Source organism: Ctenopharyngodon idella, chromosome 7, assembly GCF_019924925.1.
Source record: "Ctenopharyngodon idella isolate HZGC_01 chromosome 7, HZGC01, whole genome shotgun sequence".
Classification (NCBI taxonomy): Eukaryota; Metazoa; Chordata; class Actinopteri; order Cypriniformes; family Xenocyprididae; genus Ctenopharyngodon; species Ctenopharyngodon idella.
The window spans coordinates 32,421,341-32,482,062 of record NC_067226.1 but is presented as its reverse complement, the minus strand read 5'-3'; the positions used below and the strand labels follow the sequence as shown (position 1 = coordinate 32,482,062).

The 60,722-nt window shown below is 38.3% G+C and overlaps 4 protein-coding genes across 6 annotated transcripts; 2 read left to right on the top strand and 2 right to left on the bottom strand.

Annotated features, from left to right (window-relative positions):
* Window positions 1–1,998: 1,998 nt before the first annotated feature.
* ubap1lb (ubiquitin associated protein 1-like b) lies at window positions 1,999–25,572 on the top strand. Its single transcript, XM_051898871.1, is given in 7 exon segments — window positions 1,999–2,114; window positions 2,502–2,643; window positions 10,864–11,436; window positions 16,380–16,508; window positions 16,510–16,578; window positions 21,507–21,608; window positions 23,604–25,572. Coding segments are annotated over 6 exon segments (1,140 nt in total). The 5' UTR covers window positions 1,999–2,114; window positions 2,502–2,511; the 3' UTR covers window positions 23,739–25,572.
* Window positions 25,573–25,880: 308 nt separating this feature from the next.
* kbtbd13a (kelch repeat and BTB domain containing 13a) lies at window positions 25,881–29,470 on the bottom strand. The gene has a single exon (XM_051898870.1). It carries the CDS (start codon window positions 29,463–29,465, stop codon window positions 27,939–27,941), a length of 1,527 nt encoding a protein of 508 aa, XP_051754830.1. The 5' UTR covers window positions 29,466–29,470; the 3' UTR covers window positions 25,881–27,938.
* A 2,419-nt stretch (window positions 29,471–31,889) lies between these two features.
* rasl12 (RAS-like, family 12) lies at window positions 31,890–41,585 on the top strand. 2 transcript variants are annotated; one of them, XM_051899492.1, is made up of 6 exons: window positions 31,899–32,368; window positions 32,478–32,590; window positions 32,951–33,007; window positions 33,739–33,812; window positions 33,986–34,176; window positions 40,195–41,585. In XM_051899492.1, the coding sequence occupies exons 2-6, from the start codon at window positions 32,479–32,481 to the stop codon at window positions 40,526–40,528; spliced, it is 768 nt and encodes a 255-aa protein (XP_051755452.1). In that variant the 5' UTR covers window positions 31,899–32,368; window position 32,478; the 3' UTR covers window positions 40,529–41,585. The 2 variants fall into 2 exon arrangements, with proteins under 2 accessions (XP_051755453.1, XP_051755452.1); XM_051899493.1 differs by lacking the exon at window positions 32,951–33,007 and having other exon boundaries at window positions 31,890–32,368.
* A 155-nt stretch (window positions 41,586–41,740) lies between these two features.
* si:cabz01068815.1 (solute carrier family 51 subunit beta) lies at window positions 41,741–54,628 on the bottom strand. Of its 2 annotated transcripts, none has more exons than XM_051899488.1 (6): window positions 54,485–54,628; window positions 53,574–53,632; window positions 45,322–45,687; window positions 44,932–45,045; window positions 44,695–44,785; window positions 41,741–42,967 (listed from the first exon to the last, which is right to left on the bottom strand). In XM_051899488.1, exons 2-6 carry the CDS (start codon window positions 53,611–53,613, stop codon window positions 42,601–42,603), a joined length of 978 nt encoding a protein of 325 aa, XP_051755448.1. In that variant the 5' UTR covers window positions 53,614–53,632; window positions 54,485–54,628; the 3' UTR covers window positions 41,741–42,600. The 2 variants fall into 2 exon arrangements, with proteins under 2 accessions (XP_051755448.1, XP_051755449.1); XM_051899489.1 differs by having other exon boundaries at window positions 53,574–53,635; window positions 54,485–54,503.
* Between the last annotated feature and the right edge of the window lie 6,094 nt (window positions 54,629–60,722).

Sequence of the window (60,722 nt, the reverse complement as noted above, 5' to 3'; positions counted from 1 at the left end):
GCAGCTTCACAGTGATAACAGGAAAATGATTCAATGACACAAACAATTCATTTTCTAAAAGAAAAGTGTCATTTTTCAGCTAAAGTCAGTTCTGTCGTAGAGATCATCAATTATTAAATCAGTTCATTTCATCTATACAGCAGCTCTGCAGAAAACAGTGATTTCGTCGTCCAGCTCGTTTTCAGTTCTCGTCCAATAGTATCAGAGCAGTCAAATCAATAATATTGTTGAATATTAAGTGTCCCCCAACTAAGCGAGCCAGAGGTGACCTACACATACTTAATATGTACTCAAGTGTTTATTTCAGTACGTTCTTGACTGTATTAGCATAGCACATAGTACTAGACCAGATCTTTGATCTTTAATGTACAAAACACCTCATATTACTCGCTCACGCCCAGTATCTTCTTTCTGTGGTTTAGGCAGAATACCACAACTTATTGAACTTTTCATTCTTCTTTCCTACACAAGAAGGAAAACAACTTAAGAGCTTATCAAGCATCTGGCTGTTAAGACTTGGCTCAGTTTGAAAACCTAAAACCATCTGGTGCAGAAGGTGCGGAGCAGCATATTAGGATCAGATCTGAGCAGCTGTCATAGTGAAGAGCTTCACCAGGACATATCCGACTGCTATAGGAAACAAGGACTTTTTTAATAACATTGAGCCAGGTTTTATGAAGATAACCACTCTCAGACAAACCACAACTAGTCTAATAGAAAAATGCACTGTTCCCTCTAAGGTTTCTGACAGGTAAACATATGATGGAGCATGTGTCGTGGCACATGGCGGTGACGTCGAGACGGTCAGGTGGTCAAGTCTTAGTACTCTTTAATCCCTAATCCTCTAGTCTCCTTACTATTGAGTAACAGGTAAACAAATATAGAGAAGTTTCAGTCAAACATAAGCAGGAATGGGGGAAAAACATGCAACTGTTTTTGTCATGCATTGTTACGCTACCGAAAGTTTGCAATAATTACGATTTATTTGATCAAAATTACAGTAATATTGTAAAATAATATTACAATTTTAAATAAGGGTTTTCTATTTGAATGTATTGTGAAGTGTAATTTATTCCTGTGGTCAAAGCTGAATTTTCAGCATCATTACTCCAGTCTTCAGTGTCACATGATCCTTCAGAAATCAGTTATTATTGGTCCTCAACTATTAATAATTATTAATAGTAACTAATTATTATTATCAATGTTGAATTTTTTTTAATATATTTGTGGAAACCGTGTAACATTTCTTTCAGGATTCTTGATGAATAGATGAAATAGAAATACTTTGTGACATTATAAATCCCTTTACTGTCACTTTTGCTCAATTTAATGCATCCTTGCTGCATAAAAGTATTAATTTAAAAAAAATATATATATCATACCCCAAACTAGGGCTGGGTAATATGGGCAAAAATATTATCACAGTATTTTTTTTTTCCATATTGATATTTATCACAATGTTCATTTACCATTAATGGGGAAGGAAATGTTTTCCACACACTTGTTAGACCTTGAGAATGAATGTAAACATGTAAACTTGTTTGTTCACAATTAAACTCCACAGAGAAGATACTTTTTAATTTAGGGCCCCATGAAATCCATTTTATTTTTCCGTAAATTCTGTGTTTTCCTTTTTGTTTTTGGGGGGATTCTGTGTTATATGATTTAATACAAATTTATATAAACTTTAACAATTTAATCAAGCTTTTAAAATGTAATGAAAATGAAAATATAACAACAAAACATTGCATTTGTATTTTTTGTCAATTAAGATGCTGCAACCTATAAATTTAAAACATGGTTGAAAAAATATCTTGGTTGTATGTTATTCCTTAGAAATATTAATTATTATTATTACTTTGCGAAGTATACCATTTAGTATACAGCAGTGATATATTTCTGTCATAATTTCTTAAAGTTTAACTGGACTTTTATTTTGACGGTTTGTCATGAAGATGTTTCAGTTTCAGTGTGTATTTGACAGTAGTTTTTCTCAAATGAAACGGTGAAAAGCTTGTGAAGTGACTCTCAGAGCAGCTCTGGAGATCAAGATGTTTTATATCCTCATATATTGAGACGACAGACGCAGAAAACACCGTGAGCGTCACGTGTGTGTGAGTATCAGACGAAACCTGCATGTGAAGCAGCACAACTGTTTTTAACATTGATAATAAATCATCATATTAGAATGATTTCTGAAGGATCATGTGACACTGAAGACTGGAGTAATGATGCTGAAAATTCAGCTTTAATCACAGGAATAAATTACATTTTTAAATAAATTAACATAGGCCTAGAAAACATTTTTTTTTTTTTTTTTTTGTAGGCTAATAATATTTCGCAATAATGCAATTTTTTATTTTTTTTTAAATTGAATTCCTGATCAAATAAATGCAGTCATGGTGAACATACGAGTCTTCTCTCAAAAACTCTCGGACAGTGTGAGATTGGTCGGTTTGGTTTCAGACGTTTCTTTATTTGCATGCCGTTTCTGTTTTCAGATAGAGGGAAATGTCCAGTCTGGATGAGGTGCCCTTCAAGATCCCTCTCGGCGTCCTTGAGGATGCAAAGGAAGAGGTGGAGCTCCTCACAGCTCCAGAAATCACTCTGCCCGACTACCTGAAGATACTGCAGGAAACTGAGGTCTGATACTTGCTGTCTCTAAACTGCATGTTTCTGACATGACCTTATCAGGTGGCTTCAAAACATACACACACTTTTAGCATCTTCAAACAATTGCAGCTATTCCTTTCCCAAACCATTTTTGGCATTATCTGGTCCCATGGGTGATTTAAAGCAAAGACGGTTCACTCCTATTAGCTATGAATGGGAGAAACTGCAACGCGCAATATGGCGGAATAAGTCCCGCCTTCTAAGTAAACGAGCCAATCGCTGATTGGTAAAGTCATTGCGTCACTGCAGCTATAAAAACCTGAGACTCGCGCTTATGACTGCACATGCGCATTGGCTCGTCTAGCCAGAAAAATAAGCCTTTTAACACTATTTGAGCATAAGAAACAAATGTAGTGGACAGTTCATGTCAGATTTTGTTGCTGATTTGAAATATGTTTAATTGTGAGTTCGTCAAGCAGTTATTGAGATTTCAGAATTCCCCCATTCAAATAGATAGGACTTGGTCTTGGATTCCCGAAATAGCTGCAAGGAGACGTTGCAAATATGGCCGCCGAGTGAACAGACTTTCCTTGAAAGGGACTTTCTTTGAACTCAGTTCTCCACTGGTGTATTGTACCTCACATTGACTATTAACATTCCACTAATGTTTGACAACCTGAAAGCATCCAAATACATTTTATTTTTCGTTTGGAAGACTATATCAACTTTGTCTCAGTTTTCTCCCTTAGGAATAAATGGAAACAAATTGCTGACATACAGTATGAGTATATATCCATAAAAAAAAATGGATAGCAGCTCAGATCATTTGCTCTTAGGAGAATTGAGTGTGAAATGTTCTGTGACAATGGACAACAAAACCAGTCATAATTCGCAGGGGTGTACCTATTTGTATCCATGAAGATACATTACAATTGACTCTTAGATATAAATCATCATTCACACTCAGACATATTACACAAAAATGTTCCTTATCAACTCAACAACAAAGTTAGTTCCTTGAAAAATAACTTGTGCATCACTTCTGTTCTGACAATTTGTTGACTATCAATTTCACAAATAAGTCTGTTAGGAGGCCTAACTGATCTCCCTAATCGTGTAGTGATGTGGCCTGTTAGTGTGCTTGTGGGCTGTTCGCAAATGACAGGGACATGCCTGTTATAACTGGAGGACTCATTTGGTTTGGATGCAGGTGAACTTTCTGTACTTTCAACACGTTCAGGAATGTGCTCAGGTTCTGGACTGTGCAGATCATTATCAGAACACTCTGAAGGAGTCATCTCATCAGGGATGTCTGAAGCTTCACCACAAGTGGCATCCTGCATAACATCACTATCATGTGCTCCATCCATCTGCAGTAACCATTCAGATGTCTTTGAAACAGGATCAGTATCGTCCATGAGAGCAGGATCAAGAGCACTGCCACGGGTAGCATCGGTGGAAGCTGATCGAACAGACTGCTCCTCATCATCATCCCAGGATAAGAAATTCACTGGAAGTAACAGGTTTCTGTGCACCACTCTTTCTTTGCCAGTCTGGACATCCTTAATCCTGTACACATTTATCTCTGGTCTCACTGATTGTACTTCATACAGAACAGAGTCCCACTTGTCCGCAACTTTCCTCATGCCTCTCTCTCCACGGTTAGCCCACTGCTAAGGGTGAACCTCTAACCTTCCGATTGTAAAGAATGGCATGGTGGTTCTGCTCTTTGAGACTGTGATTACAGGCAATTTCTGCAGCTGTGCTCAGGTCTCTTCTCAGCGCAGAGACAAACTCATGATGGCTGACCACCCCAGCACCACCACCACGTTTTGGACCGCATTGAATCCATACGCATTAACCAGTGCTGTAAGAGCCATTTTGTCTATTTTAAGCTTTGTTATATAAGTGTCTGTCCAGTAGGTGTCACTCTTGGGTAATGGATACAGTATATAGGTGGGAACCTACCTTCAGGTAACAGGTGTTGCTGGAGGGAAGGTGCACACCTTGTATAAGGCAATGTTATACCAAGCTATACAACTAAGAAATCTGTATTGAAGGATTGGAACTGTGGATTTATTGTCTGTTTTGGATTTTTGCTTACATGAAATGAAGACCTGTTACGGTAAAATAAATCTACGACTGAGCATATTAACCTTTGTGTGGACATTACAGTAAATCTCAGCCAGGACGTGCGCGTCCATTAACAAGCACCGTCTAGCATCCCTCAGCTGCCTTAAGTAGTAGACTTTGCTGCTTTAAATACACTGGAGTCCAAATACACTTCCCCGAGCCCTCTGTTGTCTATACAGGGCAGCATTGATGCCGTATGTGCGGCTAGACAGCAGCTTATAGGGTGTCTTCCGTTGGTACTGCTGTTTGACATTGAGGAGACGGAGGTGGTATGTCAGAACATCAATACACTTAGAGATCAGCTAGACCTCTTCATCCGTATTAAACCCAAATCAAATAATCCCAGCAAGTATGTGGTAGTGAAGAGTGCGGAAAGGAATGCTGGAAGTATGTATGAGGTATACAGGATCCACGTGTTAAGCGCAGGAGAAAGAGGACTCTAGAAAAGGTGAATCGTGTGACCCTGAAGATGTACGTATCACACACAGAACACTCACGTGTTATTGGGACAGGAGAAAAAAACATCAAACAAATTATGGTTGTCACATACATTTCCCTGACTCCAACAAGGACAACGAGGGTGAAAGTATCAACCAGGTGGCGATAACGGGGCAGCTGACTGGTGTAGAGGCAGCACGAGTTAAAATACGGGAGCTGTTGCCGTTTATGCTGATGTTTGAATGCAGAGGGCATGTGGACTGTGGCTCTCCTGTAGTTCAGCTTGCAATGTTTCCATCTTCGTCAAACCACCCTACCGTCTCTATGGCAAAACCGTCACCGTCCGTGGCAACCAGAAGAATGCCAGTGGCGTTAAGCGCAGTATGGCTTTGTTATTGGAGCACCTCGCTGGGTCTTTTGCTGACTCAGTGTTGGTCATCACAAAACTAGACATTGCACCGCAGCAACCCCGGTTCGAATCCGGGTCACGGCACCAATGTGACTGTGTGTGTGTTGGATGGAATAATTCAGGCTGAGATCAGGTGGATGGTCACTCAAAGTTGCTTTACTGGGCCTGGGACAAGACAAGACTGGGACAAACAGCACCAAAAGGCTGATCAGCATACAGTGCATTGATGTTGCATGAGAAGTCTTAAATGAAATAAACAGAAGCTCGGAGTTCACAAGCAGGCCAATTAACACACTCTTCATCTTATCGTCACAAATAACACATATTTGACTCTACTAACACAACTAGGAGCTGACAGACAAAATAAGTAAACTTTTGTGTAGTTTAAAGTTCAAACTTGGGCTTGAAAACGATCCAAACTTAGTTATAAAGACGGAGCAATCATTGATGCGACTTACCAGCCGGACGAGATATGCGACTCTGCTGATTACATAGCTACGCCCCGCAATATAATGTGCACAAACGCGAGTGACACAACAGCCAATGGCGAGTTTTCCCAATTTAAGCTGAATTTAACAACCATTATTTAAACTCCGTTACATATATATATATACACATATGGCGGTAAAACCGTATACCGCGCTATTGAGCCACTCAAAAATACCGCAAGGGAAATTCCTTAACCGCGACAGCCTCCTTCGCTGAGAATTTGATTGACAAGCGATCTAACCAAACATAACGCCGAATCCGCCATTTTGCCCGACAAAGTCAGGAGTTAGAAGATTAACCTCGGTGGACTTGAACTTGAAAAATGGTGTGTACTGGCGTCTTTCCGCGTTTGAAACAACATTCCTTCTCATGTTCATTCATGTTTATTTGATGCTATAAATTAAGAGATGATCGGTTCACGAGCCTCTTGAGCTGAGGCGCTAAAGCAATCTGTCACGACACATTAAAGAACCACAAAACGGTTTTTATTATTCGAATTTCTTAAAAAATTTATAATATCTAATATTTAATATCATAAGTAACCTGCTCTGTCTTGTCTGTCGACGTGTTGTCAGTGTCCTCTTTGCTCCGCTATGTATTTTTCACTCTGTGTGGGTGACAGCGCCATGGCTTGTCAGACAAAGCAACAGTAACTAAGGGGGGCAGGTCTTTGCGAAGGGTCAATTGAGATGTGATTTCAAACGGTTTAGTTTGGCATTTTGTTTCATATATGCAGTGACCATTTTAAACGCGTCTTTAGCATCTGTCCATATACACTACTGTTCAAAAGTTTGGGGTTGGTATGATTTAAAAAAAAAAATGTTTTAAATGTTTGTGCTCCCCAAAGCTGCATTTATTTGATCAGAAATACAGTAAAAACAGTAATATTGTGAAATATTTATGTATCCTTGCTGAATAAAAGTATTAATTTCTAAAAAAAAAAATAAAATAAAAAAAAATCAAATTGACCCCAAAATGTTTAAGGTAGTGTACATTTTGCAGCCTGTACGGCTTTAAAGATGTTCAGAACAGATGAAGATGAGGAACTCTGAGTTCTGTACTAATACTAAATTACTGTATGTGTTTCTGAGATCTTTAAGACCGTTCCCAACAGAGCATCTGTGACTTCCATAAACTGCATTAGTCTCAATGTAATTTGCCAGTAGCATCCAGTGATTACAGCAGCCGTCGGCTTTGATGTAATTTTCACTGAGTGCAGGCTGACACTAACAAGGTCATGGGAAAATACAAAGACACTTGGTGTAACCCTGTGTAACGTCTGTGATTACTCTCTAATTACACTGACACATGCTGTTAATTTATCCTGGAGGTGTGGACCATATCAAAATAAAATACAGTATAATTCTAACTCTTTTTACAAAAACTAAAACAATAAGGGTGAAAAAAGTTCTTGGCTGTCTGCAATCTATGTAATATAGTTGTTGTAATCGGTACTGTAGATCCGTTAGGATAAAATGCCGAAAATTCCTAAGGGTTTGTGTGTTACTGGTTAAGGTATTTGCAAAGAAAATATATTGCTGTCAAATGTTATTACAATCTAATCAGAAATAAGCTAATGTGAACCTTTTATGGCTATGTGCTGAACTTGAGTTTGTGTAAATTCTTAGTCATTTGTCCCGCGAACCGTCCAAGAATAACATTGTGTACCTGCCTTGGAGCTCTGCACGCTTTATTTTGCATTAAGGACTTGAATGGGATGCAAATTGTTGTGTAATATTTGGCTGGTGTGTATACTTCTCTATTGCACATCTGTTTTATGGTGCTGTAATATCCATAATGCTGATCATGGCAGATGTTGCTAATATTCAGAGGGATTCCCATAACAGTAACTCATAGCATACATTTAGATGATGCTATAGTAAGTTGTAGTCAAATTTTGTGGCTAGTCAGTCCAGTATTTATGCAGTTATGAGGAATTATTTATTCTTATGTTGACCCAAAACGTGTATGCATTTATTTTTTATGTTGATGTTAGTGGTCTTTGACTTTATACTGACATCTAGTGGTCTGGATGCAGAATCACGTTTTAAGGGTGTGGTGATAAATCAGGTCCCCCTCGAAATCGCTTCTCTGTTAGGACACTAGCGATCCCATTGGCTCAAATTACTTTTAATAGGTACTGTCTTTAGCGCCGTTAGAAGCACCGGTTTCTATAGAAACAGTCAGACGCGCGCCTCCAAAATGAGGCACGAGACGCGCATTTAGGTCTGCGCATGCGCATTAGCTTGATCCAGCCTAAAATATACAGTTTTTTTTGTCATGATTCGAGCGTTTGGGGAAAAAAATTATGAGACAGATGTTGTCAGATTTCATTGGTGATTTCAAATATGAAATTTAATCCAAAGCTCGGCAAACAGCTTTGGAGAATTTGATGTTTCCCCATTCAAAGAGATAGGAGTTGCACTTGCATGCCCGAGAGGCGTTTCAAAGATGGCCGCCGAGTGAAATGACTTGTCTTAAATGGACTTTGGTTATAATGACTATTAATGTCTTAGTTAGCTTATATACTAGCATAGCATATAGATACTAGCCTGATAGCTTCGTTTATAAACGCATTTGCACTTGCCCTACATGTATTCATTATTTGTTAAATTAAGTGTTAAATGTCCAAATATTTAAGTTATAAAAAGAATGTAATGATGTTAAATTATTCACTTAATAGGCTATTTTTATTAATTTATCAAGTAAAAGAAACATTCACTTTGTTTTATTATGCACTAAACTATACATATTTTAAATTAATTAATTTATTTGTATGTACTTAGTATAATCATTAACTGATTTTCAGAATTGTCTGACCAACTAGCAGTTAACCAAGGGGTAATCTTACTTTTCAGGTTCAAAATAGACCATAAAATGAATTAACAGTACAGTAATGGAGATATATTGGAAATCTTGTGCTTCCTAGACATTTTCATGTAGAGACCATATTGACGTGTTATGCTCCCTTTAGTTTACTCCTGAAATGTTCTTTAATTGGTCTTAAAAGGTCTTAAATTTACCCTACCTTAAATGTACCTGCAGAAACTCTGTTAAAATAAAGTAAAAACCTTGGAATTAGATGACTAACTTGTAAGACTACTCTAAGTCAGGTCAAGTCACCTTTATTTATATAGCATTTTTTACAATGCAAATTGTGTCAAAGCAGCTTTACAGTGATAACTGGTATATAATTTTTGGCTGCACATCAGCTCTTAAAGAAAATGGTGTCATTGTCCAGCTTAAGTAAATTCAGTATTGATTCATTCCGTTGTAAGAATCAATAGTTATTTATTCATTTAGTTAATTTATCTATATCAGCACTGGAGTAAACAGTGATGTCATCATCCAGCTCAGTTCAGTTCGCATACAAGGGTGTCGATGCAGGCAGATCAAAACACTGTTGAATATCAAATGTCAAGTGTCCCCAACTAAGCAAGCCAAAGGCGACGGCGGCAAGGAACCCAAACTCCAACAGGTGACATCAGGTGGCAAACAGGTGTTAAAATGGAGAAAAAAACCTTGGGAGAAACCAGGCTCAGTTCTCCTCTGGCAAACAGCGAACAGTGCTTTATTATGATTCAGGAAGCTTTCATAAGTCCGACTGGGATCGCAACAGTCAAAGTATTTATTCCAGTCCCATCTAGTTGAGGATCGTATTCATCACGCCGGTATGGACGGTTTGTTGAGGATCTGTGCCACTGGCTGTCGTGTCGATGAGGCCTTCACAGGGGATGATCTAGTTGACTCAATCTCTGCTGACACTTCAGGGCTGCGTTGTCCTCGTGTCTAGGCGCACGTCCTTGATCTCACCCGGATACGGCAAACCTCGGGATAAACAGAGAGACTAATATTAGCGTAGATGCCATTCTTCTTCTGATGTAACGAGTACATCTGGTGTTATAGGAAGTGTTCCCGGTTCCGGCTGACCTAATTTATGCAGCCTAACAATCCTTTAACGGATTTGAAAACATGAACTGATAATGTGTTATGTGTATGCCAGGTTAAAGGGATGCGTTTTTAGTCTAGATTTAAACTGACAGAGACTGTCTGCTTCCTGAACAATGCTAGGAAGATTGTTCTTGAGTTTAGGCGCCCAATAGGAGAAGGATCTACTGCCTGCGGTTGATTTTGATATTCTAGGTATTATCAACTGGCCTGAATTCTGAGATCGCAATAGACGTGAAGGACTATAATGCGTTAAGAGCTCGCTCAGGTACTGGGGAGCTAAACCATTTAGTGCTTTGTAAGTAATTAGCAAGATTTTAAAATCTATACAATGTTTATCGGGGAGCCAATGCAGTGTTGACAGAACCGGGCTAATATGGTCATACTTCCTAGTTCTAGTAAGAACTCTAGCTGCTGCATTTTGTACGAGCTGTAGTTTGTTTATCAGGCGAGCAGTGCAACCACTCAGTAGACTAACCCACAACCCACTAAGCAGTTCATGCAACCAGTCAATAGAGTAAGCAAAGGCCCATGCGGAGTAACTAAAAGAATGTTTTTCTTTCAAAAGTGTGTTTATGATGTCTAGAATGATACTGTCATAAACATTTCTAAAAAAAAAAAAAAAATTCTGGTCTGTAGATTCCAAAAAAAGAGGGTTGCAAGTTAAATATACATGGTGTTTTTGTTATGTGTTCCCAGTTGGCTCCATTTTGATCTAGACTTGGCATGTAAACATTGGTTTAGATGTCATCAGATGATGTTTGACATTAATGTTAGTTTGTGAAACTCAAATCTAAAGATGTCTCTTTGTTTTTGTTGTTTTGATGTTTCAGTATGTGTTCAGCCTTGAGAACTGGGTTCTCACGGGTCTCCAAGGCGGTTATCCAACCCTCAGTCCCCGCTCTTCCTGTGAGCTGACGGCGACCTGTCCTCCATACTGGATGATGTTCAGCAGTCCTCAGGAGAGCAGGTTAGCCAGCCGCTGGAGCAGTGACTTCTGGGAACCCAACCCACGTCCCCGCAGCCGCAGTTTAAACGCGGCCCACTACCACGCAATGAACGCTCGGGTCAAATTCACCATTTCTGACTCTGAAGATGAAGAATTTACAGAAGAAGATGGGGCCGCTCTTGGTGAGGGTGAAGCACAGCCCAAACGATCGGCTTTGCCAAGACAAGGACCAGGGGTGAAAGACTTGCACAGTTGTGGATCATCAAACTTCCTCAACCTGCCTTGCAGCCTCTCCGCACAGTGTCGAGGGAATGTCCGACAGTCTTCCCTCTGCAGTCTGAACTCATCCCGAAAGAACTTCCAGAGGAGTCAGAGTTCTGCTGGCTGTACTGATACATCTCCCGCCATCTCCACTAACTGCCTGCCATCTGAATGCAACAGCAGACCCGCCCCAAAGGTACAACATCTTCAACTTAAAATGGGGCCTATTATGCCCTTTTGTTTTTGGGGTCTACTAGAACAAGTTTTCATGCTTGAATGCCTTAAAACATCTTATTTTTCACATATTTGACATTGTTGCAGCACCTCTCTTCCCAGTCTGTCAGTAACACCCTTGACTGCATTGGCGGCAGTTGTTCTACGATCTGCTTAGGCTTACTATGCTTTTGAGTAACGCAGCCCTGTTTAGTTCCGGTCTGTATTAAGCCCCTCTTTCCACATGTTCTGATTGGTCGGATGGACCAGTGAGTTGTGATTGGCCAACCACTTTGAGTGTGTTTCGGAAATTTCATGCCCCTAACCCCATTAGTTCTGGGGAGTCTTTTGGACATGGCGACAACACACTACAGTATAACGCAACCCAACCTGGCCTCGTCCCCTTTATTTTGCGTATGTCTTTGGAGGGAATTATTTAAATGAGGAATATTTTGACGTGTATGTTCCTGGAAGAAAATATAAAGGATTAGTTCACTTCAGAATTCAAATTTTCTGATAATTTACTCACCCCCATGTCATTCAAGATGTTCATGTCTTTCTTTCTTCAGTTAAAAAGAAATGATGGTTTTTGAGGAAAACATTCCAGGATTTTTCTCCATATAGTGGACTTCACTGGGGTTCAACGGGTTGAAGGTCCAAATTGCAGTTTTAGTGCAGCTTCAAAGGGCTCTACATGATCCCAGACGAGGAATAAGGGTCTTGTCTAGCGAAACAATCGGTCTTTTATTAAAAAAAAATTAAAATTTATATCCCTTTTAACCACAAATGCTCGTCTTGCACTGCTCTACGATGCGCCACGCATTACGTAATCAAGATGGAAAGGTAATGCGTGATGTTGGCGGAAGTACCGGGGTAGGGTGAAAAACTCCATCTCATTTTCTCCTCCAACTTTAAAATTGTCCAACATCGTTGTTTTACATCTTTTTGTAAAGGGCGTTTGACTTAGTTTTTTCACGTTCGCTTTGTAAACACTTGCTCGGTACTTCCGCCTACGTCACGCGTGACCTTTCCAATGTGATTACATCATGCGTGGAGCTTCGCAGAGCAGTGGAAAATGAGCATTTGTGATTAAAAAGTACATCTTTTTTTTTTTTTTTTTTTAGAAAATCACCGATCGTTTCACTAGATATGACATTTGGACCTTCAACCCGTTGAACCCCAGTGAAGTCCACTATCAGCAAACAAAGCACTTCAGGTAGTTCAGAAACAGTGCTTTGTAATTTTGCAGACCTTTTTCATGCTTAAACAGCAACATTACACGCTAAAGAAAATGTAAAACGCGTGTTGGAGATTATTTTGTAAACAAAGTGGTAAATTATCTTTTTTTGTGCGAACAAAGCACTTAAGACAACAACTTAAGACTACGCTTCATAAAATTGAGGTTAAACCACTGGAGTCACAAGGATTACTTTAATGATGTCTTTAATAACTTTCTGGGGCTTGAAAGTGGTAGTTGCGTAGCTGTCAATGGAGGGTGGGATTTCATTAAAAATATCTTCATTTGTGTTCCGAAGATGATCTAAAGTCTTACGGTTTTGAAACGACATGAGGGTGAGTAAATAATAACAGAATTTTAAATTTTATGTGAACTAACACTTTAAACTGGCCTCAGATTTGGCAGTCCTCTTACAAGTCTGCACTTTGGTTATAACATGGGGTGCATCAGTGGTGCATAGTTTAATGCAAAGGGAAAGCTTGTGAGCACCCTTTTTGAAACCTAAATTTACATTTGGGACACCATGTGGTCTTGTTGACTTCACAGATGCACATTATCAAACGCCACAAGACCATAAATCAAGTATACGATTTTGGACCTTAGCCATAGTATTAAAGGCAGGAAAACACTACATGACTTTTGCCCAGATTTCTATTTCAAAATAAACTGCTTGCAGTGACTTTAAAATAAACTCAAGTGTCTGTCAGGGGGAAAGGGGCTTCTCTTAAAGTTGTGATTGTGGCTTTGTAAATTCAAGCGACAGTAGTTTGCACCCACCTATCTATCAATGATAAAAACATATGGATACATCATACTCTCAGCGTATAGATTTTACTACAAGCTGATGCACAGTAGAGTACCAAGTGCAATGAAATAAAAACAGGAACATGGTTCATCTAGATGCCAAAGGGTGTGGTTCAAATATACTGCAAATGGCAGGTCATTAGTGGTTCTGAAACAATAAACACTTTAAATAAACGACACTCCCCTTTACTGGACTTGTTTGGGTAAGTTTTGATGTACTCGAAATTACAGCTTGTACCCTTTAGGGCTATAAATACAGACCATCCAACACAGACAACTCATTTTGTTAATCTATTTGCAAAATATTTTGTATGTCTTTGAAGAAGACCTTTTCATAGTTGCCATTTCACTGAAGTTTTTAATAGTTCAGAGCACCAAATAAGAGTTGTCCTTAGAAGGCAACTGTTGACCCTACTATAAATGGCTTTGGTTTTAACTGACATGCCTCCAATAAGTCCAGAAAGGTATTTTAATTCACTTGAGCAAGAGATATCAGAGTCCTTCTGGTGATCCAGAAGCATTTAGCCAGTTCTCACCACTTTCCATATGGATTCATTGAAAATCCTGTGTTAAAGGGATAGTTCACCCAAAAATGAAAATTATCCCATGATTTATTCACCCTCAAGCCATCCTAGGTGTATATAACTTTCTTCTTTCAGACGAACACAATCTGAGATATATTAATAAATATGGCTCTTCCAAGCTTCATAATGGGAGTGAATAGTAACCGAGATTTTGAAGTTCAAAAAAGTGCATACATCCATCATAAAAGTAATCCATACGAGGGGGTTAATAAAGGCCTACTGAAGCGAAGCGATGGGTTTTTGTAAGAAAAATATCCATATTTAAAACTTTATAAACTATAATAACTAGCTTCCTTTAATGGCCGTACTCGAGTTGAGTTCCGGCGGAAGAGTGACCTCTGACCCGACGCATGACGTATTTACGAACGCGGAAGCACAGAGGAGAGAGCAAATCAAAACACCGGTCACAAATTAGAAGTCTAAAACAAGAATTTTCAAAGAGAAATGTCAGAGGAGCTTGAGTTTGTTGCCCAGCCCTATTTGTTTGAACCGTGAGAGGCGCCTACTCTCACCTAAGCTTATGCTACGCCTACATCCTATGTCATACGTCGAGTCTTCGGCCGGAACTCGACTCGCATACGGCCGTCACCGAAAGCCAGTGATTATAGTTTATAAAGTTATAAATATGGATATTTTTATAGATATAGTTTTGTTGTTATTGTGACCGCACAAAAATCCAAGTAGACTCTTCACAGATTCAAAAGATGTATTACTCTTATCTGTATGGCCAAAAATGACGGAGTATTTTAAGTACATTTACATTGTAGAGCTTCTGTGTTTACGTCCGAATGGCGGCTCAGTATTGGCCGGCTCTGGTCACGTGAGCAGCACAACGCATGCATGTGATGCTGACGCAGGAGCTGGCCAATAATGAGCCTGCATTTGGACGTAAACACTGAAGCTCTGCAACGTAAATAGCGTAGGAGAATGATGGGAGAGACGAATTTGTTGAATGAAGTCATTATTTTTGTTTTGTTTTTGGGCACAAAAAGCATTCTCGTCTCCTCGTAACATTAAGGTTGAACCACTGCTACAACCTCAAGCTTTTCTGGACCTTGAATGTGGTAATTTCGTTGCTTTCAATAGAGGATAAAAAAACCTCTCAGATTTCATCAAAATATCTTAATTTGTGTTCTGAAGATGAACGAAGGTCTTACGGTTGTGGAACAACATGAGGGTGAGTAATTAGTGAACTATCACTTTAACGATCTGTCCGTCACAGACTGTGTGACTTCGCCACTTCCTGTGGATTCTTATTTTCCTGAAATTAATAAAATTTTGGCAGACTAACGGTTATTCGACTATTAGGGGGCAGAACTAAAAACGCATCGCTTCTCTTCAGAAGGCCTTTATTAATTCCCTGGAGCCGTATGGATTACTTTTATGATGGATGGATGTACTTTTTTGGACTTCAAAATCTCGGTTACTATTCACTCCCATTATAAAGCTTGGAAGAGCCAGGATATTTTTTAATATAACTCAATTGTGTTCGTCTGAAAGAAGAGGATGGCTTGAGAGTGAGTAAATCATGGGATAATTTTCATTTTTGGGTGAACTATCCCAAAATACTGCGAGGTATTTTGTTGCTCCTCAAGAAATGACCGTCTGAGCATCTCCATTCATTCAGATATTAGACATGAATGACTTACCCAAAGTACTTATGTGGGTTTTTTTTTTTTTTTTTGCTGCACATTTCTTCAATGTCTCAGAAGATGAACTAGCTAATAATAGCGAGTGCTAAGCCTTTTCCTGGAATCTTCCCAAGCTGCAACAAATTCGTCTGGATTAGCAAGTGGAAGTGCTCGGGAAATTTCTTTCTCAGCAAAGCTACGATTCAAGGTTACGCCTTTGTTGACAGTCTAATCCAACATGTTATTAATGCCCATGACATCATCTCCTGCTAGGCTGCGCTGAATAGGGCAGGGGGCTTGTACTTGATTTTTTTATTTTACATTAACCATAACAGAATTAAATGTGTTTTCCAGAAAAGTTTCCTGGCCTTTGCTGTTGTTTTATTCCATGGTTAGATATTTCTTCCAGGCTTTATTTAATTGTTATGTCTCTGTAGCTCAGCTGGCAGAGAATGGCATTACTAACACAAAGGTCATGGGTCTGATTCCCAAGGAATACACATACTCTTAAAATGGATACCTTGAATACACTAATGTTTTCAGAATGTGTGGTTGAAACCTTGCACCAACAATAGTGTGTTTATCATTCTAGATTTTCTTAGTATTGTGTTTCCTGCCCTCATCTCTCAAGGGTACTGTGACCATGAGGCACTGTTGTTGTTTTTTCCAGGCCCAGGGTTCATCCTCCCCCTTGGCCCCATCACGGCCACTCAATTCCCACGCTGCCGTCCTGGACTCTTCTGTCGAGCTTCTCTCCGCTCTCAGCCCAGAAGAGAGGGAGCTGCTGGCGGCCGTGACCTGAGCAGGGCTACCCTCTACGCACGGCCATCATCGCCCTCCAGAAAACTGGCCAGCAAAGTCCCGAGCAGGTCAGTGGGCTTCACTGTGAAATATGAGCTGGGATTCGTTTGGGGGTCGAGATGCAATGCTGAGATTCTCTCCACCATCATTGGTGTATCACAGGGGAAGGTCAATGAAGTGCATGCTGGGTTGCCAGTACAGAACATGCACCAGTTGGACACACCTGACCACAATTATTTTTTGCACGATCACAAAAAACTTTTGCTGTTAGTAACACTTTACAATGTTTCATTGTGTTACTACTTCAGTTAACATAAACTAATAATGAACTGCACTTTATTAATCTTTGTTAATGTTAATTTCAACATTTACTAATACATTATAAAAATCTAGAGTTGTATTTGTTAACATTAGTTAATGCACTGTGAACTAACATGAACAGTGAACAGATGTATTTTCATTAACTAACATTAATAAAGATGAATAAATTCTGTAACAAATGTATTGCTCATTGTTAGTTTATGTTACTTAATACATTAATGTTAACAATAATATTTTAATATCATTGAATTTTTTTTTGTTAATTGAAATAAATCTGAAATAAAATATATAGAAATTTTGCCTTGTCAAATAAATAAAATCAGTTGAAGGACTAAAATTTCTAAAACTAAAACTGAAATAAAATCAAAGCTAAATAGAAATAAAAACACTAAAATTAATAAAAATTATAATGCATATAAAATGAAAACTGAAAATATCAGAATAAATGATATTTAATTATAATAATAAATACTATAATAGTATATAAATCTAAAAGCTAAAATAACACTGCATTAAAATTTATTAATTGGACTGATTAATGAAGAGGAAGCAATTAGCAACTTGGTTTAGTGAAAGTCCGAAGTGTGCATAGTTTGATGAAAGAGCTGAAATATAATATTTTTTCATTATTATTTTGACTGTATATGTCATTATATAAATGTGACCCTGGACCACAAAACCAGTCATAAGTCACACAGGTATATTTGTAACAATAGCCAACAATACATAGTATGGGTCAAAATGATTGATTTTTCTTTAGGATATTAAGTAAAGATCATGTTCCATGAAGATATTTCGTAAATTTCCTACTATAAATATATCAAAAATGTATTTTTGTAAGTAGATATGCATTGCTAAGGACTTCATTTGGACAACTTTAAAGGCAATTTTCTCAATATTTTGATTTTTTTGCACCAACAGATTCCAGATTTTCAAATAGTTGCATCTCTTCAAAAAATAATTGACCCTTATGACTGGTTTTGTGGTCCTGGGTCACAATTGTCATACTTCTATTCGTGTTATTTTATAGTTTTGATGGCTTTTATATTACTCAAGCATGAGACTTCCTTCAAAAACATTTTAAAAAATCGTACCGACTCCAAACTTTTGAACAGTAAAGTATATACCGTGTAATATTTGGCCCATACATGTCTTTTAAGGCCAGAACACACCAAGCCGACGGTCGGCTGTCGGGCAGTTTTTGTTCGTCGGCCAACTAAGTTTTCTCAGTGTGTTCCACACTGTTGGCTGAAGTTGATCCTCGTCTGCTTTTTTTCAGCCGATTCGACATGTTGAATCGGCGTCGGAGGTCGTCGGTCAGTCGGGCCATCTGATCATTCTGATTGGCTGGTCAGCTACTGCCACCTGCTGGTACGGAAAGGCATTTCATCTACTTGGCCGTTGGCTGTCGAGCGTCGGTTTGGTGTGTCAGGGCAACTTTGGACCCAGACACTAACGACACGAGCCAACCCCGAAGTCTGCTTTCGTCACCACTAGTTCGTTAGCGTCGGCTTGGTGTGTTCCTTCCAGGCTTTAGATGTTTATGGTGATGTTATTCAGCTTGTAGACTTTAAAAAAAAAAAAAAAATTCAGATACTAAAGCAAAGATTTTTGTGTCACTCACATCTGGAGCATTATATTAAATTCTATAATATTATATCTTTATTGAGTTCACTACTACAAGTTTCATAACAAAATATCTATGAAGGCATTTGTCCATTGAGGTCAATGAAGAAGATCACCTGCTCCATCAGATATTCTGTACTGATTTGGACAAACTTAGGTAACGTCAGAAATCATCACTCACAATCCCTGTGTGCTTCAGTTTCAGCTCTGTGTCACAGCAAAACATCTGTTTCTATCCTCTTTTATCTGATTCTGGTTAAAAATCAACAAAAATAGACACCAGATCCCCCTGAAGTTTCCACAATTTGCTGCTAGTATCTAGTTCTCAGCATTACAAAGGTTCCCTCAGGAGAACACTTGAGTCATGTAGCCATAATCATTAGTATGAAGCCAATGTCATTAACGTTGTTGGGCATTGTGGGAAAATTACGTTGAAGTTTATTCAGAAGGGGCCATGAGAAAAGACTAACAGTAAATCAGCACTTGAGGGCTGGACGGTGGCAGTGGAGATAAACACAACCTGAGGAGTTTGCTGAAGAGACATTAAAAGATGCTCAGCTCTTGATTGGGTAGATTTTCAATACTCATCCAATAATTGTATCATACAAATTCAAAACCCACTCAAACACACACTCACATACACACATGAACTGATGTAGCTGTCACAGTATGGCAAAATTGAGCCAGAAGATTCAAACAAGAGGTTGAAATCAGGTTGATTAAGCTCTGATAAAGCATCCTGTTCGTTTTTGTTACATTTTTGTTTAATTTTGATGTTATGTGTAACAAAATGTCTTTCTTTGTCTTCAGGTTTGACTAGTAAAATTAATGCAAAAACTGACACTTAAAAAAAGAAATCTAAACCTTTACAAAAAGTTGTCTTTGAGAATGTGTAAATATATATCCAAATCCACAACTTAATAAAAAATAAGTATTTATGTCTACAAATAAGTATTTGTCTAAAAAAAAACTTGAACTTAAAAGCCTTTTTATTTAGAGCTAAATAGGAATATAGTGGTTAAACCATGGCATTACAGATGTTTTTCTTTTTTTACTCCCACCAGGTGGCAGTAATCTGCCTTCAAAAATTGGATTTAGGGTGTGTTCACACCTGTCATGTTTGGTTTAATTAAAACGAACCCTGGTGCGATCGCTCTGTTAGTGTGGTTCATTTGAGCATGTGTGAATGCTGCCATCCGAACCCTGGTGTGCACCAAACAAGCGGACCGAGACTGCTGAAGAGATGGGTCTCGGTCCGCTTCCAAATGAACCCTGGTGCGGTTCGAATGATATATGAATGCAACACGGACTAAAGACATGTAAACGAACCAAAAACAGGAAGATGAGACCCTAAAAAGGACAGAATCCTCACGCATATCGGTTTTTCTCGTCATAGTCGTGAGTGATGGAGGGATTCCCGCCGCTGTTTTGACTCCTTTACACATTTTATAAGCTCTTCATGAGTTCCCAGCTGGCCAAAATACCATCATATGCAGACTACAAACACAAAACAAGCGCATTTATCTCAGCACACAGCGTTGTTTTGGATGTTCGGTAAGTTCCGTCTCAAAATAGGCAATACGTCATAAAATCCGACCAATCAGGTTGTGAACGTGTCCCTGTTTATAAGCTCTCTTATCTTCTCTCTCGCTCTCGGTATCTTTTGGTTCTGTGATAAAATTGCCAATCTGAATGCTAATCGGACCAGGACTAAATTATTATTATTTTTTTTTTTTTTGGTCCAGATTAAACAAACCGAACTACAAGTGTGAACGTGAAATACTGCTTTAACTGAAAAGTAATTACATTTTTTTTTTTTTTTTTTCAATGGGAAAAATTTGATCATAATTATAGCATGAATATTAATTATTACCATGAAATTTTCTTAAAAGATAAAAGAAAAAAATATTATTAAACAAAAATATATTAAACTGATTTTACTGAAAATAAAAATAAAGGTACATTTCAGGTGTTCGGTCACTTTTGACCGCGAACAACACAAGTGTGACCCTCAGTTGAACAATACCAGAGGGTTAATAATAATAATGGTAATAATAGAAACTTTATAAGTTATTAATATTTATTTATGGTAAATGTCAGTTTTTTCAGTTTATGATTCCATTTCAACTGAAAAATTTTTTGTATAGGATTTACTTTGAAACAATTTTCACTCAAAAATTGCTAGTAAATTTCACAAATAATTACAAGTAACACACTGAATTAAACATGAAATTTTGAAGTGGAAAGACTGAAATAGTTTTTTACTTGTAAAACACTCTAATAATCTTTTTTTTTATTTACAACTTCGAAAAATCAAGGTGGTACCTAGTATTAAGCATTGTAGTCATTAAATATTCACTTGGCTTTGTCCAAAACGTACTTTGTTCTAGATCATTAGATTGCTTGAAAGCCCTGAAACGTTGTGACGATGTATCTGTGAAGTCATTGACTGACTGGCCAGCGAGACTTGATGAATTTATATTTGGCCGTATCCTCAGTTGCCCAGTGACCCGTTCAGCACATCAGACAGCTGCTGTGAAGGATGATCAGATTTGAATCAGCAAAGCTCATCTTGTTACACAGATTAATCAGACCAGCCGGTCCTCCATCGCTCTTATCAACACGCTTCTCATGTTTCACGCCGCTCTGCTTTGAGTCCACTCTGAACCTCACATCGAATCTTATCATGACTTATGACAGCTCAGATTCAGCTAATGATCATTCATAAGTCCATATCTATGATGACGTACTGTTGCGTCAACAGATAACCAGATCAGTGTATCTAATTACTTAGTGTTATGGGATAAGCCAGTCTTCCCTAAAAGTCCATTAGAACTTGGCCTTGTTTTCATTAAGTGTCTGAGAATCTCAGACGGCTTTTCTTCAGTCTCATTCATATTGTTAAAGTGATCTATGTTACGTTGCTAGACAAAATCATCTGATCCAGAACATGAAACATTTGTCCTGATAAGCTCATATAAACACAGTCCATTCTCTTTTAGTGTTTTTGTGTTCATATACAGTAGGATTTTTGCTTTTTCTCTTGCAGATCTTGAGTTATCTGGTGGCGTGTGATCGGTTATGTGAACTCGGCTACGATGAAGCTCAGGTTGAAGAAGCTCTTGAGATGTTTCAAAACTGTGAGACCAAGGTATGTATTGAGCCAATTCAACATTTTGTTCCTCTGAAAATATGCTACCATTCAAAAGTTTGGGGTCAGAAAGATTTTTACTTTTAAATTGATCAAAAATGACAGTACAGACTTTTATAATCTTATAAAAAATTGTCTATTTTAAATAAATGGTGGTGAAATTTTTATTTATTAAAGAATCCTGGAAAAAAATGTATCACGGATTCCACAAAAATATTAAGCTGCACAACTGCTTATAATAATAATACTAATAATAATTTATATGCTTATAATTATAAATATAGCTGTAAGCAGCAATACGGGGGCAAGACCTTGAAGGGTCTGTAGCACAATACGGAGCAGGAAAAGTTTAGAAATACAATTTTGGACAAAATTGGATCAATTTTGAGGGAGTAGTGAAAAACTGAATACTGTACTGTTCAAAATGGCCGCTACTGTAATTGGCAGAGTCTTCATGTTGATGTTGATTGGAATCAGCATGAAGAGAGGAATCGGGTGAACTGAATTTCATTTTTCTAGTACAAAGGGTTCAGAAGTTAAAACCTTTTAATAAGGTGAATTTTTGAACTGATGGTGGCGCTATAGAGTTTGTCCAATCACTATTCATGACCATCTCTATAATTGTGCCAATTTTCATAATTTTCTTATGTTCCGTTGATAGGGCTGCCATAGACTCATATTGGGGAGGAATAATAATAAAGTAAACCAACAATTACAATAGGGGCTTGGCCCCTAATCATTTATATGCTTATAATTATAAATATAGCTGTAAGCAGCAATACAGGGCCAAGGCCCTGAAGGGGCTGTAGTGCAATACGGAGCAGGAAGAGCAAAACCAGTTTAAAAATACAATTTTAGACAAAATTGGACAAATTTTAAAGGAGTACCGAAAAAATGTAATACTGTACTTTTCAAAATGGCCGCTACTGTAATGGCCAGAGTCTTAATGCAAGATGTTGATTGGCATCAGCGTGAAGAGAGGAATAGGGTGAACTAAATTTAATTTTTCTAGAACAAAGGGTTCAAAAGTTATAACCTTTTAGAAAGGTGAATTTTTGAACGGGTGGTGGCGCTATAAAGTTGGTCCTAGAGACTCCAAAATTGGTTCAATCACTATTCATGACTATCTCTATAATTGTGCCAAATTTCATCATTTTCTCATGTTCCGTTGATAGGGCTGCCATAGACTCCCATTGGGGAGGAGTAATAATAAAGTAGACCAACAATTACAGTATAGGGGCTTGGCCCCTAATAATTTATATGCTTATAATTATAAATATAGCTGTAAGCAGCAATACAGGGCCAAGGCCCTGAAGGGGCTGTAGTGCAATACAGAGCAGGAAGAGCAAAACCAGTTTAAAAATACAATTTTGGACAAAATTTGACAAATTTTAAAGGAGTAGCGAAAAAATCAATACTGTACTTTTCAAAATGGCCGCTACTGTAATGGCTAGAGTTGTAATGCAAGATGTTGATTGGCATCAGCGTGAAGAGAGGAATCGGGTGAACTAAATTAAATTTTTCTAGAACAAAGGGTTCAAAAGTTATGATGACCTTTGGAAAAGTGAATTTTCGAACTGGTGGTGGCGCTATAGAGTTGGTCCTAGAGACTCCAAAATTGGTCCAATCACTATTCATGGCCATTTCTATAATTGTGCCAAATTTCATCATTTTCCCATGTTCTGTTGATAGGGCTGCCATAGACTCCCATTTCGGAAGAAGAATAAAGAGAAACCTAACAATTACAATAAGGGCTTGGCCCCTAATTATTAAACATTTATAATAATAATAATAATCAGAAATGTTTCTTGAGCAGCAAATCAGCATATTAGAATGATTTCTGAAAGATCATGTGATGCTGAAAATTCAGCTTTGATCACAGGAATAAATTTTAAATTGTAATAATATTTCACAATATTACCATTTTTGCTGGTGAAAATATCCTTCATTACAAAAATCTTGTACATTGTAACGTTAATTGTTTTTGTATTTTAGGCTGAGGAGTTCCTTCACCTTCTTGCTCAGTTTAATGAAATGGGCTTCCAGCAGAACGCCATTAAAGAGGTTCTTCTCGTGCATGAGAACCACCGAGAGCGAGCCCTGGAGGAACTCATGACCCGCGTGGCCTGATCCAGTCCATGATATGATGCAGTGAATTATAGCTGCGATCATGGTTTGTACTGTTCACACAGCTCATATAGCTGCTGCTTATTTATCATGTGCTGAGCTGTGTTTATTCGTTGCGCATCCTAGACATGTGTTGAGGCCTTGGGGAGAAGCACAGTTTGACTATCTACACCAGCGAATGACTCTAACAACACGTTTTTACATTGTTTTCCATAGCAATCAAACTTTTGTTTTAATTATATGTGCTTTATTTATAGAAATGTTAACCATGGGAAATATTCATAAAATTAATTACCTTTTTGAAATGCATTAGAATTCGTATGCATTGTTATATTTATTTATTAAAATATATATATAAAGATTAAATATTTTATTTGTTTTCCTGCATGTCATTTGACCATTAACCAACATAAAGAGAACCGTAAATATGCAAATGTGTTGTTAGATTATTAAAAGAGTAACTTAAAATCTCAGAGGCATATATATATAAATATATAGCCTATATATTAATGACGGGTCAAATGACATTCAGGGAAACAAGTAAAATATTTAATCTTTTTGTGTTTTATTTTAAAATTATTTATTTACAGTATAGTACTGCACGATTTGGTCAAACAATACATGGTGCTTATTTTAACATATTATATTAGGATTATTTGTAATTTGAACGCCAATATGATAAACTCATAAGAAAACGTCTCAGTGATAGAAATAAGAAATATAACGGCAATAAAATAATTGTTTTTATATTATTATTTATCTATTTATACTCTAATTATTAAAAGTGAAGGCAAGTATACTATTGTAATTATACAATTGTACCTTAAAATAAAATGAATATTTGATAATTGTAATTATTTTACAATCATTTTCATGTGTTAAACCTTTGAGCTTTTATTTTAGTGGAAAACTGCAGAGAGACCTTTTAGTCTGTGTTTAGTTGACGATTTTTTTTTTCTCATTACTGATAAAATTCTGAAAACTTGTGTCCACAAAAATGTTGGAAATTATGCAAATGTACCAAACGTATCAGACTAATTGGACTGGACCAATTTTATTGAAATAATCTCTCTAGGCCATATCACGATTTCAATTTTATTTCAATTGCAGCCTTATTTCAATCTTACATTTTATGATTTAATTAATTATTAGCTTTTCATCAACTCACGAAACCCCCTTTTGGGAAACCCTTATGTAATGTATAATATATTACATCTGTTATGTACATGTCAGGCAATGTGGATGTAATAAAACTGTTTAAGTGGTTCAGTCCAGTCCAACAATGGCATCAGTAACCTGAGAGCTTTGCATATGAGTGATGGATTTGTGCAGATTACCACTGTAAACAAAAAATGACAACTCAATATGAAATTTCAGTCAAATGTTTAGAAGAAAAACCAAATCTAAATAATAATACCCATGTCTCATTGTTCCTTGTTTCAGAAAAAAAAAAAATCTAGTATTTGTGAAACACATGCTTTCATCTGTTAGTTTCACTTTGGTATTTGTGAACATTATTGTATGGCAATGTTCCTATAAAATGTTACCTTCAACTGCCAGACATCATGAGCGAATAGCGACGTCCTGCCAAGATCTATACATTCTGTTGTTCAGCTGCCAAAAGTTGGACACAATGTTTTCATTGTGGAAACATGATTAGTTATCAGTGTGTCTTCAGGTTCTCATGTAATGAGTGGACCTTCTACAAGAGTTACGAAAGCATGCAGGAATGTCTGGATATAATTTGAGTGTTTGAACAGTCAAGAGTCTCCGCACGGTTACACTCCAACCAGTTTTGAGGTCATAAATGATTGTATGAATAAAGTATCATTTGTGATGGTCGTGTTTCTCTTTTGCCTCCCAGCTGATCTTAAACTTTCTCTCACAGTCTTTAAGGTTCTGCACTCTTTCCTTGCGGCCTTGTCTGACCTCGGCGCTTCTGGTATGGATACACCAGGGATCGAGTTTTACAGATGGCTTGTTTGATATAAAAACAGGAAATGTTTCTATATTTTGGTGTTATGTAACGATGGCAACATACACTTTAATGACCATCAGTCATGTGTAAAACAGTCGTGATTAATAGGGTCTGTTTATTTACCATCAATCATATCACATTTGCCTCCAAATGGTCTGTGTTGTTCTGGCAGTGTGCGAGAATGTTAATCACATTAAACACAAATAAAGCATTAGTTAACTAATCAAATGAACTGATTTGATCAACCTTTTTATTGAAGGAAAGAGAGGCTTTGTGGTACAAACACCCATAGAGGGACTGTAAGGATGGCGTTTGTTTTGTGTGAATTCATATAGAATTTATACAGAATCAAAATACTGACATGACAGCATGCATTTAATCCAAATATATAACGTTACACCTCTGCTCAAAAGTTTGGGGTTAGATGTTTTTTTAATACTTTTGAATGAAACTAATACTTTTATTCCGCAATGACCCATTAAACTGATCATTAAATACATTTATAAAACATTTCTGTTTGAAATAAATTAAGTTCTTTTGAACTTTATATTCATCAAAGAATCCAGGAAACTTGATCCACTAGATCTGCGACTGTTCAAACCCCTTTAGCAACTTGTTTTCAAAAAAAAGCGACTAGCGACTTTTTGGACTTCCCGCCTTCTAAATAAAAGAGCCAATCGCCGATTGGTAAAGTCATCGCGTCACTGCAGCTGCCGTTAGAAGCTCCGGTTGCCATAGAAACATTCAGTGTTCGGAGACGCGCGCTTATGACTGTGCATGCGCATTGGCTGCTCCAGCCTGAAAAATAAACCTTTTACGCTATTTGAGCAAAGAAACCAGATTTATGATACAGTTATTAGGTTTCATTTGTGATTTCAAATATGAAATGTAATCGTAAGCTTGGTGAACAGCTTTGAAGAATTTGATGTTTTCCCATTCAAAGTGATTGCATGACTGAAATAGCTGAAATGACGACTGAAATTAAGGGACTAGTTGTTCCGTTGTCTGACAGAAAATATGTAAATGAGAACAGCTTTATTGGAAATTTCAATATATATTGTAATTATTATGTATCAATTTTTTGTTTTGTTTTTGTTTGTTTGAATGGATGTCAGTGGAGGAGAGGCTTTGCTACGCTGAATAAGCCGTTTTTGTGAGGAAACAGCGTATAATCTTCAACATGTTTGCTTTTAAACATTCATTTTGAATTGAATACTCTTGAAAAAATGCAAGAGAAGTCACTTGCACGATATAGGTATAATTCAGTTTACGGCACTTTCTCATTGGCTGCGTTTGAAGTCACATACTCTCTTGAGTAGGTACTTATTTTTAATAAGTAATTACTTCACAGCCGCTAAAAATATAGTATGAATGTAATTTGGGCATACTACATTCGCCATGTTGCCCTTATCACGTGACCTACCAGCGTCAGTTACATCACTGTCATTCACAAATGTGGCCTCATGGGATAGTAAAGTGTCTATCGTATGCACACTTCAGAATCTCGTCGGAGGTAGTAGATCATCCGGGTACTTTTTGCCTGCTGGCAAAAATTCAGACATACTTCTTTTGTCACATACTGTTTTTCGCCTACTATAGAGAAGTATGCGATTTCGGATGCAGCCAGTGGCTATGTTTCCATCACCCTGTTTTAATGCGCATTTTGAAGTATCGCATCAGAAACGAGTGATGGAAATGCCAAATTTCGAGAGCAAAAAATCCCTTAATTTGCAAAAAAAAAAATTTACGTTTGCTTGAGGCAGTTTTTGACTTGTGCGAAAAAGAGTTCACGCGAATAATGAAAGATGGAAACGCATTTGCCGAATAAATTCTGACGTAACGAACATTAAACCCACGTGACTAATCGTCTGTTTCCGCTAAAGGTGTTTTATTTAATATTGGTTACTACGTAGTACATAGGTTACCTATACCACCGTCATCCGCTCGAACAACTTGATGGAAATGCACCTAATTTGCATTTGTTTTTGTTTTTTGAAAACTTTGTCGCACTGCTGAACAAAATTCAATGATGTCAAAGCTGTAATGTGATTGGTTATCAAGACACACGTGATCCAAGTTAGCCATTATGCTTTTTCCACTAGAGCCACGGACCCTCATATCTCTCAATAACAAGACCATCTCTGATTAGGAGAGAAAACAAATGCAAAGTGCCAACAGTTGCTGCATTACGTCATCCAGCGACATTCAACTTTTGCAGGCATTAGCTACTTTCCATTGAAAATAGTTGGCAACACTGGTACAGAAGCACTTGAGCTGAGGTCAGATGAGATCTCAGCTCCATTATTTTTCTTTTGTAAAAGCTCTCTGCTTTTCTTTGGCAGTCTCAAGAGGAAAGTCCACATGGAGCCGATTCTTGGAAATCCTGTCATTTCTTTTTTCGTCCTCCATTTGTTGTCCTCAATAGCATATTCCACTGTCGCTCTGCGGTTCACTGTGAACACAGAGTCACCTCGCACTACCGCGGTAAACAAAGCCCCCTTACTGTTCTCATACTGCCCGGGCATGGCCGTCCACTGACCTGAAGTCAAATTATAACAGTCCATCATGCATCTCAAAAAATCATCAGATGGCCCGTTCCTCATGACGTACAAATTGTCCCTGTGGGCCACCATGCAATGACCATAACTTTGATGCCGAACAAGTGTCGTGATTAACATCCATTCATCCTTGTTCGCTATGTACTCATAAATCTCCGTAGCATCTTTAGGTCTCCAGAGGCATATGAACAGTCTTCTCATGGCTTTGGCGCAAGCCACGGCGGATGCAGGTTTTGGGAGATGGGCAGCAAAGCTCCAGGTGTCCGATGAGACTTTGTATTTCTCCACAGAGGACATTATGGTCCTTTCATACTCTCCGCCAATGACAAAAAGGTCGCCCACATGGCCAACGAGGGTGCAGTTGTAGCGAAGTTGCTGAGGGCTGGAAAATGTGCTCCATGTATCTGTAGATACATCATAGCAGAAACCAGAATCCACAACTTTATTGGTAATATCATAGACTCCTCCAACAATGTAGAGCTTGTTGTCTAAAACCGTAACTCCTGCCATGGTGGTGCTGGCGTTGAGAGGCAAGTGAGTGAGAACCTTCCAGTCTTTCTCGTCCTCATCAAGGTAACAAACAGTCCTCATGAAGTCCTGCAGTAGCTTGATGGTTGGCGAATGACTACCAACGGTGATGTATGTACTAGGAACAAGAGACTCTATATATTCAATCAAATCCTCTGGCAAACATTTCACATCTTCTTCGAGGTCTTGATAAATGTCTCGAATGAACAAAGCCGCACTGCCGAAGAGCTTCATTAACCCAAAAGTCGCCGCTGTGTGATACATAAGAAGGCAGTTGTCTGAATTGATAATGTTTATGAGGTGCTCAGTTAGAAGCTCTATGTGAAGGAACGCAGCACACTCGATGGCGTCAACAATTTCGTCACCGCTCAGCATAGGTCTTTCGCCGTGTATCACACGGAGGGCGACCAGGAATCCACGAGCGCTCGGCACCTGAAGACACACCTCATCCTCCTTGCATTCCTTCATGCCAGACTGGAAAAGCGCCCGAAAGTATTCACAATGCTCCTCCAGGAGGCTTCTGTCCACCGTAAAAGCACTTTCGCCAAAGATCACCTTCACTGTTGTTTTCATGAAACCTGTCGACTGGTAAACCGCCTTCCTCACGTCCATCTCTGAGCCAGCGCAGCTGCTTGTCTCCATCAGGTTACCTCCTGTCATTTTCATCTCAACTCCAGAGAAATGCCCACACAGTCAAACCTGTCTTTGAAGACATAGATGTGTTCTAAAGCGACAGTGTTGTAGCATATGCACTTGACTCGAGCGTGCGGTGTTTGTATTACTAACAACTACAAGAATAGAATCAGCTATACATAGAGGTGAAAAGTGTGGTAGCATTATGCCAGTAGGAAACCAATGGCAGATAGCCATCGCTGTAGAGGGCAGCCGTCATCATGGTTATTTATTACCTTTTGTTCTTGGCAGGCATTAAAAGCAGGCTGAAAATTTCATCTTCTCTCTTTGATGAACAGGTGAACTGCCCAAAGCTGTAACAATGGTATGCCTGTAAGGGTCACGCTTTGTTGTGGGTCAGCATTCCAGGTAAACATGTGACTGCTTAAAATAAAATCTGAATCTAAAAAAAGTTAGAATTGATATGTTGCGACCGGTACTGGGAATGCCTGTTTCAAAAACAGTTAATAAACTTGCAGATAATAGACAAGTTTAATTGCCATCATGTGACTCCACATTATATATATATATATATATTCTTTGAGTTAGGATATCTATTTACCTGAGCATATGTGGACACAAGCCCAAATATCATAGACTACAGTATATAATTCTTACATAATAGCCTATAATACATTCATAGGCCTACATCACAATTTAAATATTCCCATATATCCAATGTAAAAATGCTGTCTAACAGGTGAAACTCATTACAAATTCAACAGCAAGGTTTAATTTTTGTGTAGTAATATTTTGATTATAGATCAGGTTTTTTTTGCACAAACAGATTTGTTATAATTGCTCCAAATTTTGTAGCATTTAAAAATGATTTGAAAAATATTTCAATCCTTAAAGCAGCAGAAAAAAGAAAACTCTAGGCCCAGTTTCACAGACAGAGTTTAGATTAAGCCAGGATTAGTTCAATTAGGACATTTAAGTAGCTTTTATAAACGTGCCTTAGGGGAAAAAAATAAAAGAAAACATTACTGTTGTGCATCTTGAGACAAAACAATGTTTATATGTCAGTGCCGGCGTTCGGACATAAACACCGAAGCTCTGCAACGAAAATAGCATAGCAGTATGACGGGACAGATGAATTTGTTGAATAAAGTCGTTATTTTTGTTTTGTTTTTGCACACAAAAAGTATTCTCGTCGCTTCATAATATTAAGGTTGAACCACTGTGGTCACGTTGACTATTTTATCAATGTCTTTAATACCTTTATGGACCTCAAAAGGTGATATGACGTTGCTATGTGTGGATCAGATACCCTCGGGTTTCATCAAAAATATCTTAATTTGTTTTCCGAAGACAAACGAAGGTCTTATGGGTGTGGGACGACATGAGGGTGAGTAATTAATGACAGAAATTTCATTTTTGGGTGAACTAACCCTTTAAAAAATCCACAGAAGCGTAAAGTGGCGTCAAACATTATTGTTTGCCGCGTGTCTCGTGATCGCCGATCATGAAGCAAATAGAGTACCTCAGGGATGACATGTTTTTGTAGGCCAACCCGGAAGTTAGCGGCGCACAGGGTTCCCTCGATCGCAAGCCAATGCATTTTTCCCATTGACTTTTGGAAAATCGCAAAAAATAAGCTCTGTGTTTGACACTTGCACATTTTGTCTATCAAGATAATCTTTACAAGTTAACAACATTTATACATTTTGAAGCCTAAATAAAGTCGTCAGGTATAAAAAGCTAACAGTAGGCTATAAACGGACTACAGCACACCATGGTCGCGGATCAACGTCACCACCTACCAAGCTTCCTCAAACTTTATTTAGAAAACAACTTTATTTAAAAACATGTTCGCTGATTATGATCTGCGCTGTGTATGAATACTTATCCACTTTTTCATGAGAAATTCTGTCCAAATGTCCTGTTTGTCATTATGACGTCTAAAGTCCCCGCCAAAGGAAGTAGTCCCTTTTAGCAATTTGTTAGCAACGGCCGTTTTTAAGACACAATAAAGGTTTAAAAAAATCACAAGCGGGTTATAACTGGTGTGTTTTATGTCAAAGATCAAAACGTGAAAATATTTAGAGGCTTTGTTAACCACAGACCTTATTTCAGGCGATTTAGCAAAAACCCATTCAAAAAACCCATTGACTCTGGGGCAATGGAACCGGAAGTCCTAAAATGCTAACTCGCTTTTTTTTTTTTTTTTTTTTAATCTATTTATTTCTTACATTTGGGTCTTTTAATCAATTTTAAAATATAAAACAATACCATTTATTTGAACCACAAAAGTAATGAGGTCGGGCATTTCCTCGTGAAATACACCATAACAACAGTAACGATCGAGCACTTTTTGTTCATTTAGGACAATTTTTGGCTTAAAGTTTGACATAACATAAATACTAATGTTGTTGTTGTTGATATTATTATTATATAACTTCGTTTTATATTTAAACTTAACAAGTAAGCCTTGTTTTGTTTAAAACGACTTTAAGTCGTTGCTAATGCTAGTCAACATCGAACATCAAAAAAAAAAAAAAAAAAATCCCTGAAAAAGTAAGTAATTCGCACACTGGTAAAGAAAGGGAACAGATTTTTCAAACAGGAATATTAAAATTGTTTTACAGTGTGAGCTTTCAGGATTATTTTTATGTTAATCATGGGAGGCGGATTCACTGAATAGATTCAGTCCGTCATGTGCTCCAGCCCACCGAACCAAAATACTCCAGCACTCTTCATTCCCCTCTCCTAACATCCTCTCCGACTGGAAGCGACTTCCAATGCCCAGAGAAAATAAGAAAATAGTCTACCTATCTCGGACAAACGTTTTTTGCGTGCATCTATGGTTGTGGACATGTCGTTCACACTGAAGTATAAGGCGATCCAGCTGTTTTGCAGAGAGCGCTGGTGAGAAATCAGACGGCAGCATCATCCAGGTATGAACTCAGGAGATCAAAGCACACGTGCACTGTGTGTCTAATATGGACTGTGTGATTCGGATCTTTTTCTTCATGTGTTCATCCTTCTATCTTATCACGTCTTCAGGATGTCTCTGATGTTTGGGAAAGCAAGAACTTGCAATATTGTCACAGTTCCTGAGCATGAGCCTTCGGAGTGTAACATAGTGATTTTGGGAGCTATGGGATCTGGAAAGTCAGGTATGACTACCACACATTGGAGGATTAGGCTATATATATATATATATATATATATATATATATGGTATATATAGTGTTTATATATCTTAAACTGATATAATGTCCCTTGAATGCACTGTAAATCGTATTGAATTTGTCATTTCCCCATATATTCATATTCGAGTGTAATTGAAAATACTGATCTATTTTATTAATGAATGTTTTAAAAGTTATTATATTTGTTTACCTAGATAGCATAGATTTAGTTTTAAGTCAAAAACATAAAAAGCAGACCATTTTCCATCATCCTGATGGGACGCTCTGTTATGTAATTGAAAATATTTCAGAACTTAGACTTACAGGAAGTTTGTCCCCCCGCAGCACTTACTGTGAAATTCCTCACGAAGCGCTTCATCAGTGAATATGACCCAAACCTTGGTGAGTTTCTCAGCTTCTACTGTTGTCACCAAGGATGTAGCCAAATATTGAGAGGATCAAAGGTAAAAGTTTAAGAATCGGTCATTGAAAATACTGAGTACAATAATGAGCGATTGAACATCTGGAGGATACGGTTATGGTGGTTATGATCCTGGTCTTAACACAAAACATATTTGAAACTGATTTATCAATCAAACACATAATTTACCTATTGCTAACTTTAGTTTCATACAGATATAACCAATAGGAACCCAGATGGGTGACTTTAAAACTTTTTTACCAAGAGACATAAAAGTCCTTGTAAAGCCTCATTCTCATTTTCATGTTGGGAAGATGGGAAGTTGAGGCTTATACTGACAGCGTTTACGTTACTAAAATGACAGCATTCAACATTTTAGGACTTGTAGGCTTTGCCAAACCACTTTTGTCTTTTTCCAACACACAATTTTGTTTTTTCAAATTTGCCCTCACATCACATTTTCATCTTGTTCAAGTGCAATTCGTTCATGAAATCATTATATAAAACAATAAAATAATTTATAAAACACACACGGATGGCAGGAACAAAAATTCTTTTATTAGCGAAGAACTGGATGAAAAGAAAAACCTCATCTGGAGAAACTTTACATTATGCAACTGTCATGTAACTTGAGCTGTTGCGAAAATTTAATGTTTTAGTGAATACTAGTTGTTTCTTTAAAATTAACTTCTTTTACATATTACATTTTCAGAAGATACTTACTCTTCTGAAGAAGCTGTGGACCAGCAGCCAGTCATAGTCAAAGTGATGGACACGGCCGATCAGGTAATGACGTCCATTTGTCTCTTTTGAGAATATTCTGCTTTATGTTGATTGACGTGTGATATTTGCATCTCCTCATAATGCTTGATGATGTTTTACTTTCACGCAATGGAAGTTTGTTGCACAACCTTGGCAACTTTACAGTATGCAAACAAATCTGTCTTCATTTAAATCAGGATGGACCAGTCAACTGTGAGCGCTATTTAAGCTGGGCCAATGCCTTCATCATTGTCTACAGCATTGACAACAGGAGTAGCTTTGAGGCCTGCCAGCAGTACCTCGAGACTGTGACCGTTTACTCTAAAGGCCTGCAGCCAGAAGCTCCTGTCGTTCTTCTAGGGAACAAAGTGGACATGGAGAGATACAGGTGAATTAAACATCCTTTCTGTTAGATTTTATTCAAACTTTTATAACATGCACGCTGTATTTGAAATCGCCTCCTATACCCTCATTCACTATTCCGTACATTAGTCCACTAATATTTGAAAATGAGTGAGTGATTTCGGAGTGCGTCGGAAGGGCTGCTCCTTTTTAATAATGCTGATTAACAATATTTTGAAACTGGCAGCTCTAGTAGTAATGAAAAGACTTAACTTGAACTCTGTCATGGAAACTATTATTAAACTATTTAATAATCAATTAAAAAGGAATTTATACCTGTATGGTATTACGCTGTAGCCACATTGGACCAGCGCGGTTTGGAAAATTGATGGATGATTCAGCTGCGGCGCCATCTTCTGGTCAGACGCGGGAATTCATTCGGCGCACGACTTTCACTGTGCGTTATGGGTATTTGCTAGCTGTTGAGTGTACATCAGTTGTACACTCATTATTGAGGTGCATTGTGGGATTGAATGAGTGCACTCGATAACGTCCACTATGGTTTTGGACACCACTACAAATGGCTGTCCCCTCAAATAGTGCCTCATTTAAGGGTATAGGGGTGATTTCGGACACAGCCATAATGTTTTGTCTTATAGCAGACCTATTATGCACTTTTACAAAGTCTTGATTTTGTTTTTGGGGTCTACTAGAACCGGTTTTCATTAGGGGTGGGAAGCTATTCAAATTTTTAATCTAATTAATTACATGAATCTAATTAATCGCAAATTTATCGTACATAAAATCTGGCTGAGAAATTATCCTCAAAAGATAATTTGAAGTCATTCTTGTGTAAAGCATCAAATAGACATTACAAAACGTAGATTCAGAAAAAAATATATTTTATTTAATTCAACATAAAATTTATTACACAAGCATTTGAAACATGAGGTTGAATAAATGATGACTGAATTTTAATTTTTGGGTGAACTATATCTTGATTTTTTTTTTTCTTTTTTATAAAATTGAAAGTAAACCTATTGTCAACTGATGTTTTATGAATAATTTTCTTAGAGAAGTTAATTTACTGAAGGCTACCAAAAGCTAGGTTACTAAGTTTATTAAATGAATTCACAATATGTGCACATTTGTTATTAATGTAGGGGGCAACACGTCACGCAGGCACAATACCGCTGTATGACAGATGTATCACTTTTATTTCATTTTTCCATTTTTATTCAAAATATTAACAAACTTGTCAACTATAGCCTATCATGAACTATAGGCTATATAGGCGCTGAGCATCCAAGGAAACACATGAGATATTCTTCATTCATTTTAACCAATAAAAATAGACCCTTTTACTGCTTGTACACAATGATGACGTAGCAACGTATGCGCGCGCATTTTGGCAACGAAACTATGGCGAGAATCAGCAGCGTGTCAAGCTACGCGAGCGGATTAAGCAACACAGACAGAGAAAGTTATTTTAAAAGTTGACTTTATCAAATGGTATCCAGCTACCAGATCCGTGTACTATAGTGGAGTGGATAGAAGACGTTAGCAGATGGCCAAATATACAGTGGCCAAAATATATATACGTATTTAGTTGAGAAACCGAGCGTGTACACCCGAGAGAAATTACGAGCATATAAATCACTGGATGCTTATGAATACGTTAGAACCACTGGGGAACAACACCACTTCCGTTGCCAAAATGCGCGCGCGACTATTTGATCACGTGGGCTGTAAAAGGGTCTTTAACTGCAGCTTTCAGACATTCTTTTTATTTTTATAGCTCTCTCGATGGCATTTTTTAACGATGCATGTCGAGTGCGCATCAATGTAATACATTAACGCAAGAGTGCATCAGCGTGCAGCACGAATCTCCACAAAACCTGTGCGCTCTCAGTAATGTCCTCTTTGCTCTACTCTGGCTCAGATGTTACGTGTGCGCGTTCAGTTATGGAGTGTGGGCAACAACCGGCAGAAACATAAATCGGCGCCTAATGTAAAATATTTTTTTCATGCTTGAATGTTCAAAAAACATTATTTTCCCCATATTCTCCACTGTTGCAGCTCCTCTCTTTAGGGATGGGCATATCGATATGAAGTATCGATATATCGATACTGACATTGAGTATCGAAAGTATCGATACTCAAATAAAAATATCGATACTAAGGTGTGTTTTTTTTTTTTTTTACTAATGATTTTGTTTAATTAACAATCAATTTAATGCATACAATATGCATTGAATTGGACAAATAACCTATGTTAGCGAATAATTGTGTTATAGAACTATTTTCCTGCTCATCTGAACACGCAAATGCTGCAAGTCAGAACCAATCAATCACAGAGAGCGTTCGCTTACTGCTGACACTACATTCAAACGGCTGCATGCGTTTAATATTGTAAGAAACCACTGATGCTTTTGGGAAACGCAGCCCTGAACAATGCTTAACAGAAGACAGAACAACATAATATATTTGAGTTATTTCACAAACAACAAAATGAAATAGTAGCCTACATAGTTTTTGCAATTACATTTATTTAAATTGAACATTAAAAGTTCGTATTGATGTTCTGTTCTGTAACTACTGTCAGAATACAAAGTTTGCATTTTATGGGTGCAACAGTCTATCACTAGCAGTCTCTTATGAAACTGAACCATTACCTACAGTGACCATAGTTCAGCTAAGCCTATTTGTAGATTTCCATGGTTACTACAAATAAACATTTTAACCATGTGTAAACAAAAAATATAATCTAATAAATTGCAATTAAGGCATATTGAATGTTAAAATACCTTTCAAATATAATGTTAAGTGGGTATCATAACCCATTTTACTCATAGTAATTCAATAATTTAAGGATTTAAATTATTAACTTAAATTCAGATTAGAGGTATTGTAACGGTATCGATATCGGCGATTTTGGCATTGAAAGTATCGGTATCGTATCGAAAACAAAATAGTGGTATCGCCCATCCCTACATCTCTTCCCAGTCTGTCAGTAACATTCTGTTTAGTTCCTATATCTATGAAGCCCCTCCCTCCGAAAAGCACAGTGTGCTCTGATTGGTCGGCTGGAGCAGTGTGTTGTGAGTGATTGGACTAGGGCTGCAACTAACGATTATTTTGATAATCTATTAATCTGTCAATTATTTTTTTCTGATTAATCGGATGGAAAAATCCAAAAATTATTAAACGTTAAAAATAATTTTAATTTTTAATTGTATTATTTTAATAAAATTAATTGTAATCCATTATTTTAAACGATCTGTGGCTATGCTGTACATTATAAGCAAAAAAGGGTTAAAATACAATATAACTGATAACTTTTTCACACTCAAACAGCAACATTACACACTAAAGAAAGTTAAAAAAAATGTAAACTGACCCCTTTAAGCACAAATCTTAAACAGCCAAATTTCCTGTGTCAGAGTGGGTGTTAGTCAAAACAGTAACCAAACAGAGAAAAAAACAGTGCATTTACTTATTTGTATGAATGTCTTTTTGTTAGTTTAACTGGAAAAACGTATGATCTGCGACTAGCTAAATTACAGCAGTTATGCCCTGTACTACCGCAAGCTATTTAGATTTCAATCTTTCATGATCCTAAAATGTTTAAGTAAGGATTTGATTGGTCCAGGAAATGACCATTTATTGCCTTTTTATTTTCCTTTCATTATGCAAACACAGTGAATAAAATGACCATATAACAGCTGGACTCAATCAAATCTATCTATTTATGTAACCTCAGATTTATGCGTGCTTCTTTGCCAGCCATGCTTTAAATAAACATTTTAACTGCTCATCCCCAGTTTTTTCTGCTGTGCCATTCCTGTTACATTAGAGACTCTTTATTGCACAATTTTACCTTGGGCTGGAGTTATCATATGCACTCTTTATTTAGATTTTTTTTATTTATCTGTTATTACATCATTACGTTTTACTATTTATTCTACGTTTGCTACCATTTAAAAGTTTTGGGTCGGTATCATTTTTTAATGTTTTTGAAAAAATTCTCAGTTCACCAAGGCTGCATTTATCTGATCACAAATACAGTAAAAACAGTAATATTGACAGATAGTATTACAAATTAAAATAACTATGTTCAATTTTAATATATTTTTATAACATGTAATTTATTTCTGTGATCAAAGCTGAATTTTCAGCATCATTACTCCAGTCTTCAGTGTCACATGATCCTTCAGAAATCATTCTAATATGCTGATTTGCAACATTTCTTATCAATTTTGAAAACAGATGCACTGTTTAATAGTTTTGTGGAAACTGCAATACATTTTTTCAGGATTCTTTGATGAACAGAAAGCGTAAAACAGCATTTATTTAAAATAGAAATCTTTTGTAACATGTCTTTAATGTCATTTTATCAATTTAATGCATTGTTGCTGAAATTAATTTCTTTCAAAAATAAATCGTACTGACTACAAACTTTTGAACGGTAGTAGTGTAAATATATATATATTTTTTTCATTTATTATTTTTTACATGTTTTTCATTATATTTGTTACATCCATCAGCTGGAGTGCCCTTGATCTCCACTAGAGGGCACTCCTCCCTAGTCCATTGCCATCTCATCATGAACTGCATTTCCCATAACTCTTTGCCTGGACTCCTTATGCTTCATCTATGTCTTGTTACCTTGTTAAAGGGATAGTTCACCCAAAAATGAAAATTATCCCATGATTTATTAACCCTCAAGCCATTCTAGGTGTATATGACTATCTTCTTTCAGACGAACACAATCTGAGTTATTTAAAAAAATATCCTGGTACCCAATATTTTGAAGCCCAAATAAGTGCATCCATCCCTCATAAAAGTAATCCATATGGCTCCAGTGGGTTAATAAAGGCCTTCTGAAGTGAAGTGATGGGTTTTTGTAAGAAAAATATCCACATTTATAACTTTATAAACTATAATCACTGACTTCCGTACGCAAGTCAATTCCGGTAGACAAGTGACCTCTGACCCAACGCATGATGTGTTGACGAACACGGAAGCGCAGAGGTTAGAGCAAAACAAAACACCGGTCACGATTAGAAGTCTAAAATTAGATTTTTTAAAGAGAAAAGAATTTGAGTTTGTTGAGTTTGTTTCCTAGCCCTATAAGTTTGAACCGCGAGCTCACCTAAGCTTACGCTATGCCTACATCATATGTCATGCATTGGGTCAAAGGTCACTCTTCTCAAGGTCTGGAACTCGGCTTGTGTACGGCCTTTACCGAAAGCCAGTGATTATAGTTTATAAAGTTATAAATGTGGATATTTTTCTTACAAAAACCCATCACTTCACTTCAGAAGGCCTTTATTAACCCACTGGAGCCGTATGGATTATTTTTATGACGGATGGATGCACTTCTTTGGGCTTTAAAATATTGGTTACTATTCACTCCCATTATAAATCTTGGAAGAGCCAGGATATATTTTAATATAACTCAGATTGTTTTTGTCTGAAAGAAGAAAGTCATATACACCTAGGATGGCTTGAGGGTGAGTAAATCATGGGATAATTTTCATTTTTGGGTGAACTATCCCTTTAACTCTATCCCTTTATATAAGCCATCTGTTTTCTGTCTTTCCTTGCAAAGTTTTGTAAGTGTCACGCTGCATTTCTGAGTGCTCTCCCTCTGGTTACCCATGTTTTGGTTTTGACTTTCTGCCTGGTTTCTGCTTGGTTTCCCAGATCTGTTTGCCCAGATTATCTGTTTCATGATTCTGGATTGCCCTGATAAAGCTGCATTTAGATCCTCAACCTCCATGTCACAGCAGTTTGTTAAAATAGCATTTGTTTTCTGTTATTAGCCGATTTTAACGACACTAATTTAATTATTTAAAATAATTTAAAAAACTGTGTTAATACATTTCTTTCCATTGTTGCACATCAATCTGAAAAGGATCCTATATATATTATAATTCAGAATTTATATTTGATTTTAAGAAAGAGGTCCATTTTACGTAAGGAAAATCAATCAAACATGCTTTCATAATGCATGCATTTAAGGGTTAAACATTTGTGCAACAATATCTCTCTTTCTCAGACAGGTGAGTAAGGCAGATGGTGCCGCCCTGGCATTGCGGTTCGGCTGCCTGTTCTTTGAAGTTTCCGCCTGCTTGGACTTCCTGTCTGTTCAGCACATCTTTCACGAAGTCGTTCGAGAAGTGAGGCGAGAGACAGAGAGGAGTATCCGTCCGCTCTTCATCAGCGAAGACAAGTCTGCAATCAGCCTGTCCTCCGCCCCTCCCCTCACCGCCTGCTTTAAAGAGCTGCCCACACCGGCCACAGCGAAGCTGGTCACGGTTAAATCTTCGAGAGCTCAAAGCAAACGCAGAGCCCCCACGCTTACACTGCTCAAGGGCTTTAAGATCTTCTGATGTAATGCTGCCCTCTTCTGATGCTGGAGAGGATCTACAAGAGGGAATGCTTGTCTTGACATTATATAACAGGACCTGAAGGAGAATAACGTCTCTCACATACTTGAGAATGCAGTAATTGTATGACATTGTACTAAATATATCAGAGCGCCAATTAATGTCTTTGTTAGCATTTCTGATTTTTCTTTTATGATTTAGATTTTTTTTTTCACCACTATTATACTTGTATTCGATTGTGATTAGAGATGCACCGATATATCTGCCAATAATCGGTATCAGCCGATAAAAGCAAATTCACACTATCAGCTGATAGTTTAAAAACAGCCGATAGTCAGGGCCGATATATGCCGTCAATCAAAAGAGGGCAGGAAAATGCACTTAATTTGGGCTTTGTGTAAAGAAAATGCTATGAAACCAGTTTGATGTTCAATATTAATAGTAATTATATGAATTAATAACATTCAGAAAGTTAAGAAATATTAATTTAATCTTCAGAATTTAGTTAATGTGTTTTTATTTGCATTTCTTTCTAAATATAATAATTAAAAATATAATGATTAATTATTAATTATAATGAAATTGTCATTCATTTTAAAGAAGTTATAAAAGGCAGGAACCCCAAACTATCGGTATCGGCAGATATCATTCTGAATAATCGGCTTTCGGTATCGGTGGAGAAATTTAGTATCAGTGCATCTCTAATTGTGACAAAACCAATTTCCACTTTATATATTAATTTCCAAGGATTCATGAGGACATTTGGGGGTTTTTTTTCCCACACAGCAGAACATAAAACCAAATCATGTACAGAATTTCAAAGAAAGTTTTAGGACAAAATAAACACATCTGTGTTTGTTCTTGTTAAACTGTAAAATAAAATGTTAATATTGATTAAACACATTATAATTACCAAGTTTATTATATTGCATCACATCAAGTGAGATAGAAGATAATAACTTGCAATGTTTTGTATGGGAAGCTTAGAAAGAAAAATACAAAGATTAAATATTTGATTTCACAATATGTAAGATTTTTGGATTAAAATATCTAAAAACCACTAGAACAATGTTATACATTTTGTACTTACATTATCCCAAATGTTTCCAAGAATGTTTAAATACAGAGAAATAAGCAATTTTAACCATAATAATTTCAACCGCGTTACCCTCGATTTCCGGTTTTATTTTGTAGAAACCATGGAAACACCAAAGACACTTTTATATATTATGTGTTTTATTACAAAGGTGAGCAACTGTTTGGATACATTCATCGACAGAAAACTAATCATGTTATACAGCTCAACACAGTCTTATTGTTTAAATCTTGTTTTCTTGATTTACTGCGAGTACCATGTTTTACCATGACTAACATCTAGCTTACTGCAGTGTGCAACGAGTGCCTCATAGCAGCCGCCGAGCGAACACACAGAGTAGCATTATAACAACTTTCAACACACAAATGTATCTAATATGATAAACAGCGCTGCTTTACCCCACATACGCTTGACCAGAAGAAGCGGAAGCAGTGACTGCGGCATAATAAAAGTCCCGCTGCTCTCGAGCCGTGTGTCGCGCTCGTCTCTCATTATCAATCGCTCTAGTTCAGCTCCAACATCACTCGCCCTGCTCTGCTTCATACGACAGTAACGTTAATAATCTCATCCATGAACACGATTTCTGACCGAGCCTGTGAGTCTTTCTGATTCTGCGAAATTGAGGCGTCATCAAGCTACGCCTTTGTTTTGAATAAGCGACCTCTTGCGGCGAAAATGTACATAGTGTGCCTTTAATTCATATAACAGAAGCTTGTATGGTACACCATAATGGTTTGGGAAAAAATCAGCAATTTTTCAAGTTTCAGCTCATGACCAATTCTAATGCATTTTCACACAAAAAGTTGTATTATTATTATTATTATTATTATTATTATAAATAGTACAACTTGCTTTTTGAAATATGCTATAAAACTTGAATATATGTGTGAATATATTCAAACTGATTGGCTGACCCAAGGCTATAAACATATTTTTGGACCAGAAAAACAAAGAGTAATATGCAAACAGTAGGACTATATTAAAACGCAATAACCTCAGATGAAGCTATTACATGGGGGGAGTTTTGGGACTCAGTCTCCACATCTGTGTTGTGGATGTCCTCTTCACCTTCCCCCTCCGACACCGGTTCAGGATACAAAGTAGACACATTCCCGTCCTTCCAGGTCACCACAATTTCTCCAGGCTTCAGTTCCTCTGAGGCTTTGCTGTAGGTTGAAGGCTCTTCCCAATCTCTATGGCTGTTGTGTGTTGTGATGTGTTCAGATGGGATGGAAAGGGTTTTCTCCTCTTTGATCTGTGTGACGATGACCTGCAGCTGCTCCGTTTCAGGGTTCACCGCTGTGACTTTTGTGGCTGCTTTGTACTTGGCTATTTGCTTCCTGTTCCTGTATGGGAGACATGGAAGTTATGGAAGAATCACTGAGGAAAGCGATTTTTGTATTTGTCCTTTTTACAGTTAAGGGAATTTTCCAAAACATACAGCGCTAAAACAACGGCATTTATTTACAAAAGTCCCTTTCAATTTAAGTCTCTTGCGACTTGCCGTCATCTAATGGCGTATTATTGTAACTTTCACTCAATCCATATTACGCACTAATGGACCCTTTCTCAATACCAAATACAACATATTATTTATATTAAATAATATTTATTGAACAACAATATTTAAATTAATATCAATAGCCATTATAAATGACAATAGCGAATAAACACAATTTTACAATTCATTAAAAGTTACAAAAGCAGTGCCCTACAGGATGCAAGTTAAAAATAGCCTTAATATTGAATTATTAACATATTTAACATAGCCCAATTTGATTTGCTCTGGAACAAGTAATAGATCAAAAAGATCAAAGATTGCCCGTTTTTTGTACCCAAAATGAATTATATCTCATGTTTAACCACTATAAGAGCCAGCGGCAAATCGCCGAAGCACTGGCCGAGATGAAGCTGTTCTCGACGGGTACACGGTCGCTGATGGCCTGGAGCTTGCATCTCCGAAAACGTCTAAACAAATTGTAAAATAGGCGCTATGATTAAATATGAGTCACTATTTCAGATCTAAACAACTACATTCTTGCCTAAAAAACTCTTAAAACTACAGTTCGTGGTACAACACGTGTAGTATTCGCAAAAATTACAGTGGATTTGTTCGGCCGCCATGACAGTCACTTCCAGCGACAATGAAAAGATAGAAGTGCTGTTATCACTAGAATATCGCACAGCTCTCAACCAATCAGATTCGAGAACCAGAAAGTACTGTTGTATAAATATAGATATGTCAGATGTTTCGCTGAGAACATCAGAGATATGAAATGCAATATTAGGATTAATAAAACTACAGATGAGACAATCGATTGACATACAGTAAGTATGTTTGAGCTATGAAATGAATGTGGATAGCAGCTCAAATAATTTAGTCTTAATTTTGTAAGAATTTGATGATAAACATTTGTTCATATTGAGATCTCTGACTTTTAATTAAAGACTTTGGTATCTCAGCAAATTTACTTGTAAAGCCCGGAACACGCAAAGCCGGGTCCAAAGTTGCCCTGACACACCAAACCGACGCTCGACACCCGACGGCCAAGTAGCACGTCTGTTCTGCGCCTTGCGTAAGAAGAAATGCCTTTCCGTACCAGCAGGTGGCAGTAGCTGAACAGCCAATCAGGATGATCAGATGGCCCGACTGACCGACGAGCTCCGACGCCGATTCAACAATCGGCCGAAAAAGAGCCGACGAGGACCAACTTCAGCCGACGGTGCGGAACACATTGAGAAAACTTAGTTGGCCGATGAACAAAAACTGCCAGACGGCCGACTGTCGGCTTGGTGTGTTCCGGGCTTAAGAAACATTGTAAGATCTCAAAATTTGAGTCACTGTTCTGTGGAGATTTCTTCTGAAAGAGCTCTAGCAGAAACAATTTACAGGTTTAGGGGATCTACTCTTAAAAATTAATTTAAAAATAAACTAAAAATTCCAAAAGACCATATATTGGACTGAAAATGTCCTGTGCTGAACCTACATAATGTGCATTTATATTAACCTATAAAACTGCTGTTTTTTTAAACTATAGTCATAATGCTAATAATTGTGTTACTCATCACTAACCTATTAGCCATCATGCCCATGACCAACAGCATAGCACCAATCAGAAGACCCAGAAAAGCGAATGCCAGCATGCCAAACTTCCACGATGTTGCTGTTAAACAAGAAAAGGGCATTGGGCAGTCTGTGAGTATTGATGTGAAACAGAAGCATTCAAGTGTACATTTAAGCCATGGGGAAATTAAACTCTGTAAACATGAGAAACAAGAAGAATATTAAGTACAAGCTTGGCACACTCACAGTCCTCTGTGCGGTAATACCACTGTAAAAACTTCATCTGTGCCTCTGACATTGCAGGCGGCCCTTCAGCAAAGTCAAACTCATCGGCCTCAAAATCACTGTCTCTTCTGGATCCTGTGAGCATGAGTGGAGATCAGACATATATTATAGCATGAGACCATGAAGAGTCGTAGTGAGCAAGGTCAGTGGAGTTTCTTTTCATACTGAGGCAAAAATCACTTTTACACTGTTATTCAATAGAGCTGTTTTTACTGTATTTTTGATCAAAACAATACATATTTGGTATGCCAACCCAGATAAAATGAACATGATAATGTAGATACAATTCAAATAAAGAATTAAATAAATAATAATTCAAATTATTCAGCTGTTATTTCAGCTTCTACTCACTCAGTTTGTTCTGGCAGATATCAGTCGCATCCAGAGATGTCCAAATATTGTGTTCACCCCTGTTGAGTCTAAGCTTTCCTCTCTCTGAGCTCAACACCAGGGCGTTTTTCAGGCTGATGAGCTGTTGAGCTTTACACTGCCATTTGATATGTTCACCAGAATCACAGGTGATAGTCTGGACGGGGTCGCTGTGTATGGCAGAGAGACACCTCAGGGTGCCTGTGTTTACTAGGAACCAGTGATCGGTCCACATCCACTGCTGCAGGACCGAGTCCACACTGCATGTCTTCAACTCAACTCCTCCTTCAGTCGAGTCCTCTAGACACAGATCTTCCTTAATGTTGTGGATCGTGAAGCCGATTGTGCCTTGAAAAAAAAAAGATATTACTTTTTAACTGAAGCCAGATGATATCTGAAAGACATTGTGATTAAATCAATACAAATCATACTTTTCTGTCTGGAAAAAGGGGATGAATGGGAATTTTGTCTTGCACATGATAGATAAACTATAATTCAAACAATAATATATATTTTATGTGGTCTCTAGTTCACCTTGAATCTCACAAATACATGTCAAGGTCACATTTGATCCCAATATCAAAAGAAAGAAAGAAATAATATTTTGTATCAAGTAAATGAAGAATTTTAGGGCTATTACACATTATTTTAATGATAATTAAGAATATTTCCCTCCAAATTCTAATTGCTTTAATTCATCTAGACATTTATTTATTTATTTTTACTTTTTTCTCAATGGTAATTCTCAATAAATTCTCATTATCGTAATACATTATTCTTTATTCTGAAACTCGTGATTTATTGTCATAGAAATAATGTTACAATGCAAAAAATCTGATTATTATAAATAATTTGGTAACACGTTACAATAAGGTCTCATTTGCAGGGGCAGACTTAACCAATAAGCGAGGCAAGCGGCCGCTTAGGGCTCAAGGGAATCAGGGGGCCCTGTCAAATACCCAGAAGCCTATATAAATCATATTTAACCTATTAAATTTCTATCATATTTTGTTTGGTCAGGATATCACCATCAAAGTTTTAAAATTATTATTACATCTGCACGTTAGATACATTTCTATGTACAGATTTTGGAAGTACACTGAAAAAAAAACCTTAGCATTTACCGTACGTTACCGTAAAAAAATGGTAACAATATTTATGTTTTATGGCATTTACCTTAAATTTACAAATAGCTGTGGTTGAAGTACTTTACCATAAAAAATACAGTAGTAATATTTTAGGTTTTATTGAAAATAATAACGTTTGTTGTCGCCATTATGGTGATCAGTGTTCATTTTGGTTGGGCTCTTGACCCTTTATTTTCTAGCTTTAGATTTTCTCTGGCTGCTGTAACTGTATGTTTATAAGACACATTTGTTATGGCAAGAAAATCAGAGAGAAAATATTATTAGGTGATATTGGTTATGTATTCTTGATGACATAATCATCATGTAGGATTCACTGATCTCATTTAGAGTCTTATTTTTGATTATATGTGGAATGTTTAATAAATTTCACATTATTGATTATAATAGCTCTGTGATCCTACAACATGAGAGTCAGCAGTAACAGAAAATCTGAAGACTTCAAAAACTACTGAACTTCAAAAATTGAACTACTGTATCATACACAGACATCAAGACTCAACGTTGGTGACGAACAAAATATTTCGATAAAACTGAACATCAATAAAACAAGCTAAAAAGTTGCAACAAAAACAACAGCAAAAATAAAAGCAGATAGTAGGAATAAAAGAAAATACTAAAGCAATTCAGCTGCATAATTTATTCATGCTGCAATGCATGCTGGGAGCCATAGATTAGTTTTGATTGATGGTGTCATGAATACGGCTCCCGCGACTCCTCCTCCCGGCCGCCGGAGGGAGCCATCACCTGAGTTCTGAGTTACTTCCTTGTGGACTACGTTACCCATAGGCCCTCATTCCTGGGACTGATTGCACACACCTGCATTGCATCACACTCACACTATTTAAGACGCACACACGCATCCATACACTGCGAAGTCTTGATTTGCCCCGGTGATCACTACTGAGCGTTTTCTTGTGGACTGTTACCTTGCTATCGATTGGACTGTTTATCATTTGTGAACCTCTGCCGCCTGCCTTGAACCTTGCCTGTTTCCTGGATTACGTTTGTCTGCTGCCTGCCCTGAACTCTGCCTGTTGTAAGTTCCTGTTTGTCTGCCGCCTGCCTCGACCCAAGCCTGTCCCTGTTACTGCTACTGTCTTGCCCTTGTCTGCCTTGTGCTTTGTTGTCACAATAAAGAAACTGCAAATGGATCCTCACGCTGTCAGCCCTTCATTACAGAAGACTTCGCCATCAAACGATCCAGCAGTTCTCCTGCAAATCTCCACCGAACTCTCAGCACAGGCCTCTCAGCTTGCCGCGCACCAGCACCAGCTGACTCGTCTTACGTCACTCACCGAAGAGCTGGTGAAAACCCTGCAAAGCCTGCGGCTTCCCTCTCCTGAAGCTATCACACCGCCTCCTGCTATCAATGTGAGTCAAGCGTTTACTTCTCCACCCGCTGTGAATCCACGCCTCGCTCTACCCGAGAAATTCGACGGCAGTCCAGCCAAATGCAGGGGCTTCCTCCTTCAATGTTCCTTGTTTATAAACCAACAGCCCTCGCTGTATCCCAACGATACCAGTCGGATATCGTTTGTATGCTCCCTACTCACGGGCAAAGCACTTGACTGGGCCACAGCGGTATGGAGAGAAGATGGCTCTGTGTTCCCCACGTTTACGGCCTTCCTGCAAAGCTTCAAGGAGGTGTTCGAACATCCAGAGGGCGGAAAGAGCGTCGGCGATCAGCTGCTTTCCCTAAACCAAGGTAAATCTACCGCCGCCGAATTTGCATTGCAATTTCGCACATTGGCCGCACAAACTAACTGGGTAGAGGATACACTGAAATTACTGTTTCGCAAGGGCCTGTCTCTGGAGCTTCAGGCCGAGCTCGCTTGCCGCGACGAGGGGAGATCGCTGAACGCATTCATTGAGCTGGCCATTCACATCGACAACCTCCTCCGAGGCCGACGACCCGTTCGCCACCTCACGCCAGTCTCTACCGTTCCTGAGCCCATGCAACTTGGATATACTCCCCTTCTTCCAGAAGAACGAGAGAGAAGGCGCCAGCTGCACTTATGCCTATACTGTGGCCAGGCAGGTCACATCAAGCTCAACTGCCCTATTCGACCCGATGCTTCTAATCCCAAAGCGGTGAGTTCAGCCCAGCATGTCGACTATTTACCCAACTGCCTTAAGATCCCCATCCAACTAACCAGTGACAGTCAAACTATATCCACCTATGCTCTTCTGGACTCTGGTGCAGCAGGCAATTTCATGTCAGACACATTCATCCGTCAACACAACGTACAACTAACCAACTGCAACTCTTCGTTAACAGTGGAGGCGCTAGATGGGAAACCCATAGGAGGAGGAAGAGTGGCGCACATTACCTCAGCGCTGGGTCTGCAAGTCGGGGCGCTGCACCATGAACAAATTCAGTTTTACGTCATCCATTCACCTAACCATCCTATCATCCTCGGATTACCTTGGCTTCGAACGCACAATCCGCGTATATCCTGGAAGGAGGGTCAGATCGTCCAGTGGGACCCCGCCTGTCATCATCGCTGCCTGAGTCCCGTCACGCCATTACCCCTCCATACCATCTCCGTCGACAAGACCCCAACCGACCTCGAACCTGCTATACCAGCCGAATACACAGATCTGACCATCGCTTTCAGTAAGTCCAAATCCACGGAACTACCACCTCATCGCCCCAGTGATTGTGCAATCAAACTATTACCCGGTACCACTCCGCCCAAGGGCAGGATATTCCCTTTGTCACAGCCCGAGGATGCAGCCATGAGATCGTACATCGAGGAGGAGCTGGCTAAAGGATTCATTCGGCCATCAACATCACCAGCTTCATCCGGGTTCTTCTTTGTTAAGAAGAAAGACGGCGGCCTACGGCCCTGCATTGACTATCGCGGTCTGAATGACATTACTGTAAAATTCCGCTATCCGCTACCATTGGTCCCTGCAGCCCTCGAACAACTATGTAAAGCCAAATACTTCACCAAGCTGGATCTACGCTGCGCATACAATTTGATTCGCATCAGGGAGGGTGATGAATGGAAGACCGCTTTCTCCACTGCCACTGGCCACTACGAGACCCTTGTCATGCCCTTCGGCCTGTCCAACAGTCCTTCAGTCTTTCAATCCTTCATCAACGATGTCTTCCGAGATATGCTCAACCGCTGGGTCATCGTGTACATAGACGATATTCTCATTTATTCCAACTCCTACGACGAACACATTCAACACGTTCGAGCTGTGCTGCAACGTCTGATACAACACAAACTTTATGCCAAGGCTGAAAAGTGTGAATTCCACCGCACCTCAACATCCTTCTTGGGCTACGTCATCAGTCGAGATGGAGTGGCAATGGACGACAGCAAGGTAAAGGCGGTGTTAGAATGGCCACAACCACGCACACTGAAGGAGCTACAGCGGTTCCTGGGGTTTGCCAATTTCTACAGGCGGTTCATCAGAAACTTCAGTGGGGTTGCCGCTCCCCTAACATCCATGACGAAACGCCAATCCTCTCGACTCGTCTGGTCACCTGAAGCAGTAAGTGCGTTCCAGGAATTGAAGGAACGTTTTACGTCAGCACCCATCCTACGTCACCCAGACCCCGAGCTTCCCTTCGTCGTGGAGGTGGACGCCTCCAGTACTGGCATTGGCGCAATCCTTTCCCAAAAGCAAGGTAATCCAGCCAAGATGTTCCCCTGTGCCTTCTACTCTCGCAAACTGTCAGCGGCAGAACGTAACTACGATGTGGGCAACCGAGAATTACTCGCAATGAAGGCGGCGCTGGAGGAGTGGCGCCATTGGCTGGAGGGGGCAAGACACCCGTTCACTATTCTCACTGACCACAAAAACTTGGAGTACCTGCGCTCAGCCAAGCGCTTAAATCCACGACAGGCAAGATGGGCAATGTTGTTCACGCGCTTCCACTTCACGGTTACTTACAGACCCGGCTCCAAGAATGTCAAGGCGGACGCACTATCAAGGCAAGCGGAGGAGACAGGACGCAGCGAGGGTATTGAGAACATTCTGCCTGAAACCTTGTTACTCGCTCCGGTACAGTGGGATGTCATGACGGAGATTTCACAGCTCAACGAGCAAACCGCACCTCCAGTAGCGTGCCCTCCAAACCGCACCTTCGTCCCCATCCAGCTCAGGGACAAACTACTCCACCAAGTCCATGATTTCCCGAGTTCTGGCCACCCAGGCATCACAGCAACATTGCAACTTCTCCAAAACCAGTTCTGGTGGGAGTCCATGCTAGCGGATGTCACCAAATTCACCAGCAACTGCATCGCCTGTCAAACCACCAAAACCTCACACCAAGTTCCTGCCGGCCTGCTTCAACCTCTTCCCATTCCCCAACGTCCTTGGTCCCACATCACGATCGACTTTGTCACTGATCTCCCCAAATCCCAGGGTCACACCACAATTCTCACGGTTGTTGATCGCTTCTCCAAAGCATGCCGCTTACTGCCACTACCCAAACTACCCACAGCTCTGGAGACCGCTGAACTCCTGTGTAACTCGGTCTTTCGCTTCTACGGCCTGCCGGAGGACATAGTGTCGGACAGGGGTCCTCAGTTCACCTCTCGTGTCTGGGCCGCCTTCTTCAAGCAGCTCAACGTCAACATCAGCCTCACCTCTGGGTACCACCCCGAATCCAACGGCCAGACTGAACGCTTAAATCAGGAGCTGACACGATTCCTCCGCACTTACTGCCATCAGGACCAGGCTGACTGGAGCCGATATTTAATGTGGGCGGAGTATGCTCAAAATTCCTTACGGAAACCTGCCACCGGAATCACACCCTTCCAATGCGTGTTGGGCTTCCAGCCACCTCTCTTCCCCTGGTCAGGGCAACCCTCTGACCTGCCCTCAGTCACAGAGTGGATGCGTCGTAGCGAGGAAACCTGGGATCTGGCTCACCACCATCTCCAGCGCGCTGTAAGGCGGCAGGAAACTCAGGCAAACCGGCATCGACGTCCCAATCCTCACTACTACGTGGGACAGTGGGTCTGGCTGTCCACCAAGGATCTTCGCCTCCGACTTCCATGCCGCAAGCTCAGTCCCAGGTTTGTAGGGCCTTTTCAAATTCTTAAACAAATCACTCCTGTATCATTTCGACTCGACTTGCCTGCTAATTATCGTATTTCTCCCACCTTCCATGTATCCTTGCTGAAACCCTCCGGGGGTCCGAGAGAGGAGCCAGTGGGAGCTGAGACCCGCAACCCCCCACCCCTGATCATCGAAGGCGAGGAGGCTTATAAGGTTCGAGAACTGCTCGATTCCAGGCGCCGGGGTGGAAGGCTACAATATCTGGTGGACTGGGAGGGGTACGGCCTGGAGGAGCGATCTTGGGTCAACAGGGATGATATTCTGGACCCATCTCTTTTCGAAGAGTTCCATCGGACGCATCCGGAGAGACCGGCCCCTCGTCCACGTGGTAGACCTCGGCGCCCACTCCCTCGCGTCTGGAGCCGCTCGCGGGGGGGGGCTCTGTCATGAATACGGCTCCCGTGGCTCCTCCTCCCGGCCGCCGGAGGGAGCCATCACCTGAGTTCTGAGTCACTTCCTTGTGGACTACGTTACCCATAGGCCCTCATTCCTGGGACTGATTGCACACACCTGCATTGCATCACACTCACACTATTTAAGACGCACACACGCATCCATACACTGCGAAGTCTTGATTTGCCCCGGTGATCACTACTGAGCGTTTTCTTGTGGACTGTTACCTTGCTATCGATTGGACTGTTTATCATTTGTGAACCTCTGCCGCCTGCCTTGAACCTTGCCTGTTTCCTGGATTACGTTTGTCTGCTGCCTGCCCTGAACTCTGCCTGTTGTAAGTTCCTGTTTGTCTGCCGCCTGCCTCGACCCAAGCCTGTCCCTGTTACTGCTACTGTCTTGCCCTTGTCTGCCTTGTGCTTTGTTGTCACAATAAAGAAACTGCAAATGGATCCTCACGCTGTCAGCCCTTCATTACAGATGGCTCCCATCATGCACTGCAGCATGAAGCCTTTTTTTACCGTCACCATTGTTGAGATTCACTACTTTAAGAATAACATATGTATGTTATTCTTAAAGTAGTGAAAATCAAGTTTTTAATGTTGTTTATATGTCTATATGCTTTAATATGCTTTAAGACAAACCATGTGCAAATTCATAAGATGAACTACATAAGAACTATATCTCTGAGCTGGCGTGAGTGAGTGGAGGCGGGGCTAATTTGCATATTCATAGAGCCACGTATACTAAATGAAGCCAGGGTGTAGAGTTACATTCAAGCTATTTTAAGGCATGAAGACATTTTTTTTTTCACAGGAAAAAACATTTAAATATGTCAAAGATGAGTTTCAAGGGATAAAATGATTGACTACAGAGGGACTTTAATGTCTGTGTGTGTCTGAAAGATACAGTAGTTCAAAACTTTTTTTGTGCACACTGTTTTTAAAATTCTTCAGATTATCACAACACTGCTGGATCTTATGCTGTAGAATCACATGGCTACTATAGCCTAATCAGTAACATAAAATGAATGACGTGTATAACCATAGATAAGACTCTATATATAAGATTAGGGATTCAGGCCACTACATGACAATTATGTCATAATCAATACATAACCAATATCACCTGATTCATTTTCTCTCTGATTTTCTTGCCATAACAAATGTGTTTTATAAACACAGTTACAGCAGCCGGAGAAAAACTAATGTGAAAAAGTCAAGGGTCAAGATCCCAACTAAAGCAAACACTGATCACCATAGTGGTGACTTCAGAGAAAACTATTATTTGTAATTTTTTTATTATTTATTATTGTTTTATATTATTTTAAATTAGGGCTACAATACTGCTTAGGGCCCCCAAATCACTAAGTCCGACCCTGCTCATTTGTTAACATTAGTTAACTTACAATGAGCAATGTATTTTTTTTACCTTTGTTAATGTTAGTTAATAAAAAAGTTAATGTTCTTGTTAGATAGATAGATAGATAGATTAAATTTTCTTGGGATTTTAGAGTGGGCTGCTTTTCTCAAATGTGTTGTAAGCCTATAGATCAGAAATCAATGTCATTTGTAAGATTCACCCAGTGGATTTTTTAAGAGTGTACTATACCAGGCCATGTGAGAGATAATGCTATCCACAGCAGCAGCATCACTCCTGTAATACTGAGTCTGCTTAAACACAAGACACAATGCAGAGGTCCAGAACGTGTGTTAATACTTCCAAACATGTTCAAAAACAACAGTGTTTTCATTTCAGAGAATTCCTCCCCCACATACACACACAATATCTGAACACATGAAGATGCTGTGGTGCAATATTTTAAACTTTCCTAATGAGAGAACGAGATATGACTTGACAAGCACCAGATGTCGAACCCCACCTTAATGTTGAAATATTTCCTGCTGTTTGTCTTTGTAAAACCCTTAAATCACATTTTCATGCCAGTTATTTTTGTTTTACCTTAATCAAGATAGATAAGGTTGCAGTTATATTTTTTGTGTGTGTGTGTCCTTATACTTTGTAGTTGTATGCATTTTAGTTAAAAGCACTAAAAAAATGAAGTGTAAAAAATTTACTGTAAAGCACTTGTACTAAACTAAACATTTTTTATTTTATGCAAAATACATATTTTACAAAATAAGGACTCTAAAACTGAGACAATCGAAGCAATCAAATGAGTTGTGTTGATATCACAAAAATTAAGCCCTCTAAAAGGTCCGATGTCCAATTTTAAAGCGGTTTTCACAGGATGAATGTTAAGTGTGAATGCTTTCGAATTATAACTAATTTAAGATGTTTACTAAATATGAAAAAGGCAATAGTAAGTGTCTCACCACTGGGAAACTGACAGTTATCAGGCTATAACAAGCATTATTGTGACAAAAATGACAAGATGCATTACAACAGTGATTCTTATCAGCAATTCTTATCAAGAATAGAATAACCCAACTTAGATCACAGAACTTCTGTATGATCCATACGGATGCTTATTAAAGGTGATATGTATAAATTCAACTCACCTGAAGTGCTCAGCTTCAGAGGCAGACGCAGGAAAGAACAGAACAGAAAGAATGGCTACACATGTTGGGAACGCTTTACCACATCAGAGAGTTTCCAAAGTTCAAATGGGAGGAGATACGCTCATGTAATTCCTTTCCATTTTATAGTGCAGTTTAATTTCTTTATGATGATGAGGGAGTTGGTTAGCAGCTTATATCATTTACATAATTAGGTGAAGTTAAACTAATTCTTTATGTATACTTAGTTTATCATTTCTTTTGTACAAATCTTGGGCTGAAATAGGACATGCTTATGTTCATCCAGAAAATGCAGTATTCTAAAGAAGTAGGCCGTCTTGAGATAAATACAGGCAATAAATTATTTAGCCAAAGTGAAAGTCATTCTAATCACTGTTTATGATTGGTTATGTTCTCTAAGGCCATTTTGTAGGTTATACCAGGGTTTTTAGCTCAGTGTTTGTATAGCCTTGCTCCAACCTTGAAGCAGAATACAGATGAGAGGGGACACAGTCTTTGACTCGTCGGTCAAGTACCTGTCACATGAGTGTATGTTTGCTTGTGCAGACTGAGAGGGGGGTTTTATTTCTTTATAGTGAGTGCTTGGAGCTGCTCAGGGTGAATGAACGAGGTGTCACTTTCATTGTTGCAGAGGTGAAGAGATAAACGGCATTCGTTACCGCAGTATCTTTATACTGAGTTTGTTTTTCTTCTAGGTCCAAAAAAGTGTAATGGATTTCTAATCCATATAATTTGGAACCAATCCTAAAGAGGTCATCCAGATGATCCTGTGAAGTTAAAAAGGAATCTTCCCATTATCCGGTGGAATTTTCCAAGAACCTAGTTTGATCTCTTATCAATTATTTGGTCTTTTGTGATTCTTTGAAGATTCTTATTTGATCTTTTTAGGATAAAATTTTAAACTAGGGCATGGCACTGACCTTTGACCTTTTGTTATCACGTGATATGCTATAAGGGAACAATCACCCTGGAGTAAACTGGTGTTAAATAGAGTTGTAGTCCACAGTAGAGTAGTAGTCCATTTCTCAGGGCTCAACATTAAGCCTTGTCATGTGTTTGTCCTTCAGACAAGGAAATCGGTCATTCACTTGTCCAAGTAAAAAAAAAAATTTAAATAAAAAAAATATTGTTGTGGTGTAAATATAATTAATATAATACAGAACATTGCAGCTTTAAATATGCATATTTGTGATATTTACCCCGAGGGCTTTTTTTAACCTTTATAAAGTGTGTTTTTTTCCCTAATCTTATTAAATCATTTTAAATTCTTAAATTTGATCAATAAATTCAGTTAGAATAAGACACCACAGGGCTGTTACCAATCAAATTAAACAATTTACAACTGCATTAAAAAAAATTATAACTGCATTAAATAATGTTATGAGATTGTCACCATCTCTGTTTGAAACCTGCAATTGCAGTTATTAGCGGAATTATCATCTTTACGTGGGTTGTGCATCGGCACGGCTCCTCGGCGCGGATGAATCTAATGTTTGCTGTCAGTCGCCACATCGATGTGGATACTGTACTTCAGAATCACAGATTCTACATCTTGGAAGTATGACCAAAATAAGAATTTTTTACCAGAAAATGTCATCTGAACAAGTAACAAATCAGCTACTTTTGTTCTGATCAACTGAGAAAAAAAGCATCACAATAAATCGCACTGCCAATGGTGATGAAATCTAATGGTCGCTTAGCTCATTTCACATCAAACCGTGCAAATTATTCAATTATACTTTGTTCTCAAATTGTTAATGTTAACAACATCAACATTGTGTGACTATGTGTATTTAGTGTGTATTAGCGTTACCTGTAGATTTCAATTTCTGTACAGTCTAATCTCTAATGTTAATTTGTCAAACCATACAATCCGCCATCAAAATGATAAGTTTAATTATCTCAGCTGCTGTGAGAAAAGGCTATAAATGATCCGTCGCCTGCAGCATCCTCACATATAGCCTACTAGCTGGGACTCTTCTTTACGTAAACAGACGTGACGCAAAGACGAAGAGCGGCATGCTCGCATTACCCGCAGAAACCCACCAGTACCACCCGAATTACAAAACATTATTACAAGCTTACCGTTGTGAACCGGGCTAAGGTAAGGAGATAGTTTTGGAGATAGGAGATAGTAACACTGGCTGGTTATGTACCTGCTCAAAAATTGATTTTGGATAATTTTTACCCCCAAAAAAAGGACAGCAGCTTTAAAAATTTTTGGAAAATACAAATAAGAAGTGTTGGGAGAAAGAATGACACTTTTTTAAACATGAAACTAAACTGCCAGTAGGTGGTCCTTAAAGGGACAGTTCACCCATAAATGAAAACTCTGTCACTCACCCTCAAGTTGTTCCAAACCTGTATGAATTTCTTTCTTCTGCTGAACACAAAAGAAGATATTTTGAAGAATATCGGAAACCAAACAGTTGATGAACCCCATTGACTTCCTTAGCATTTTTTTTCTCCATACTATGGAAGTCAATGGGGTTCATCAACTGTTTGGTTAACCATATTCTTCAAAATATCTTCTTTTGTGTTCAGCAGAAGAAAGAAATTCATACAGGTTTGGAACAACTTGAGGGTGAGTATTTTTGGGTGAACTATCCCTTTAATAAGTGAGTCACTGAGTCACTCATTCAAACGATTCGTTCAAACGGCTGATTCGTTCAAGAATGAGGCAGTTGTTCAGGGGTGCTTTTCAATATCTCTCCTTGTTTCCTCGCTCCTCCGTCCTCCATCCTATGACCCGGAAACCGATCGAACTCAGCCATCTTGAAGGACACCTCAATTCTCTAATTGCACCGCGAGGAGGCGAGGAGCGAGGAGTGAGGAAGCTTCCCAAGGAGTCATGAGCGAGGATACACAGGTGTATTTCTCGTCGAGAAACCTGACGCATATGTAACGGACGCCAGCTAGTAGTCGCTGTGCGAGTAAACCTCACTCCCCTGATCTCTAGAGATCCTCTAGCGAGTGACACTAGAGGTTGCATCCTTTAGCCTCCTCGTTAGAGTGTCCGACTCCTACACCGGAGACCCGGGTTTGAGGCCCGCGCAGAGTGGGGCGAGTAGGACCTGGGTATAGAGGTTACACATGTATAAATTCTCCTCCCCCTTCATATCTGTCGCAATAATTTAAATGTATGCTTTACTTTTGCAGTTTAAATACACTTTACATCTCACATATTTCAATGGAGCATCTTGCTTTATTAAATATATATAATATATATATAAATATAAATGAATATTTATTATATATTTTTTTAAATAACCAAACTTTAACAACATATGGGTAGATCCCTCAAGTGCAGCTGATGACGCTTTGAAGTGATGCTAAAGGGAGCGAGGATATCATTTCACTTGATTCAATTCCTCCGTCCTCGCGTCTTTTCCTTGCGTCCTTCCCTCGCATCCTGAAAGGGTGGACCTAAGACGCGAGGAAAGGAAACAAGGATGCAATAAGAATTGAGAAGCACACTATGAATGGGTCATTGAATCTTTGACTCAAACAATTAGTTCAAAACGCTGAATCGTTCAGTAATGAAAACACGGTTGAGTGTTTCTGTGAGATGCTGCGCTATGGTTCTGCTCTTTGTTTGAAGCTATTTTCACTGCTGAAGGCTGAAACTGAACAAAAACAGTCAATATTGTGTTTAAAATGCAAGTGACTTAATTTTAACTACTTGTTTATTGAAATCAGTGTCACATTTTCAATCGTGATGGTATTCAGGAAGACAGCACTTTTGGTATTTTCAAAGAATCTAGTTTGATCTCTCAATTATTTGGTCATTTGTGATTCTGTGAAGATCCCTATTTAAATGTTTTAGGATTGGTTCATAGATTTTTAACCCTCACTTCATTTATATTTCTCCACATATTACAAAATTTCAAACACTTCAACTGTACATTTTAACATAAAGAGAAAAAAGGGGGGAGATCAGAAGACAGGCAGGAAGCCAAGACATACCCAATATAAAAGGAACAATTACTGACCCAAGTACATTATTTGCACAGTTATCCCCAATAAAATACCAAATATAGGCCTAAATACAAAAAATAAGGGCCACAAAATCCACCTTGTACCCTGAACAGCGAACTGACAAAGGAAGTGTACGAAACAGTGCTGTTAAAGCCACAGGTTCATGGAATTTTAGACTAGGGCATGGCGCTGACCTTTGACCTTTTGTTATCACGTGCTTTTGTCTATTATCAATTCAATTATATTGTAAAGTTAAAAGACTGTTTTTATTACTATATTTAATACAACTATAAGGGGACAATCACCCTGGAGTAAACTGGTGTTAAAGGGTTAGTTCACCCAAAAATGAAAATAATGTCATTAATTCCTCACCCTCATGTCGTTCCACACCTGTAAGACCTTCGTTAATCTTCGGAACACAAATTAAGATATATTTGTTTAAATCCGATGGCTCAGTGAGGCCTCCATAGCCAGCAATGACATTTCCTCTCTCAAGATCCATTAATGTACTAAAAACATATTTAAATCAGTTCATGTGAGTACAGTGGTTCAATATTAATATTATAAAGCAACGAGAATATTTTTGGTGTGCCAAAAAAAAACAAAATAACGACTTATATAGTGATGGCCGATTTCAAAACACTGCTTCAGGAAGCTTCCGAGCGTTATGAATCAGCATGTCGAATCAGCGGTTCGGAGCGCCAAAGTCACATGATTTCAGCAGGTTGGCGGTTTGACACGCTCCGAATCTTCCTGAAGCAGTGTTTTGAAATCGGCCATCACTATATAAGTCGTTATTTTGTTTTTTTGGTGCACCAAAAATATTCTCGTCGCTTTATAATATTAATATTGAACCACTGTACTCACATGAACTGATTTAAATATGTTTTTAGTACCTTTATGGATCTTGAGAAAGGAAATGTCATTGCTGGCTACGGAGGCCTCACGGAGCCATTGGATTTCAACAAAAATATCTCAATTTGTGTTCCAAAGATGAACGAAGGTCTTACGGGTGTGGAACGACATGAGGGTGAGTAATAAATGACATTATTTTCATTTTTGGGTGAACTAACCCTTTAAATAGACTTCAGTATTGTTGTAGTCCATGTATGAACCCTTTTAAGGGTTTGCACATTTGAACACCCCATCACCATTAAAATTCAGTTTAAACACTAAACAAATACCTAAATTCATCATTTTTGGGAAAAATCCTAATTTATTAATTTATGTTGTCCTATCAGTATGCTTCAGAATTTTCTTTTTAATGTGGTTTAGTTAAAGTATGTTTATATGAGAGTTTAAATGTGCCTTTTTGTGTCCGGGGGAATGTTTACTATTTATGTGTGCACCGCCCCCTACTGGAACATAGAGGAGATGTTCATTCAGGTTCTCTATTTTGCTACTTTGCTACTTTTTACAAAAGTAAGTAACATTAATTTATATGAATAAATGACAACAAGTGTTAAAAATGTTCTCTTAAAATAATTTTCACAACAACCCTTATGGTTGTTATAGGCATAGATCAGCATTATTCTTCTGAACAATGACAAAAACATTGCCTACACTCAAAAACAAAAAAAGTTTTAATCCTTTTTTTCAAGATCAATAAAATTCCATTAAATTGAATTGAATGACCCTTACATATTATTCATATTATGAGTAAGGAATTTTAAATGAGTATAAAAAATCTTAAGCTTAAATTTAAACATACAAAATGTTTTTTTTTTTTAAGGTATAGTTTTTTACTCACTTAAAATTCTTATTTCATAATGAATAATATGTAAGGATTATTCTATTCTATTTAATGGAATTTTACTATTAATTAAAATGTGTCAATTTGAGTGTATATTATAAATACTATCTAGCCAAGAGTAGTATATGTATTGTATTTTGTATGATCTTAAGAATTATACAATAATATGACTTTTTTCTCTCTTTTTTTTTTTTTTTTTTTTTTTAAATCTCCATAATGCACTTCAAAAATATTTTATGCCATTTCACAAGGTGGAGCTAGTTTGCAACCAATAACAATAACCAGTGGCATCAAAGGCCTGGAATTTGTACTGCAGCTGTTCTAAATCAGACAGATCTTGCTACTAAACAGCAGCACAAAACCTTTGGCATTCTGTACTAAACACCACTTAAGAGCAATAATGAATGCATCTGCATAATAGAGCTAAGAAAACTGATGATCCATTCCAGACAGAAGTAGAGTATGTATATAGGCCATATTTACAACATC

Excerpts from the sequence above, each read along its gene's own strand:
- kbtbd13a (XM_051898870.1), bottom strand. The coding sequence starts at position 29,465 with ATGAAAATGACAGGAGGTAACCTGATGGAGACAAGCAGCTGCGCTGGC.
- rasl12 (XM_051899492.1), top strand. The coding sequence starts at position 32,479 with ATGTCTCTGATGTTTGGGAAAGCAAGAACTTGCAATATTGTCACAGTT. Across the intron at positions 33,008-33,738 it reads TGAATATGACCCAAACCTTG|AAGATACTTACTCTTCTGAA; the intron begins GTGAGTTTCTCA and ends TTACATTTTCAG. Across the intron at positions 33,813-33,985 it reads TGATGGACACGGCCGATCAG|GATGGACCAGTCAACTGTGA; the intron begins GTAATGACGTCC and ends CATTTAAATCAG.
- si:cabz01068815.1 (XM_051899488.1), bottom strand. The coding sequence starts at position 53,613 with ATGCTGCTGCTGTGGATAGCATTATCTCTCACATGGCCTG. Across the intron at positions 45,046-45,321 it reads TATCTGCCAGAACAAACTGA|GATCCAGAAGAGACAGTGAT; the intron begins GTGAGTAGAAGC and ends TCATGCTCACAG. Across the intron at positions 42,968-44,694 it reads ATGGGCATGATGGCTAATAG|GAACAGGAAGCAAATAGCCA; the intron begins GTTAGTGATGAG and ends TCTCCCATACAG.